The sequence below is a fragment of the Arvicola amphibius genome, chromosome 8 (genome assembly GCF_903992535.2).
Source record: "Arvicola amphibius chromosome 8, mArvAmp1.2, whole genome shotgun sequence".
In the NCBI taxonomy this organism is placed as follows: Eukaryota; Metazoa; Chordata; class Mammalia; order Rodentia; family Cricetidae; genus Arvicola; species Arvicola amphibius.
Genome location: NC_052054.1, coordinates 69,770,529 through 69,842,617, shown reverse-complemented (window position 1 = coordinate 69,842,617; position 72,089 = coordinate 69,770,529). Strand labels below are relative to the sequence as shown.

The 72,089-nt window shown below is 42.8% G+C and overlaps 1 protein-coding gene across 18 annotated transcripts; it reads right to left on the bottom strand.

The window, feature by feature from the left end:
• Positions 1-14,292: 14,292 nt before the first annotated feature.
• Positions 14,293-71,881, bottom strand: LOC119820365 (calcium-binding protein 5). 18 transcript variants are annotated; one of them, XM_038338589.2, is made up of 24 exons: positions 71,789-71,881; positions 64,971-65,115; positions 63,790-63,953; positions 60,139-60,250; positions 59,777-59,913; positions 46,746-46,935; positions 44,030-44,150; positions 41,556-41,696; positions 40,211-40,264; positions 38,634-38,687; positions 37,632-37,793; positions 37,106-37,273; positions 35,771-35,866; positions 34,346-34,500; positions 32,571-32,742; positions 31,001-31,151; positions 29,966-30,094; positions 28,128-28,416; positions 20,959-20,989; positions 20,272-20,415; positions 19,010-19,119; positions 17,258-17,405; positions 15,326-15,355; positions 14,293-14,996 (listed from the first exon to the last, which is right to left on the bottom strand). In XM_038338589.2, the coding sequence occupies exons 3-23, from the start codon at positions 63,837-63,839 to the stop codon at positions 15,330-15,332; spliced, it is 2,640 nt and encodes an 879-aa protein (XP_038194517.1). In that variant the 5' UTR covers positions 63,840-63,953; positions 64,971-65,115; positions 71,789-71,881; the 3' UTR covers positions 14,293-14,996; positions 15,326-15,329. The 18 variants fall into 18 exon arrangements, 11 of the variants coding, with proteins under 11 accessions (XP_038194517.1, XP_038194514.1, XP_038194516.1 ...); XM_038338586.2 differs by lacking the exon at positions 71,789-71,881 and adding an exon at positions 71,467-71,568; XM_038338588.2 differs by lacking the exon at positions 71,789-71,881 and adding an exon at positions 68,746-68,763.
• Positions 71,882-72,089: the final 208 nt, after the last annotated feature.

Sequence of the window (72,089 nt, the reverse complement as noted above, 5' to 3'; positions counted from 1 at the left end):
CAGGAATGTTTGTACCACCCCTCTGTGGTAAGGCTTATTCACCTAATTCTAGAATGGAGAAAATGGTGATGTAAAGAGATCCTCTGAAGATCTCCAAAGACATCTAAATATGTAAAACTAGAGATGAGATGAGGGAGAGAGGAAGAAAGGAGAAATTGATGGGAAGAGAAGAGAGGGATGAGACAGAGAAGGAAAGAGATAGGAGAGATAGGAGAGAGAAGAGAGGAGAGGTAAAGAGAGAGGAGAAATGGAAAGAAAATGAAAGGCCCCCGGTATGGGGAGACTCTCACTCAAGTCTCGGGATAACATGACCCCCCCCCCCAGTAACTCACGAGAGACCATCCTTGCTGCAATCACACGAGATTTATTTGACAGGAGAGGAACCAGTGCTCTGGGGCTAATGCTCATAACCCACGCAGGGGAGGAGTTCGACCCCGAGTAGCTGGGAGAGGGGATATTTAAGGGAAGAAACCACAACCCAGTAATCCAAAGGGGGTACAGAGGGTGTCATTGGAAAATTCCAAAAATACCAGTGATCATTGAAAATTCTGAAAATACCAGTGATAATCACAAGGGGGTAACTCCCCATTTCTCAAGATTATTCTCAAGATTATAATCTAACTTTATCTTCAGCTAGTTCCTGAAACAGAGTCACTGAACTAGCTAATCCTAGATTTTTGGCTCTTCTTTTCCTGCTATCTCCCCACTTCTTCTAGTACCTAGTTCTAATCATAGAACTAGATTTCAGTATCTTTTTGACCTTGTAAAGCACTATATTGGTGGCATAGCATCAAAATCTGAACAGCACTTATTCTTTCTCTAATGTAGATAATTAGTTTTAATTCATTAAAGTACTGAGGGGCCTGTATTAGAACAGCTACCCCGAGGCCCAGAATTACTCCTAATGTCAGAGAAATAGGTTCTCATCAAAAGCAGTTGGGTGCTTGTCAAACTCATCTTCAAGTGTGTTAGCTGGATGATAAAAGATCCTAGGTACCAGTTGTACAAGCACACAGTAATCTTTGGTGTCATTAAAAACCGATGTCAACATGCAAGGTGTCAGGCCTGTGCTACAAGCCCACCATTTATTTAAACCAGGAACCAAGTACCTGGTGTCAGGAGTCTTAGGGCTCTTAAGAGTCTCATTACATAACCTCAGTAAGAGTCATTCCTGCAGATCTCTAGTGCCAATTTTGTCAAGGTCTCTTTTAGAATTCTATTCATCCTTTTTACCTGACCTGACTCTTGGGTCATTAGGCACAATGTAATTTCCAATTGATCCTCAGTTGGGTGGCCAGTCCCTGACTAACCTGGGCAACAAAGGCAGGTCCATCATTAGACCCAATTACCTTGGGCATCCCAAACCTTGGGAAGATTTCTCTTATGATCTTCTTAGCCATCACATTGGCTGTCTCAGTCCTGGTAGGAAAAGCTTCTACCCAGCCTGAAAAAGTATCTATAAAAATTAATAAGTACTTGTTACCATATCTGGCTGGCTTAATTTATATAAAATCTACTTCCCAGTAGGCCCCAGGCTGGTCGCCCCTGAGCCTCTTCCCAGGAGTATATATGGACTGCCCTGCATTAGTTACAGCACAGGCCTTGCAGCTTTTGACTACTTCTTCTGCCAAGTCAGAGAATCCTATAATATAGTAGTCAGAGGACCTAACCACATCTTTTATTTTCTTGGCCCCCAAGTGGGTCAGGTAATGTAAGTTGGTAACATACTTGTGCCCTTCATTTTGTGGGAGGACTAGTTTTCCTCCTTCTGTCTCTACTTCCCCATTTGGGGTTTTCTTTACAGTCCTAATTTTCCCAGAACTTGATAGACCTTGGGGGTGTATCTAAAGTTGGTTTCACTGATATGATAATCTTTAGGTTCTTTGACTGCCAGGATCATTGCTCTTTGGGCTGCCTATTTAGCAGTTAGGTCTGCCATCTGATTCCCTTTAGCCACACCATCTCGAGCTTTTTGGTGTCCTGGACAATGTATGATGGCTACCTTCTTTGGCAAATGTATGGCCTTGAGGTGGCTCAAAATTTCTTCATTATTTTTTATATGGGCAGTGGCAAAACCTGCTGTCAGTGTAGGTGTTGATAGACTTCCCCTCTGCCATCGGTAGAGCTTGTATCAAAGCCACGAGTTTGGCTTTCTGGGCCAACGTTCCTTCAGGGAGGCTATGCCCAGATTACTTGCTTCCCATCCACCACTGCTGCACCCGCCTTCTGTTTACCTTCAACCACAAAACTGTTGCCATCCATATACTAGCTCGGACTCCCAGGCCAAGGCTGATCCTTCAGATCATTTCGGGTACCAGCTTCTTCTGCCAAAATGTCAGTGCAGTGATGGGTGGGTGAGGTGTCATCAGTCTGGGGCAGTAAGGTAGTGGGACTGAGGACAGCAGGGGGAGCAAAGGTCACTGGTTAGGTCAACAAAAGGCTTTGATCACCTCTGGCCCTGTTCAAGTAAACCTGATCTGGGCCTTCAACTTTGTTAACAAAGTTTAAAAAGTCTAAAAAGGCATGGGACACTCAGGGATAACCAGGAAGGAAGAGTCTCTTGTCCTCTCCCCAAATCTACAGTTCCTAAGGTGGTCCATGGATATTGTTTCTGTCCAATTGCTCCAATTACAATAGTTTTTGTATTCTTTAGCTTCCCCAATGGTTGTTTCAGCACAGAGTACTCAGCTCCTGTGTCCACTAGAAAATCCATAGGGGTCCCCTCCATAGTCAGGGTTACCCTAGGTGTGGGGGAGGGGATCTGAGATTCTCTGAGAATCTTCCTCCCGATAAAGCCATGTGAATTGTGTCTTTATTCCGCACCTTCACCCTGGTCCAGAGAGAAATAGTTTATGTTTGGGGTCTGGTCATGAAAAATAATTTGGAGTGAGGCAGATGCTTCAGGCAGATGCCATGCTTCTCCTCTCCAAGATGGACGCAGGTTAAGATCTCTCCTGGTAAGCCACCCATCGTTGTGCTACACAGATTATTAAATATGGGTTAAGCAAGATATGAGAATTAGCCAATAAGAGGCTGAAACTAATTGGCCAGGCAGTATTTAAAAGAATATAGTTTCCGTGTAATTATTTCTGGGGCTAAGCTAGCCATGCGGGAGCCGGGCAGGACGAAAAGCAGACCTGCTCGCCTCATCACTACAGAGTGTCACCCAACGTGGTAACTAAATCCACTTAAAAACCTGAGAGAGCTTTAAAAAGAGAGAGAGAGTTTAACGCAGATTTTTGCTGTTTGTTGCTGGTGTGCGGCAGAGAAATTTCCCTGACTCAGCAGTCGTAGCAGGAAATAACCTACACAGTTTTAAAACGCAGTTTCCTGTGCTGTGCCGCCAGCATGAATTCTGGCTATAAAGCATTTCAATGGCTTTTATGGGCCTGGATGTTTGTGTTCCCACTTGGGATCGGAAGGAGAGTGCTCTGAGACCATGCCAATGGCTCAGCACTCCCCGCCTGCACCTGGGCAGATGGCAGAATCAGGCTTAGGCAGGCAGAAGAGCATGGCGGATTCCTGCCACCATACAGAGAGATGTTTTCAGACTACGCAGTGCTCTGTGTGTCAGATTTGGCTGTAACTTGGATGAAAAGAGTTTCTGTGCCATGCATGCTCAGTCTCAGAGTTAAAGTGCTGAGTTTGGCTCCTACCTGGTGGCCCCAGAGCTAGCAGAAAACGGTACATCCTCCATTTTGAAATTGGAGAGAGGTGGAGCCAACATCCAGAACAGCCTGCTGCTCTGCAGCTCAGAGGTGCAACTGACTCAGTCACAAGCAGCTCTGCCATGTTGGACTGGGCAGAGCAAGCCCACAGTACCTGTTTTTGACCTAGAATGTCACAGCTTTGATTCTTAAGTGCTTAGCAATTTAAAGGCGCAAATCAAAAATGTTTCTGGACAGTAAAAGAATTGCAGATTCACAATAGGACAGATTCAGACATAAAAGACCTTTAAATGGGTGAAAGTGTTGGGTGAGTGTACGTAGGCTTGGGAGAAAGAAGAAAAATAATATAAAGAATAAAGTTAATGGTTAAAAAAGGGTAAAGTCTTTAAAGAGACAGAGTACATATAGTTATAGATTAAAAGAAGTAAACAAAAATAAGCCACTTAAAAATGGAAAATTCTCAGAGAGCCTGGATTCTGTGTATTATTGTGTTTTCTTTGAATTTTTTGACTGTGAAGGAGCTAAGTACCAAAAACCATTTCATTAAATGGGCTGCCAAGCTGAACCTGCATATATGTTCTAGGGGTATCTTGACTTCAGAATTTGGATCTAAGAACATGATGTTTTGGAAAAGAGGGTCTTCTTTTGTTTTCACAGAGGATGAGACCCTGTGGATTGCTACTATCCCAATATGGTATGATAGACCACGCCCTCCTGAAAGGTTGCTGTGAACACCCTCAAAAAATTACTTCACTCAACTGCCAACTGAGATGAACCTGGCACACAGGTTACACCATGAAAGATCTGATTAACAGCACCCCCATTCAGCAGGAAGCAGTTTGGAGAGAAATAACTGTGCCCATATTCCCAAATATTGCTTATAAATGTTCTTTTACATTTAAAGGGGGATATGATATAGATATGAATAATTTGCATTGGTATAGATGTTAAGGTCAATTTTGTTATATGTATATATATTTCTGATCTTGATTAAGTTATTGTGATTGAGTAGCTCATTTAAAAATGTATAATTAAAAATATAGGTTGTTAATGGATAATCATCAATAATAGTCAAGCTTGTAGTCATGTTAGATTTTGTAGATATAGAGAGATATATTTCAGTTAGATAAGCATTCTTCATATCTTTCAAATACAGCAGAATATGGTATTTAATGTTTTAATAACTTAGGGCTTTTCATGACAATGAGACACATCCGCTCTTGGCAGCACCAATCTACTTCAAGAGGAAGATGGGCATCGAAGAGGCTCCTTATGGATTTGGTTAGCCATTTGGGCAAGAAACTGCTCTTGCCTGGACTGTTGCATAAACTGGACACAAAGAACCCACAGAGAGAGGACTGCTGAACTTGCCTGAAGGTGAGATGGTCTTTCGGGGTTCCTGATTCATGAAAGAGTCTACGAGACATTCTGCAGGACACAGCAGATAGTGACTGAACTGTCTTTGAAATTTCCTGCTTCATGGAAATGTCTACTGGATACTTACAGGCCTATAGGCCAAAGATGGATGCCCCAATGGTACAAAAGAACTTTGGGTGACTGTCCAGGTAGCGAGATGTCTCTGTCATTTCTAGAGTTTGAAAGTTGCTTATTTCTTGTTTGCTTAGGTAATATTATATCCTTCTGGGGTCTTTGATGGAGTTGAAGAATGGTTAGTTATAGTTATAGAATCCTTAGTTATGATAAAAGATAAAATAGATATAAATATTGTAATTGTAATTCTTGCTTGATAACTGTTTTGTTATATGTAATTTTGCTATGTTAAAGTTAAAGCCTTCCTTTTTGTTTAAACAGAAAAAGGGGAAATGATGGAGGATGGTCATCTGTCTATGTGTTACTTTCATTGGTTAATAAAGAAACTGCCTTGGCCCTTTAATGGGACAGAAAATTAGGTAGGCAGAATAGACAGAACAGAATTGTGGGAGAGAGAAAGCAGAGTGAGGCAGATGCCATGCTTCTCCTCTCCAAGACGGATGCAGGTTAAGATCTCTCCTGGTAAGCCACCCCTCGTGGTGCTACATAGATTATTAAATATGTGTTAACCAAGATATGAGAATTAGCCAGTAAGAGGCTGAAACTAATTGGCCAGGCAGTGTTTAAAAGAAAAAAAAGAAAAATAATTTATGGTCCAGACTAGCACCCGACCCCGACACTTTTTCATGTCCATGATCAACCAAGAACATGTATTTACTTGGGCTTTATTCACCTCTTGTATAGATTTTTCAGGACACTTATTCCTTGTACCCACTACATTAGAAGAGTTCAACAAAAAAGTTGCTTCTGGGGTTGTATTTAAGAATATATATGAGTCGGGTGGTAATGGCACACACCTTTGATCCCAGCACTCAGGAGGCAGAAGCAGGCAAATCTCTGTGAGGTCGAGGCCAGCTGGTCTAGAGACTGAGTTCCAGGACAGCCAAGGCTGTTACACAAAGAAACCCTGTCTCAAAAAAGAAAGTGTGTGTGTGTGTGTGTGTGTGTGTGTGTGTGTGTATACACAATTGGCAAAAAAATAATGAAAAATAAAACATGAATTTGAAGGAGAGCAAGGAAGGATATATGGGATTGGAGAAATAAAAGGGAAATGGGAAATTATGTAACTTTTTATAACCTAAAAAGATAAAAAAGTAACATGAGGAACAGGTTCCCAAAAGCCAGCTAAGCACCAGGGACAGGTCCTGATCTCAGTACTAGAAGCCTTACAAAGAGACCAAGCTACATAACTGCCACACACAGGCATAGGCCTAGGTCAGACATGCAGGCTTCCTAACTGTTGATCCAGAATTCATGAGCTCAGGTCAGCTCTCTCTGTGGGTTCCCATGTCATGACCCTCCTGGCTAGTACAATCATTCCTTCCTTTCTTCAGCAAGACTCCCAGAGCTCAGCCCAGTGCTTATCTGTGGATCTCTGCATCTGCTTCCATCAGTTACTGGATAGAGTATCTCTGATGACAATTAGGGTAGTCATCAGTCTGATTACAGTAGAAGGGTGGAGCTCAGTCCTTCCTCAGCTTTATGTGCCATGCTTTGCTCAAGCCACGGTAGGCATGTGCCTTTCTGGATGGAGATGGAGGTGGAGTGGATGGTAAGGCAGATAGATGGAGAGAACAAGAGGGGAAACCACAGTTGGTGTGTAAAATAAATGAAAAAATGTTGTTTAAATAAAATTTTAAAATCAAAATAAGACAAAAATTAATTTTTAAATATTTTTTAAAATTTGCTTCTGAATGAATACAAAAAAGCATGCATTAAGGAAGGCCTAATAAGAGCTGGACATAGTGGCACAAACCTTTAATCCCAGCACTCAGGAGACAAAGGCAGGTGGATCTCTGAGTTCAAGGCCAACTTGGGCTACTTGGTGAGTTCTGGGACAGCCAGAGCCAAAACTGCATAGTGACGGCCTGTCTCAGGAAAGAAAAAAAAGGAAAGAGAGACCTTCATAAGGGTTGAGAATATAACTTGGTGTTGGAATGCCTGCCTAGAATCCGCTAGTGAGAGAGTGAGGTGTGACTTGAATGCAGAATAATTGTCTAGCATATATGAGATTTTGGGTTTAACCCCCCCAAATAATCCCATCAGTAGCCTATAGAGAACAGAAGAGACAGCAAGAGGATGGGAGCTCTAGATACCCAAAAGCTACACAAAGGTGGAGATACCCAACCCCACAAAAGTTGTATTTTGACATCTACATGTGTGCCATCACACACACACAGTTGATATTATATTATTGCTAATAATTATTGTTAATATTGTGATTGTTAATAATAATAATCTTATTGTTAATCATTGTAATAATTTATTGTTAATAGTTATTATTATTATTATTATAAGTAATTTTTTGTATTTTTTATACTGAGTATCTCTATGTAGCCTCAACTGTCCTAGAACTCAATATGTAGTCTAGGTGGGCATTTAACTTAAAGAGATACTCTGCCTTTCAAGTGCTGAGATTAAAGGCATGTGTCACCATGCCCAGTTACTACACTTTTTTAAGTTTTTCTAAGAAATAAAAATAAATTCAATATAAACTGAACAAGTGGGGGGTCACAAGTAGAAATGATAGCTAAGCCTCAAGTCAAACCCAGACCACTCACCGCCAACTCTTGGAGTCTCGTGTTGCTTAGATGAAATGCTTGTGGATCATGAAGGAGATGGTGCAAAGGAAAAGAGACAGCAGTCTGAATGGTTGATGAGAACAGTAAGTGCCAAACACTGACTACTCTAAAAACTGGTCCAAGAGAGATGTGTGCTGCGTGAAGATGTAAAGCCACCATTAAGGCTGCATGCAGTGTGCCTGGGGTCTTTGGGTGAAATTCTGGGTAGAATGTTGACTCTGCCATACCTCACTGCATGGACAGCACAGTACTAGTTTTCTTACTAGTACACCGAGGATTAGAAAAAGTTAGAACTGGACTCTGAGGCACAGGCCTGTGATGCTTTTCAGGAGGCTGAGGTAGAAAGAGTCTAAGTGCAAGGCTTGTCTGCACTACAGAGTGGGTTTGATACCAGCATGGACAATTTAGCAAAATAACTGTTTCCAAATAAAAGGTAAAGAGGGGGCTGGGAATGTACTCTCGGTGGTGGAGCACCTACCTAGAATTCACCATGGAGGAGCTAGAAGCAAGGACATGGCTCTGCATTAGAGTCTTTGCAAGCTGACAACTCTTTTTCTGGATAAGGCCCAAGAAACACTCATAAGTTCACAGACTTTGGTTACTCAATGATGCCTATCCCAGGGTCACTGGTGGACTATTAGAGGCCATAGGACACTGATCTTTCAAATGTGTTATTCCCTAAAGATTTGGGGGATAGGGTTGTTACTATAACAGAAAATATCCAAAATATCACCAGTTAAACACAGAGACTTTTTTCTTGTTCCTTCCTATAGTTTAAGTCTTAAGCATTTCCACTTTCTATTTATTTATTTACTTATTGATTCTACAGCCTGACCACAGTGTCTCCACCTTCCTAAGTTCTATTATTGAAGACTTACTCTTCAGGTTATGGTGCTATAAAGAGGTGATAAAATGTTGGAGAGGTCTTGTAAGGAATTATAGAACCTCAGTCTCATTTCAGTAAGGCCTCCCCAAGAACATATCTAAATTCACGTGGGGAAAGTTGGTGTCCACATTATCTCCTCTGCACAGATTTACTGGTGTATTTCTTTACTGAGTGCATGTTTGTTAAGTGCCCTTAAGTTCAAGGTTCTCTATTATGAACAAGGAAGGCAGCTATAAATCAAATCTTGCACCCCCAGTGAAAAAGCTTACACTGAATAGGACTGTAGATCATAGACAATCCTTTCAAATTGGGGGGGGGGTTCTTTCTGAGATATGCAGAATAAAGCATGGTAAAGACTATTGACTCAGGTAGTGAGCAGTTTGTCACGGGTAAAGAAGAGGAACTACAGACAGTGAGAGAGTAATGGCATTCAGGGTGGGATAAAGGACATGAAAATAAAATAAATGACAAGCAAGACCATGGGGTAAGGTCAAAGAGATGTTCATCAGAGAGTGAGAACACACAGGTCAGTAGGGTCTGGATCATGGAGGATTGTAACCCAGTTAAGACGATTAGGCCATCTGCTGAGTTGCTTCACAGATGGCTAATAGTATTCATTATGTTTTGGTTCTTACTAACAGCTCTGAAGGATAACCTTAATTCCACGCAAAGGGACCATCTGCCCTTTTTCCATCTCTACAACCTACCATGTACTATATGTGCATCCTATAGTTGAGGAAGCACTTTGATGATAGTGGTACTGATAATGCTGGTGGTGATGGTGGTGCTGACAACATGACAGTGATGATCATGACAGTGTCAGTTGATGTTCGTTAAGCAGCACCCATGCTTCATATATGCTTTAAGTTGTTTCAAGATTTAAATGTATTTAAACTTCACAGTATCTCTGAGAACCACAGGTGGGAGATACCATGTTCCTTAAGAATCCACAACCACATCAACCCACTAGTGAAGTTCAAAAGTAGAAGTCTTTTTCATTCTTACTATTCTGCCCCTCCTGGTCCAGAACAAGGGATGAAACAATTCTTCAAATACCTTGAAAATGGACTTCATGTTACCCATCCATACTAGCAGAGGACTGACTGTTATAACAATACATTGTTCAATGTTCAAGTTTATTTAAAACATCATGGTGCAAATTGCATTTCTAAAAAGCATTTGCTGGTAGACAGAGGGCAAGGTCCTTCGGCTTCATCTCTATCAATCTAGGGACTCAGAACTCTTTCTTGAAGTTTTCCAACCTTGTCCCTATTTGAAATTTAGGTCCCAATTACTCTTCGCTTCGGAGAGCATGTCTGTGCATCATGGGACGTACAGGGGTGGCAGATGCTAGAACTAGAAATCTCCACCAGTTCTAACAACCAAAAAATGTCTGAAATTTTTGTCTAAACTCAGTACTAGTAAGGAATACTCTTTCTTCTCCTTCACCAAGCATGTTGATGTGTATTAACTGTCAGGTGACAGAGGATGGTGGAAAAAGGCTTCCTTGAGAATTGTTTTGAACTAGAAGACATCAAACACCATTTCCACTTCAGTGCGTATAGGAGAAGGAAGGAGGAGAGGAGGGATTACCTACCAGTTTATTTTACTTGTGGAATCCATCATTGCTATTAAAGGATAGAGCAAAGTAGGAAAACAAAGGATATCAGAGAAAGGCAGGAATAGAGGCTGTGAACCTGGATTAGCAGGCAGGAAAGTTTAGTTGGCATTCCATTTTTACTCCAAACAGAGCACTAGCTATACATTTCTCCTTGGGTGGTATGAACGTGTGACTACTGGCTAGAACAGCACTCTCTGGGATGTAAGACCAGTATTAAGTATCTAGTATTGAGTAGTGAAAAACAATAAAGTAACACCATACACTTTGACTCTAATTTGTATTTTAGCTCTTCTTAGGATTCTTTTATTTTAGAAAGTCTGTTTAGCTTTCTTTCCTCTTGTATTCTCTAAGCTTGGTTATTCTGTCAGTTGTTGACCTGTGACTAATTCACCACTATGAGGGTCTACATACATACTGACTAAAACATGAAATTCTCGTTTTCATACAGAAAAAATAAAAATATCAAGGGATCTTATTTCCCAAACTTAACAACTCAGATGTCACCCTTCTCTCTATTTGTCACATCTAGATAACACCAAAAACTACTACTTACTTGGAATTTTCTTTCTGATCCCTTTCAGTTCACTTTAATAAAGTCATTATTTCTTTGATATAATAAAAAGTAAGTAGTACCTTCTGTGCAGAGGGAATGCAACTATAAATGCTATGAAAAGCCTGTTATAACATTTCACTAGATACTACTGTTCAAATAAGGTTCTAAGCTACGTCCTGGCCTCCTTTTTGCTAAAAGGGGAGATTATGAAATTATACAGTAGAGATGTACCCGCATTAAATTGAAGCTTTCCCTTTTCATAATCAGAAGGATTCAAAAGACCATTGGAAAGGGATTTATTTTTCTCTCAGTCTATAATATTTTAAAATGACTCATTATGTATCCATTTATTTATCTAACACAGTATTGTCTTACACTAAAATGAATTTTGTAACATTGGTGGTGCCTATTCCTCTCTCTTAGAAAGGTGTCAGGAATGACATACCTTGTTTACCTTGATTGTATCTGAAACATCCTAGTGGGTCTTAATTGTCAATTTGATGCAATCTAGAGTCACCTGAGAAAGGAACCTCATCTGAGGAATTACCTAGACCAGATTGGCCTATGGACATATCTGTGGAAGAAGGTCTTGATTGTTAATTGATGTAAGAGAGCTCAGCCCGCTGTGGGGAGTGTCATCCCTATGTAGGTGGTCCTGGGATATATAAGGTTAGCCTGATAAACACAGTAAAATAAAGAATAAGTATGCTGTTAAAATCCACAGACCCAGAAAAGCTAAGTAACAAGGAGGCTCAAGGGGGGGGGCACCCACTTCCCCCTGAGAAATGGAAATAGAAGAGATTTTGTGAGTGACTTAGGGTGGGTGGGGATGAGAATATGAGCAACTAGGTAGGGTGGAGAGGGAGAGTACTGAGAGACTACTGGAAAGAGGGGGTGCATATGAGTATCAGGTAAAACTCTGGCACAAGGGAATCTCCCAGAATTCTACAAAGATGATCCCAGTTAAGACTCCTAGCAACAGCAGATACTGATAATCTCCTGTGACCAGGCAAAACTTCAAGTGAAGGAGTGGGGAAACAACCTAGCCACCTACAGTCTGTCCTGTCTGTGGTATGTGTTGAGGTCAGGGTGGTTTAGAGATTAGGGAGTGGCCAACCAATGACTGATTTAGCCTAAAACCCATTCCAGGAGAATAAGCTCACCCTTGACACTGCCTGGAGCATCAGGACCCAATGGCCCGGTGACTCAAATAGAACCAGGATAGAACCAAACATGACTAGAGGGGAAAATGTTAAAGTAATGATGCCTAAGTCTGTTCTGCTATACTTATAGATTTGTGCCTAGTCCAGTTGTCATCTGAGAGTTTTCACGCAGCAACTATGGGAAAAGATGCAAACCCACAGTCAAACATTAGATGGGACCTGGGAATCCTGCAGAAGAGGGGGAAAATATTGTAGAAGTCAGAGGGGTCAGGGGCACCACAAGAAATCTCACAGAATCTACTAACCTAGGCTCACAGGGGCTCACAGAGACTGAACTGACAACCAGGGAGTCTTCCTGGGACTGATCTAGACACTCTGCATGTAAGTGACAGTTGTGTAGCTTGGTTTGCTTGTAGGACTCCTAAAAGTGGGAGCAGGGGCTGCCTCTGACTCTTTTGCTGACTTTTGGAACTCTACACCTACATACTTGGTCACCTTGCCCAGCCTCAATACATGGCAGTGGGGGGTGGGGGGGGCGCTGCTCAGTCTTACTGCAACTTGATATGCTTTCCTCCTCCTTTTCCTCTTCCTCCTCCTCCTCTCCTCTTCTTTCTCTTCTTCCTCCTGATCTTTTCCTCCTCCCCTTTCCTCCTCTTTCTCTCCCTTCTCTTCTCCTCTTCCTCCCCTCATCCTCCTCCCAACATCTTTCCATTACAGAAAGATTATATTACAGGTTCCTCTCTCACAAAATTCATTCCCATAAAAGTGAGGCCAAGGGCACATGATTTATTCTCTGAGCCAAGAGGGAGTAGGTGTCTACTTATTCCTCACTCAGGTGTTTTTAATTACTGTCTTGAAATCCATCCAAAAATCCCCTCTTATCTTTTATTTATAATGTACTTTAAACCATTGCACACTTATTTATCAAACTGTAGCCCCTGGTTCTATTCTCAGTGAGAAGAATATATTCAGAGGGAGACATCATGTTGAGGCTGGAATCTGCTTCATCATGATTGGACATCTTTCCAGCTTAATCAGCTTTAAAAATGCTGCACCACTATTATAAGAACAGGATGGGCTAAGCATGGTGGTTCTAGGTTAGCCTGGTACACATAAAAAGTTCTAGGCCAGTTATGTAGTGAGATCCTGTCTCAAAAATAAACAAATAATAAACAAACAAACAAATAATGATCAGTTGGGCATAAAGGGGATGCTAGAGTCAAAAGTAGTGAGGTCTAAAACACTTAAAAAGGAAAGGAGAGGGGCTTGCAGCTGGTGAGATCATCAAACTGGCCAAATAAGAGGAAGAGTAGAGATGGTCATGCTGTCAAACTACATTCTAAATATTTCTAGATATAAGTAGATTTTTGTCTTTTTTCCAAAGCTATTTTTTACTTTGGTCAGAGAAACTGCTTCATGCTGTGGGTAGTGGTTAATACAGACACTCATAACTGGCCAGAGTGCTGAGTATAACTAACTCTAGTGCTCTACTGTGGATAAGTCATCTGTACTAATCTCCCACCAAAGCTCAGGAGATACAATGGAAGAGAGGGGCTGAAGAGAAATGAAAGAGTTGATGGGTGGGGAGGAAAGCTGTGACATGCTGGTTTCTGGACACAGCAAGGCTATGGACTTCATTAATTCATAGCAGCAATGGTTACCTGTACAAGACCAAGTCAGTCAAAATTCCATCACAGATGAAGGCAGGGCCCCTGATGCCCCCCACCCCTATTAGAAGAGTCATCGGCTGTTCCAAATGGGATAATCACTCTCTTTGGGAAGACTGCCACTGGCAGGCTGCACATGTCTCATCCTGTGTTCTCACTTCACCTCCCTCCAGATTATCATTCCGAAGAAAGCCATGACCATACCTTCACTCTTCATGTTTATGCCTATGGATGTTTTGCCTGCACACATGTATGTGCACCACATGCATTCAGTTCTCACAGAAGCCCAAGAGGGAGTCAGATACCCTGGAATTGACATTACAGATGGTTATAAGCCACCATGTGTGTGCTAAGAATCAAACCCGGGTCCTCTGGAAGAACAGTACTCTAAACAGAGCCATCTTTTGAGACTCATAGCTGAATGTTAAGGATCCTCATTTAGAATTTCGTGAGTCTTAGCATGCTTTCCTGTGGGTTGAAATGTTTCAATTCAGAGAAAACTACTACATAAATACCAAAAAAAAATGCTAAAAATATATTCAAATGGTCCCCAGATAGAGACATAAACAGAGCAACCGGAAGCAAGAGGATGGAACACATATTATTATTCTACTTTTACTTTATTTCAGTCATATAAATTGAAGCTATTGGATTAGAGATCAGCTGACATATTCTATAGGTTTACCTAAAGAACACCAAAGCAAGAAAAGCTTGGAGGAAGGCATAACACAAATTCTTTATCTTGAGTGATAAAGAGGCTGAAGTGTCCAGATCCACGTATGTAAGGGATGGAGTCCATGAGCCACCTAAGTAAAGTAGAGAGTCCCCCAGAGCAGCCCAGAGCACATCAGCACAGGGCAAAGGGCTTCTGGGAATGGCATTGCATTCCTGTCTTCTTTCCACCCACTTCACCTCCCTTGAGATATTTTGCAGGGGATTAATTCCCTCCAGGGATCAGCTTGCTCTAAACCTTTATAATCCAGATTAGTGGTTTAGCTCAGTTCTCCCTGGGTTATCTCACACTAGAGCAGGGACATGGGTTTTTACAGGGAAGCGACAGACTGTGCTTCTGAGAAATTCAACCTTCAAGGCCTCCTCCAAGCTAAGACTTATCAGGCTCATCATCACAGCCCTGTGAGGAGTAGGATACTCTCTTGCCAAGAAAAAGAAATGAGGTTGTTGTTAGAGGAGCCAGGCAGAAAGTAGGCTGTGTGTGGAACTTTTTGAAAGATTTTCTTTTCTTCCTTCAGACTGTGAAAAAGTTCCCCACACCATCTTTTCCCAAGGGAGATACAGAAGGAAAATCTGTAGGAAACAGAGAATTAGGGAAGATGTCATGGCCCCTGGAATGTTTGAGTGGCAACTGATCATAGTACAATTCATATTTACGTACACATTCTCCCTTCTACATTTGCTTGTACACATGTCTCTTCTCCCAAGTAGCAAAGCAACTGTTTGCAGCCATCCCCAAGTCCACACCATGGCAAGTCCACAGCCACCCTCCACCCTCCACCCTCCACCCTCCACCCTCCACCCTCCACCCTCCACTCTCCACTCAAGGACTCCTGGGAATCCAATCCTCTACAAGCATTCAACCCATGTTGACAAGGCAGCATGTGTCTGCATCTTCTTACCTCTTCAACGAGACATCATCTTCACAAACTCTGAAAAAGAAAATTTCCTGTGAAGTTCCTCTTGGTGAAAGCAACTTGTTTCACATCTTATTCCCTTGAAAATAAGTCCCTCACTGGGGCTCACTAATTGTTGTTGTTGTTGTTGTTGTTCTAATGTGTATTGGTGTTTTGCCTACATGAGTGCCTGTGCACCACATGTATACAGTGCCCGGTGAGAACAGAAGATCTCACTGGAACTGGAGTTGGGAACTGCCATGGGTTCTGGGTCCTCTGGAAGGGCAGCTAACACTCTGAACCACTGAGCCATCTCTCCAGACCTATCTCACCAATTGTTAAGCTGCTGGCTAGGGACTGAACCTCTGATCACCACCTCTATCCTCCACCAGTTACAGGCATGGGCTCATGCCTGAATTTTTTTTCTCACATGGGTGCTAGGTATCCAAACTCAGGGCCTTAGGCAAATGCTCTTACCCACTGAGCTCTATCTCCAATCTTTGTTCTATCTTTCAGCCCTCCTGATGCCATCTTACAGAAAAGAAATAGAGGCTAGTAAGGGACACTGGCATGATTGTGGTCAAGTGGACAGTGAATGGAATGCTCTGAATGGACAGATTGCCCATTACTTTGTCTAGATGTAATGTCAGATGAATTTGCTGGTTCCACCACATCTTGGGGTCATTTTATCCTTCCCTTGCTTATAGTTGGCCTAAAGATCTGTCTGGTAGCCTGACCTCCACCTCTTTACCATTTTCACTGATGCACAAGGTACATCTGTGACTGGTAAAATTCAGCAGGTACCTAACAAAATTATTAAGTTTCTCAATGGCTGGGGAGCTGGATCAATGGGTAGGAGTGCTTGTTACAAAAGCATGAGGAGCTCAGTTTGAATCCCTGGTACTCACATTAAAAATTCCAGTGTGCACCTATAGCCACAGGGCTGTAGAAGGTGGTAAGAGGAGGACTGTTGGGGCTTGCAAGTTACCAGCCTAGCTTCAGGTTCAGAGAGAGCCTCTGTCTAGAGGGAATACAGTGGAGAGTGACAGAGCTGGACACCCAGTGCCCTCCTCTGATCTCTGTGAGTGTGTGTACACACATTTATGGTACATTGGCCTCACACACAAACACCAGCAAAAGGAAGGGGTGGGTGGGAGATCCTCAGCTGTCCTGCAGCCTGGAAACAAACACAAGGTAAGTTCCATGGAAAAGAGAAACTGTCTAGAAGGCTCACAGTCAGGTTTAATGTATTCAGGCAAGGGGAAGGGAAGATTCTTAGCAACTGGTGATTGGCATGTGTCCTTAAGGGATGCAGAAGGTTTAGAAGTGCAACAAGTGGACAGGGCATGTGATACAAAGGAAGAGAAGTTGGAGGATGTGCAACAGGAAACACATTTCTCCAGGGCACACCAATTCACAGCATGGTTGAAGAAGACAGGAATGGGTGGGCTGAAGAGGCATGGACTTGGAGAACAGACTACACATGGTGGCCCCATGCCTGAAGGCAATAACTAGATGCTAAGTACTTTAAACCAGAGAATATCAGAATTTAAACTTTATGTAGCCAACCTATGCCTCCCTCAGCTATGAACCCATAATATACTAAGTTTATAGTTATTATCAACTTGACACAATCTACAGTTATCTGGGATGAGGAAACCTCCACTGAAGAACTGCCACCATGAGATTCACCTGTGGACATATCTGTGGGTATTGTTTGGTGGCCAACTGATACAACAGGTTCCAGTCTACCGTGGGCAACACCATTCCCTGGGCAGGTGGTTTCTGCATGAGAAAGCTATCTGAGCAAAGACCAGTGAGTGACCTGTTTTATCACAGCAACAGAAATGAAACTAGAACATACCTTCAAGTGCAAACATGGAGAACACATGGGGAAGGAACAGATGTAGATTCCTGGATTTCTATCCAGTGCATTACCTTCAAAGTCAACAGTGCCATCTCCATTGATGTCAGCCTCCTGTACCACCTCGGAAATCTCCCGAGGTGTGAGCTTCTCCCCCAGCAGCCTCTGCATGGCCTGCTGCAGCTCTGCCAGTGTGATCTCCCCATCTCCATTGGTATCAAACTAAACAGAAGCAATGGGGTTAAATCAGCTTTAGTGGTGACTACAGCCTCAGAGAAGGTCGGGGTTCCAGCCACTCAGCTGAGTATTAAGGACATGTCATCAACTGGAATGTTGGCTCCTCAAGGATAGGATAGGGCTTCTTTTAAATTTGCATCTACATTATTTTTAACATCTTTGTTGGGATGTAGTTGATATCTAAAGAGCTATGTATGTACAATGCACACAACTTGATGAGTTTAGACATATGCATGGATTCATGGAATCATCACAACTACTGTGACAGATATCCATCACAGTGAGGAGCTCCCTGGTTCTTCTTAGCTTTTGTTTGTTTTCCATGTCTTTAAACAAATTATTACATTTGTTGTTTGTTTGTGTGTGGGTACATGTGTGGGCACATGCATACCATGGTGTACCTGTGAAGGTCAGAGGATAATTTGCAGTTGTTTCTTTCCTTCCGCTATGTGAGTCCTGGGGATTGAACTCAGATCATCAGGTTTGGCAGTGCCTTTACCCACTGAGCTATCTTATTTACCCCATGTTTTTATTATTATTATTAATTATCAATATATTTTATAATTTATTATGACTATTATATTATTATAAATGTTTGGTAGAATATTTTATTTATCCCTTGACAATTTTATTCATCCATTGACATTTTTTAATTATGACATTTGCAAGAAGATATATATAATACTAGAAACAATTGTGTTAAACAAAATAAGCCAGATGCAGAAAGACAAAAATCAGATGTTCTCTCTCATACAAGCAACATAGACTTAAATCTGAGTATGTATGTACATGCATGTGTATGTCATGATACTAGAATGCAGACAATGAGAGAAGAGGGATTCTTAAGGGAGAAGAAAAGAGGGAAGGAAATAAAAGAATACTTGTGGCATGAAAGTCAAAGAAGACCAAGGCCTTGTGCACACTAAAGCAGTGTTCTACTGCAAAACCACACTCCCAGTCCCTCACTGTGGGATTCTAGGAAGGTGCTTTGCCACTGAGCCATGCCCCAATCCCTCACTGTGGAATTCTAGGTAGAGGTTCTATCACTGAGTCACATTCCCAGCCCCTTACTGGGGTATTCTAGGCAGGGTTCTAACACTGAGCCATGCCACTAGATCCTGGAGACCTTGTCTGTTTCTTATTATGTTCAGCAGTTAGATTTGCCTCCCTTCCACAAGCATCTTCCTGTCCTACAGCCTCTGTAATAGAAGTTTCCTTCCCCAGAATAGCTCTGCCCTTCTGGAAACAACAAACCCATAGATTCTTCCTTCCTGTTGCAGGAACTAAGATTAGAGGTTTCAGAATTTGCCTTGGAAAACATGGGGTATAGGATATCATTTGCAATACTTGATCCTTGGGTTCTTCATATGTGTGACAGGAATAAGTGTGTGCTTACTCCTAATATTGTATATAAGGATTATATAAGATGAATACATATTGCCAAGTGTTTGGAATATATGATTCTCCTTCCCTTTGTCTCTAATCTCAACTAGTTGATTTTAGTGGGCACTGCCCATGGTATGGACTAATAAAACTATCCCCTTGAGGTCTCCCGCACCCCTCTCTGCATTATGGAGTTATTAACTCACCTCCTTGAAGGCATCTCTCATCTCCTGGACACCAATCATCCCTGCCGTCTCTGCAAGCAGTTTGGGGGTCATCAGCTCCACAAAATCTTCAAAGTCTACACGGCCACCAACTGAGGAAGAAAGACCATGGTTAGCAAGAATTCCATAGGCTCTGAGCTTCTATCCCTGCACTTTCCCATTTAAGTCAGAATAGGTCAGCTGCCATCTTCCTGCATGCTAATGGGTTTTTTTAGTCTCTTCTATTATGACATGTAATTCAATCTTGTTAACTCACATCCATGCCTAGGAGTCAATGTAATTCTGGATTCAATCACAGAATCAACTTAGGTTTCCATTTAATGATGCATTGCCAAACAGTGCTACTCAGTAACACTGGGTCCAAGTCCAGGTGTGTATTCAACATCCATCAAGCTACTCTACTGATAAGAACCTACATATGGTAAGGGCTCATTAGAGAATGTGACTTTTCCCACAGTGGCATACTTTCTACAACATGATGAATAAGTAAGCCATGATCATATCTCTACTGTATTGTCAGGGAAACTAAAAACCAGGAATATTCCAGAAATATCCCACTGTTCAAAAATGGCCACAAGGAGTAAATAATAAAAGATAGACTCGTGTGCCAGGGAGATGGCTTCTCAGGTAAAGAGCATTTGCTGTCCAGTTTGACGACACTGAGTTTGATCCCCAGGACTCACATGGTGAAAGGAGAGAACTGACTCTGGCAAATCGTCCTCTGACTACCACACAGATGCTGCAGCATTCACATGCACCCCCTCTTCCACCAACACACAAAATATATAAATGCAATTTGAAATTTTTAAGTGGGAAGCTGGGTAGGCTCAGCTATTAAGAGCACAGTCTGCTCCTGCAGAGGACCTGAGTTTATTTTTCTGAACCCATATGGTAGTTCATGACTGTGTGTAACTCCAGTTCCAGGGAATCTGACGCCCTCTTCTGGCTTCTGCAGGTACCAGGAACATACTTGGTGCACAAACTTAAATACAGGCAAAACATTCATACACATGATATTTTTAATCTTTAACGTTTTTAGTGATAAAATGTGCAACTAGTATCTAGATCCATCTTTAAAATCCTCTTTCTAACCACTTCAAATGCAGCACACTGAAAGCTGCTTTCTAGCAGGCAGCTCTTTCCCCTTAACCACTTTCCTATTTAAAGTGCTACTCTCAACCTGAACACCTTTCTCACTCCCACCCTGTCCCAACTCTGGGCGTGTCCCCGACCCCTGCCCTCACGGTTCATGCGGATTTGTTGGCCCAGCTCAGTCAACTCCATCTCTGTAGGCATGTAACCCATCGTCCTCATGAGATTGCCCAAATCCTTGTAAGAGATGAACCCATCTCGGTCCTTGTCAAATTCAAGAAATGCTTCCCGGAGCTCTAAAAAGGAAGAGAGAAGAGCTAGTTGTAGAGCAACCTGAAACAGTCAGTGGAGAAGACTGGTATCTCTTGAAATTATCAATGAGACACAACTAGAGATTAAATGTATTCTACGAAGAAACTGTATCTGAAGAATACAGTTTCTTCGTAGAATACATTTAATGAACTAAATGACTCATTTTTGAAAAAGCAGAGATTTGTAAAATGTGCTAGTGAGGTAACCCTTGAGAGCACTGAAGTCCTCAGAGTTTTGAGTGAAGTTACAAAGGATCTCAAAACCAACCAAAGGAAAAAATAGCAACGTTTTTTAAATCGCTCTAAAACTTATCATTTCTGAGTTTCTCAGACCCATGCAAATGAGGCAGACACACCCCATGGACACTCGGGAAACAGAGCCTAAACTGACACAGAATGAGCTGTGCAAATTACATTTAACAGGGAGAGGGGGAAAAGGAATATTCACATGAAAGAATTTACACAAAAATGCAGGAGAGGGCAGATGTGGGTGGCTATCATGGAAGGGCATTTGAGCAAAGGAGTTACCATCAATCTCATCCTGTCCCAGTGGTCTCTCCTAAAGGAACACAAGAAAAAGAGATTGGAGAAGTCCCACTTCCCCAAACAAGCCCATTGTTCTATCAAGCTTTCTGGTCCTTCACACTCTCCTCTATCTTTCTTCTTCCTCCTTCCATCTCCACCTCCCATCCCAGCTCTTCTCTCACCACCCTTTTCTCCCATCCCTCCCCTTTCCTGTCTCCTATCTTCACATCTTAATCTCTGACTGTCTGTTCTAAACATAAGAGAGTTGGAACCTCTTCTCTAGATAAGGAAAATATGTCTCATCTACTGTGTTCAGAGGGATGTCTGTGTCAAGCTCTTTCATTGTATTTAAACCTCAGAACCATGTCAGTGAGGTAAACTCAAATATTCTCATCTTACCAACGAGAAGCTGAAAAACAGGGAGATTAATGAGCCTACCAAAGATCACACAGTTCATACGTAGAATATCCCCCTCCAAGGGAGAGGTAAATCAATTAGTCCTGTTTTCTTTTTATTTATTTGCCTATTTAATCATTTTGAAATGCAAGCACTTTCCAAGTACTTGTGAAAATTTGAGGCAGTTAGTTTTTTCCTTTCTCCATCCTGGGGATAGAACTCAGGTCTTTGGACTTAGCAACAGGTGCCTTTACCTGCTGAGCATTCTCACTGGCCCTCATTGAATTATTCTGTATTTATTTATTTATTTATTTACTTACTTACTTACTTACTTATTGAGACAGTCTCATGTAGCCCAGACTAGTAGCCAAAAATGACTCTGAACTTTAGATCCTCATGCCTTCATCTCCCAGGCACTGGGGTTACAGGAACTTCCTACAACACCCCTTTTTTATGGAGCTAGGAATTGAACCCAGGGCCTCACATGTGCAAGTTAAACTCTACCAGCTAAGATACATTCTCAGCCACTTCATCCTTTTAAAAAATGAATTTTTGTTAACAAAGAAATGGGTTTGCACTGTGATGTTGTCACACATCTGAATCAGCGAGCTTTGCTGTCTTTGGCACCACACCACCTCTAGCACATGTTCCTCTCTTCCCAGTCCCATTTCTCCCCTGAAGTAACACCCTCTTCTGCTTTTATGACACACATACTCCTTTGAGATCACTCAGAGGTCAGACACAGGTCTCTTGACTCCCATGCCCAGTTCTTTCTGCTACATCCCTCTGACTCCAGCACCTCCATCCTCATTCCCAGTAAGCATCCCCTTGTGAGAAACCAGTGTTCAGAGTGGTTCATGAATATTCAGTATCAGTCTCACATCTGAGAATTGCTGGTCATTGTTCTCCACCCACGAGTACACCTGAGGGTAAGGCATAGTGCCTGGGAATTTACTCCTTGTCAACCTTATAATTGGAGACCACCTCACTTTGGATTCTTCTTTTCTTCCCATGCAAGCTCTTACCTTCCCTCAGCTCTCTTCCCTCTCCCTTCCCCTATCTTCCCTTCACTTCCTTTCTCCTGTTTTCTCTTCTCTGCCCTCCCTTTCCCCACCTTGATCCATGTCCCCCCCCCCTTCTCTTCCTTCCATGTTCTCCCCTCCCTTTCTACCTTCTCCTTTCTTTTCTTCCCCTTTCTGGTGATTTTAAAGGCTTACAATGAAGAACATGTTCCTAAGAATCAAACAGGACTAAATACGTGGAGCATTGGACTGAGCTCCCAAAGTGCAGTCAAAGAGAGGGAGGAGCAATAATATGAGCAAAGGGGTCAAGATTATGATGGGGACACCCACTGAAAGAGCTGACCTGAGCTAATGAGAGCTCACTGACTCTGGTCTGATAGTGGAGTAACCAGCATAGGACCGAACTAGGCCCTCTGAATGTGGGTGACAATTGTATGGCTGGAGCAGACTGTGGGGCCACTGGCAGTGAGACCAGAATTTATCCCTACTGTTTGTACTAGTGTTTGGAACCCATTCTCTTTGGAGGGATACCTTACTCAGCCTGATATAGTGCAGAGGGCCTTGGTACTGTCTTAAAGCAATGTGCTAGACTTTGTTTACTTCCCATGGGAAGCCTTACCCTTTCTATAGAGTGGGATGGGGGTGGGGAGAAGGGAAGGTGGAGGAAGCCAGAAGAGGGAGGGAGTGGGAACTGGAATTGGTATGTAAAATAAGAAAAATGTAGTTTTTAAAAATAAATAAATTTTAAAAATTAAATAAATTTTAAGTAAATAATAAATAGATAGATCCATAAATTGTGCCACTGATTAACTAACTATATAGACTTAAAGCAAAATACTTCGTGATTTAATGGTCTCAATTTGCTCCCTTGTAAAATAGGAATGAAATCATACCCAACCTCATGTGTTATTCTGAGGACTGAATGCCATCAAGCCTTTTGCACAGGACTAGGCACACAGCAAGACTCACTAAGCAGCAGCTGTTTTTAATACCATCAGCAGCAGCATCAACACCATCACTGTAACCATCATCATCAGAAGCGGCAGCACCACCACCATCACTATCACCACTGTCATCCCCATCATCACTACTATCACCATCAACATTGTCCTCAGCAGCACCATTATCACCACTGTATGATTTATAAAACAATGATGTTATCAAGAACAGCTCCATCCTAATCCCTTTTACATTCCTCTCACTCCACCATCCTGCTTTGCTCCTGACTTCTGATTGCTGATCCTTGTGCCCGTACGGTGCTACTTGAACTCAGTTCATGCTCTTTCCACCTGCTCCCCTTGTTGCTCAGCATTTGCACACCAGTTTTTCCCATGCCCCAGATTCCCTTGCTCTTCCTGCCACCTCACCCGCTGCTTCTCAGCAATGCCTTTCCTCAAGAAGATGCAGGCAGGGCCCATGGGAAACTGCATGGGGGCAGGTAGAGTTCACCAAGCTCTGATGTCACAATGGCCCCTCCTTTCTCCTCCCCTGCAGCAGGCAGCCCAGTTCCTGATTGCTTCAATCCTTTGCCAATTCTTCTTGCCTTTCTTGGACTCTCCTCAGTCCCTGTGACAGATCTGTGACAGCTCATGGGAAATCTCTAATCAGACAGTGGAGGGATAGAAGCTCTTCCTACCTCCCCATCTGGCTGGAGTGAGATGGGAGGGGAGAGCCAGTGTGGGCCTCTGAAACTCTTTTATCCCCAGAATGGAATTAGATAGTACATTTTGAAATGGGGATTAAAGTGAAGCCTCTACTCATTTGCTGTTCCAACAAGCATTTTGAACATTCATCTAAGCCTGACCTTTGGTGAGTGAAAGTTGGAAAGGATGATGTGGTATTTCATAAGTCAGTCATGTGTTCAAAGGAGCAGGATGCAAGAACCCTTGATACCAGGTCATATAGGCCTTAAGGGAACATGCTGTTGCTGTGCTAAATAGGTTGAAAAACTGCCTTCTAAATACTTAGTGCTACAATTGACTTTGACTAGAAAAGCCTCCTCTGTAGTAGGCAGTTGTTTATGCAGAGACAAGAGCTGGTCAAAGTGCTAAGAATAAATGTCTGCTGAATGCCCAGCCCTAACTGGGACATTGCTACCAACCCCTTCCTGAAGGCTCAGGAAACATTGAACAGGGGGGTTGAAAGAAAGTAAACACCAAAGGATGCGGGAAAGTACTATGAAATATTGTCTTCTGGATGAGGCATGTTCATTGCACTTATGTACTTACTGCACCTATGGTTACTTGCACAAGATCAAGTCAACAAGATCAGTTAGCCGTGGATTTTCAGACACAGAGAGAGATGTTGAGAGGTGTCAGGCAGTGTGGATACACTCAATAAATATTGTATATGTATATGAAATTGTCAAAGAACATATAAAAATAAAAAGAAACCACTTGATATGAGGTGTTGTGTGATCTCCTAAGGAGACATGAATACATGTCATTCTCCCTAAGACAGGGCACAAGCAGCCAACCAAAGAAAAGATTCCACCAAGCCTGACTAGGTGAATCAATGAGTTTATTGAAGTTGCCTACAGGGATATGAATGGTGAATTATCACCCAGATGCAGCTGCATCACCAAAAAGTCCATCTCAGCATGGATACTGATTTATAAATGCCACATACTGGACAATCCCTACATAACCTGCATACACTTCTACTAAAGAGTACTCTGTGGTGGTTTGAAAGAAAACGGCCCACAAAGGGAATGGCACTATTAGGAGTTGTGGCCGTGTTTGAGTAGGTGTGGTCATACTGCAGGAAGTGTGTCACTGTGGATGCAGGCTTTGAGGTCTCACATATGCTCAAATCATGTCCAAAGAGACTGTTGCCTGCAAGATGTTGGATTCTCAGCTACTTCTCCAGCACCATGTCTGCCAGCATGCTACCATGTCCCACCATGATAATGGACTGAACCTCTAAAATGTAAGCAAGCCAACGCAATTAAATGTTTCCTTTATAAGAGCTGCCATGGTCATAGTGTCTCTTCACAGAAATAGAAACCCTGACTAAGACAAAAGTTGGTACCAGGGACTAGGGTATTACTGTGATAGAACTGTTTTTGTTAGGAGGAATTTGAACTTTGGTACTTTGGGTTAGGAAAGCAGTAGAATGCTTTAAGTGCTGCTTAGTGGGCCATACCAGCAGAAGCAAGACAATGGTGATGAATGTGATTTGATGAGCTGGGGGTGGGGCAGGGCTGGCTTAAGAGGTTTTAGAGGAAAAGAATATTAATATGTGGCCTAGAGATCATTCTTGTGATATTTTGGCGAAGAAAGCAGCTGCTTTTTGCCCCTGTCCAAACAGTGTATCTGAAGCTAACGTGAAATCAATTAGTTCCATTGGCAGAGGATCTCATAACGGCCTAGGATAGACTCCATCATGTGGTTACTAGTACTCATGCTTATAAAGATGTGTAATGGAAAGGAACAGTCTGAGAGAAAAGCAAGAACCATGAAGTGGAATGGAGCTAAGTTCTGTGTTCAAGGAGACAAACAGATTAAGAAATGGAATAAAGGGAATGGTGACCTAGGACAAGATCCCACCCAGATAAATTTCCAACCTGTGAAAAGGAATTAAAGAAATGATTAGACTAGGATGTGATGATGTACACCTTTAATCCTAGCACCCCAGAGAGCAGAATATCAGATGTCCACCTCTGGCCTCTGCAAGTCCATAAATAGGTGCATGTGCACACACATGAACACATTTTTTTGCCTGACACAACATCCATCACTTTTAAGATTTTCCTGAATTTGATCATAGGCAACTATCAAAACTACAAAAGCAACTACTCATACCCTTCAAAAGGCCAAGGTCACAGAATGAAGGGAAGATTGAGAAACTCCTTGAACTTGGCAGACACCAAGATATGGACAGTGCAGCACAGGACTCTGAGCCCAGACCCTTCAACCTCAGATGTCAGTATTGTGACAAATGATAATTCACTAGTCATTTTTGGTATTCCTTGCCTCGTGTGTACATCACAGCAACCTCTCCCTTCATAGTCTCATAGCCTGGTACCTCCTTAATCAAGAATTCGCACTTGGCATTGTCCCTTTAGAAGATTTGTCAGGATGTTTTGAGGATATGGCAATCAACTTGCTAAGGTATAAACTGGAAAACAGGAAAAGAAGCCCTGGGTGAAGGGAAAGTGGTTCAGTCCTTAGAGACAATCCACCTTGCAACTGGAAATGGTTAAATTCATTCTTAAGGTGTCTCTGTGTCTTCTTTCTACGGGCCCACATGAACCCACATCTGTGCCACAATAATATCATCTACAAACTCTGAATTTCCTTTTAATGTCATATCTACAATCACATGAGGTATGGCATCGACTTTTGGGGAGAAATAAACAATTCAACTCATAGCAGTCTTTAACATTTAATGAATCATCAAGAAGAGTGAAGTCACATTGTGTGTAGGAAAATGGACAAACCTGGAGCCCACCATGTTAAACAAAATAACCCAGCCTCAAAAAGACAAGTATAATGGTTTCCCTCCTAAGTGTAATAGCTATCTCTCTATCTGCCTACTATCTTTCTTCTGTCATGTATTTATCATCTATCTTAACCATCTATCTATATACCTTGTATCTACCCTCTATCACCTATCTACCTATTTTACTTATCTTTATCTATGTACTACATATGTTGAAAAAGTAGAAGAGGACAATTTGGTGGAAAGAAAGGAGTCTAAAGAGATGAAGGACAAGAAGGAAATTAGGAGAGAAAAAAGACAAACATGGCATGTCTTCTTTTATATGCAAATTTAGGTTAAAACATATATTTATGCACACATACCTATGACATAAGAGCAGGAGGAGAGTATCTGGAGGGAGGAAGAAGACCCACGTGAGAAGGAAGTGGGGCCAAATGGAGGTAATGGGGAACAAGTATTAACAAATTACAATTACCTATGTCTATAAAACGCCATGATGAACCCAATTATCTTGTATGCCACCTAAAAGCAACAAATTTTTAATCAAAAGAAACAAACATTGGCTTGGGAAAAAATAATGGGTACTGCCTCTTGAAAACTTTGCCTTTAGCAGAGCTGGTCTTAGGGTCTTAGGACTTCATTCATGAGCCTCCCAGGACACAGATACAATTATCTACTCCACCAACGATGAAAGTGAGGCTCACATGTGAAAGGACTTGCCTGTGCTCTTACAATGAGTGAACTGTGGGACCAAGACCCAAATCAGATACAGAGTCATTGAGCTTGACCTCACACTTACAGGTGGGAGGGAGACAGAAAGGAGAGGAGGCAGGCAAGCAGAAAAGAGGACAGAGGCATCAGATAAGACAGCCAAGAGAGGTACCTATTAAAACAGACTGAAGGGAAGATGTTGAGGGAGAAAAATATGGAAAGCAAGCCACACAGCATTCATTCAGGGAATAAAGAATAAAGGATATATCAAGGGTTACATAGGATACAGCGGGATGATAAGGGACTAAGAAATGCATCATCAATCTGTTAGTCAAGCAGAAAGCGTTTACAGAGTTTCTTGACTCTGCAGAGATGGGCCATGATTTCAGCTGAGATCTCTCCTTTTACAGAGGCAACCAATCTGACCGAAGTGTAAAATGAGCAGTTATGGATGAAGGAAGGAAACTTTTAAACAGCTTTGGTCTCAACCACTACATCCATTTTAGCCACATGCATGTTGGACATTGTGGCTCTGATAATCAAGGAGTCATGTTCCAACTTCAGGGTCCCCTGAGGGATCTGAAGTTCATACTTTGCTACCTTTTGCTCTGGAGACCCATTTCCCTGAATGATGTCATCAAAAACACTCTCCAGGTCTCTGGAGACTGGCTCGGTTATGATGGCTAAGGCAAACTTAATTCTGTGAAGAGCATAGTTGAAAGGAATAGAGAACAGTAAGGCCAGGTGGACACTTGGGCCCTGGTAGACCAGCATGCCCACAGTGCCCTGGAAGCTGGAGCTCTTCTTCACAAAGGAACAGCTGACGGTAGACTTTGGAGACAGCACAGGTGATGGGTCCACTAGTACATGCCCACTCCGTAAGTAGTGCCTGGGAAAGAGAAGTTACAGGTCACTATTGCTCTAAGAAGATTGCCTTGCTTGTTGGAGAACAGAACATCTGGAGGCCTCTATAGGCCATGCATGGTTCAAAGAATTTTTTTTCCACTTAATTTATCTTCTTCCACAAGAATACCTCCTTTAATCTCAGCTCCACTACCTAAGGGGTATTCCCATCACCCTTATTGTGTAAGTATTAGTTTATCTAATGGTGTCAGTCTAGGAACAACTGTTCATATCCAGAACAGGAGTTAATGACTTAGTCTACATCAAATATTAGATCTCTCAGAATCCACATCGTATTTCATTCCGCGTTTTCTGTTTCTTCACATTGAGCCACCACTAATGGCTTTCCTCCCACTTTTTCAACAGGTTAAAGTCATTCTACTCCACATTCCTTGCATGTGGTTCCCACAGACATCATGATCGGCACTCTTTCCCTGTGCTTTGCAACCCTGATTCACTCGTGCACCACTTAAGGGCTTGATAACATGAAAACCAAGATCACTGCCTATGACTACAGGCAGCTGTGAGAAACTACATTCATCTCTGCCACATGACATGGTGACCACACTGGGGAGGGAATGTCCCACCATCAAGCCTTCCACGTAAATGAAACCCACGCAAGGATGAAAGGGCAGCAGGTCCTCAAAAGATAAAACCATTCTGGACAGGAATGCTGTACTCACACACTCCCAGCAGCTGTGCTTACCTGCACAAGATCAGTCCACAGCCCCGAATGGGTTGGCCAGGGGCACAGAATCTCACACCCTGCACGAGGAGCTACTTACAAATTTAATAGCTTCTGGTGGAGAGAAAGTCTATTTTCTTTACATAGACTTATGTCATCCCAGTAAGTCTACAGTCTGAGCTCCGGTGGATAACCTAACACCCATATATATATATATATATATATATATATATATATATATATATATATATATATGGGTAGCACCAGATGAACTCAGTGGGTTATTAAAAAATAGTCATGAAGTCTGGAAGGGGACCTGGGGGCATCTGGGAAGAATTGTGGGGGATTTGGGGGAGTAAATATGATCGAAAGCTAACATATATATAATTCTCAAAGAAAAGTTAAAAAAAAACTACATTTTTAAAAGTAAGATTGATGGCTTGACAGTTAAGAGCATTTTCCACTCTTTCAGAGGACCCAGGTTCAATTCCCAGCACCCACACGGCAGCTCACAATCATCTGTAGTTCCAGTTCCAGGGGATCTGATGTCCTCTTCCAACCTCTACTGGCAACGCATACACAATGCACATGCATATGTGCAGAGAAAAATATTTATACACATAAGTTAATTTCTTAAAGTAAGAGCTCTGCAAACTTACGCATGCTATTAGCACATGTGCTGTAAAAGGGAAGCTAAGACTTAAACTGGCTACATCTATCTGATCTGCCATCATACACTGAGCCTTGTCTCTGAGCTGGAAGCCTCTGCACAGATGCCCTATGATCACATATGGGGCATGGAGATGGCTTAGAACAAGACTTGGGAGGACAAGAAAAGGATGAGACTTACAAGGGCTCCTTGAATATTATGTCCGTGTTGTTGGATATCTTAATCTCCACAGTCCGAGAGCTTTGGACATTCTGCACTGTGTATCCCAAGGAGTCCTCCTTATTCATCCTTAACAAGTTGCCAGTTTTCCTGAGAGTGGAATGAAAAGCATCTCTGAATATCATCTGACAGACATTTCTGGATCCAGGGACAGTGACTGGGGACTCAATGTCAGTTGTGAAGGGCTGCGATGGGGTGGTCAGTCAGTGTGTACTCTTTGCTTATTAGAAAATCCTCAGCCATTTGGCCTCCAAGGAGGCCCCAGAAGCCATTGCAACCTAGTCCACTCTGCTTTGTGCTTCAGAAAGCCACTCATTCCAGCACTATTCACTGCCTATCTTCTCCCCTTCACACATGCAAGCTCCAGTGGTAAGAAACAGTTTCTGTCATACCATAAGTTTTTATTTTTATTGCAGAGGATAGAGCCCAGGGTCTCATACAAATTAAACAAGTACCCTACTACTGAGCTACAACCTGACCCCTCACTGGGGGATTCTAGGCAGGGGCTCTACCACTGAGCCACGCCTCCAGCCCCTCACAGTGGGACTCTAGGCAGGGGCTCTACCACTGAGTCACACCCCAGCCTCTAACTGGGGGATTCTAGGCAGGGGCTCTACCACTGAGCCACGCCCCCAGTCCCTCACTGGGGGACTCTAGGCAGAGGCTCTACCACTGAGCCACACCCAGCCCCTCACTGGGAGATTCTAGGCAGGGGCTCTACCACTAAGCCACACCCAGCCCCTCACTAGGAGATTTTAGGCAGAGGCTCTACCACTGCCACACCCCCAGCCCCTCACTGGGGAATTCTAGACAGGGACTCTACCCTTGAGTCACACCGCCAGGCCCTTATAGGAAGAGTTCTAGGCAGGAGCTCAATTTCATCTACACCCACAATCCTCCCACCAGATGTACTGAAAGTTGGTTTTGTAACAGATATTCCTTAGCACCAACTCAGAGATCAGGGCAGTTCAGATGCTGATATAGCCTGATACTCACCCAGCCACTTTCCTCATCTCACCGAGGATATTATCCTTGTTAATCCGAACATTCTCCCTAGACACCCTCAGCAAATCTGCCACAAGGTCTGGTGTGTAGAAGTCAGATAGTTTCATTGTCTCATATTTTTTTCTCCATGTGTCAATGTTATCTGAAATAGAACCAAACCAAGAAAAACATTTGTCAAGTTAGGATCGTGCCCATTTATGTAAGACGTTTGTAAACTACTTTTGTGGCCTAAATCCAGCTGGCACACTTGACTTTATAAATAAAGAGGTGTTGGTGCATTGCTTTATAAAGTGAAGCATTGTTTTACCATCTATCTTCTATATCTATTTATCTTCCATACCTAAACAAAGAAGAAAAATGCCTCCTTTTTCACATTAATATGTATTGCTCGGAATGACAGCTAATATAAGTGACTAATAAATATTTGTTAAAAGAATAAAGAGAGAAGGCTGGAGAGATAGCTCAGCAATTAGGAGTAATAACTGCTCTTCCAGAGGAAATGAGTTCAATTCCTAGCACCCACGTGGTGGCTTACACCATGTGTAACTTCAGTTCCAGATGATCTGATGCCCTCTTCTGGCTTCCTTGGGCACCAGGCATGCACATGGTGCACATGCAGAAAAAACACCCATACACATAAAATAAAAATAAAACATCTTTTCAAAAAATTAAAAGAAGCAAGAAAGTACATACACTAGATGAATATGGTAGTGCATACATATCCAAGACCAAGGCAGGAAGATTATGAGTTTGAGCTAATGCTAAACTACACAGTGAGACTCTGTCCTAGAAATAAATTTAACAGGAGCCAGAGGAATGACTAGGCAGAACTCATACTGCTCTTTCAAAGAACTGGAGTTCAGTATGCAGTACCCATGTCAGATGATTCATAACCATCTGTAACTCCAGCTCCAAAGGATCCAGTGCTTCTATCCTCCTTGGGCATCTGCACTCACGTGCATAGACAGGCAAACACACATACACATAACTAAAAAGAACAAAAATAAAATAAATCTTTAAAACAAAACCAAGGCCAGTAGAAAGGAACAGGTTAAAGCAACGTGTGCAAGCCAGCACTCGGAAGGTTGAAGGAAGGGGAGCCTGAGCTCAAAGCCAGCTTTGGCAATAATAGGGAGACACAATTTACAGAAAGAGAAAAGACAGGCTTTCTACTTTATCCCTTCTAGGGAACCCCACTCCATAGGCAGTGTGGCAGAGAGCTCCAAGGACTCCAGAGTGATAAACAGCATGGCTGAGACTGCCAAGCACAGTGCTACATGCTGAGACCCACCTAGGATTGTTCACCTAGAACTGGATAATAAATGTGGAGTGCCCAGATGGAAGGAACCAGACATCTAGCTAGGACATGAATGTCCCAACAAAAGGAGGAAACAGACATAAATGTCAAAGAGAGAAACAGAAAGCACGATGCCCTTTTGGAGGCCCCACGGTGGACAGGATGAGTTTTAGATGTTGAAGTGTGGACTAGGCATCCCTAAAATATAGTCCCATCCAGCCAGAATCCCATGGCTCCTTACCCTGCTCTTCCTCCCACACCTACCTCCACAGCTGTTCTTGTTGAACAGAGTAAAATGCATGACAACAGGTCCAGTTTCCCCGCTGAGGATGTAGCAGCTCGCTGGGGCTTTGGCCCACTCCTTCAGCTGATCCTCTCTCACTTGAGGAAAAGGGATTCCATAGCGTTGGCAGTAGTCCGCTGTGGTCCTGACAGTCTGAGAAGGGGACAATAGGGATCCTTGAGACACACTGGGACTTCAGCAAAGACCTCAGGAGGAGGCTGGAAAGTGCATGGTTGTTTGGGGTTTGGTTTTGTACAGAAGACACCTCTTACTCACTATGGGTCAATGAATAGTTTCTTCAAGGCTTTAATAACTAATAACTTTAGGGGTCTATATGAAGAACAATGTACTCAGATGAGGGGTCACCTACATATATTTGGAACCAGCTAATCTCATTTCCTCCCTGAGAGCCTCTTTAACCTCTACTTCCTGAGGAGAGCTGGATGGTGACAGACAAAGCCAGTTTCCATTACTGGCTAAGAGAAATGGAAAGTCAGCCATGCAAGTGCTTTTAAATAGCCTAATGATTACCATGGAAGTCAGCCAGTCCACTTTCCATTACTGTAGCAAACACCCAAGACAATCAGCTTACAAAGAGAAAAGGTTGGTTTGGGCTCAAGGCTTGGAGGTTCCAAGCCATGATCACTTGGCCACATGGTGAGAGTGAATGACAGAGCAAAACTGCTCACCTCACAAGGCAGACAGATAGCAGAAAGAAAAAAGACCATGCTGTCCTTTGAGAGCATGCACCCAGTAAACTAGGGACTTCCTCCTAGGCCAGTGTTTCTCAACCCGTGGTTATCAACACTTTAGGGGTTGAATGACACTTTCACATGGGGTCACCTAAAATCATCGTAAAACACAGATATTTACAATAGGATGCATAACTGTAGCAACATTACAGTTATAACCTAAGAACAAAAATAATTTTGTGGTTGGGAATCATCACAGCATGAGGAACTGTATTAAAGGGTCACAGCATTGGAAGGAGATGGAAATTTTTAAATATAAAAAAAAATAAACCATGAGAAAAAAAAAAGACTTAAAAAAAAAAAAAAAAGAACCCCTGCAGTAGGCACATCTCCTCAATGTTCTGATACTCTCCAATCACTACACCCTAAGGATCAAGTTCAAACACGTGGGGTTCTTAACGTCTGGGGTACATTCCAGATCCAATTATCGCAGCCAGAAAAAAAAAACGTAAGTGTGAAATATAAATATTTACCCACCAGCATTGAGGCTAAGCAGGTAAAGGCATTTGCCACCAAGCTTGATGATCTAACTTTAATAAACACAGTATATTTTATATATCTGTATGCATTGCATAAGAGGTGCAAATGCATATTATATAAGTGTATATATTTTAAAGACAAGATATATAAACTCATATATGTACTTATTTTGTGTGCATGTGTATGCATGTGTGCACACACGCAGGTGTGTGCATGTATTGCTACAGTGTGTGTGTAGCATCAGAGGATAACTTATGAGATCCACCACATGGATCTGGAGGATGGAACTCACATTGGCATCAAGCACCTTTATCTGCTGAGTCATCCTGCCAGTCAGCAAGGTTTTAAAATTGTGATCATTATGCATGTCTATGCATGATGTGGGGTGTACATGCCATAGTGCTCCAGAAGACAATTGCCCAATGTCCATTCCCCAACCAGACCCTGAGTTCCTTCCTGCACAGCCCCATCTCTGTCCAGGCCAGCTCATCTTCTCTCAAATACCTAAGTTTCTTTTCAGTTACCTCTAGTGGATCTCCAGCACTGAAGTCAAACGAGAGGATGAGGTGAGCTTCACGAGCCGGAGACAAAACAAGCGGGTACGGAGTGTTGATAGCCAAACCAGCATCCACCAGATGCAGAAACTCCCGGCTCTGCATGGCCTCATCTGTGATGTTACCTAAAACCAGGAAAAGACTTGTCTAATCTAAGGTCAGAATGTAGGGTAATAGGAAGCAGTTTGAGCAGACAGAACTGTTGTCTCAGAGAGGTGAGTGGAGACCCATTCCAGTAGGGTTCACTTCAGCTGTTGTCTGGACATGGTTAGAGTGTGCTCCTCAGAGACTCGTGCCCAGGAAGACTGGTCTGCAGTGTGAAGTGCTGATGTGGAGGAACCTTTTAAAGGACAGACCAATTTGGAGGTGGAGGCATCAGCCTTGGAAGGGATTTGTGTTGCTGTAAATTATTAGTTCTGGAGAGAGCAAAGTATTTATACAATGATACCCATCCATATGTGACCATGTCCCTTCTACACATGGCTTCTCCATTACATTATATTGCAATCAGGAACACCCAAACCAGAGGATGAACAGATGGCGGCACCTCATCTTGGACTTTCATCTTCTAATGCTATGAGTTAAATAAAACTGTTTTCTTTATAAAGTACATGGCCTGGGGTATTTTTTTATAACCAATGAAAATAGAGTGATACAACTTCTCAAGGCATGTATGGTGCTGACCAAGCTAACAACATTGTGAAGCTTATCTTCCTAGGGAAATTACCTTTTCTCAAACTACAAAGGCATTAAGGCACAAGATGTTGGTGGTAGGCAGTCTCATCATGGAAGAGTGGTAAACGTTTGGGAATTGGCATAGTCTTGGAAGAAGTCATTCATAGAGCAAGATGACAGAAGTTTATAAAAGATATAAAGTGGCCGGGTGGTGGTGGCGCATGTCTTTAATCCCAGCACTCGGGAGGCAGAGGTAGGCGGATCTCTGAGTTCGAGGCCAGCCTGGTCTACAAGAGCTAGTTCCAGGACAGGCTCTAGAAACTACAGGGAAACCCTGTCTTGAAAAACCAAAAAGAAAAAAAAAGATATAAAGTGACCTAAGAGTATCCCACAGACCGTGTATATTCTATCTGAATTATGGAGGTCAGATCATGAGAGGATAACCTATGGTGAATGGCTACATATTATTAGAATCAGAGGAAAGCACCAATATTTCAGGGGCCTTACTATGCCTTCTACTGATACCAAAAAGACTATGTGTCTCTTGTTATGAACCACTACCATGGAGAAGCTTTGCCATACAGATCATTGAGCACCATTCCATCCCCACCCCCACAACTCCACGAAAGGGATAAGCTGAGATCACTGCATGGCCCTCATCCTCCATAGCTCACCATAGCCCATTAGAGATTAGGAAGGCAGAAAGGGGCGCATTCTCACCGTTTTTATAGAGGAAGTTGTAAACAGTTCCCCATTCCCACCTCCAACAACAAATTCCAGTTTTACTCAGAAAAGTAAAAGTGTCCCAGAGATAACCTAGATGCAGAAATGGAAAAGTAGAAAGTAAGTATCATGGGATGGCATGGGTTGGCACTCCTCTAAAGTCCTATGGCGAAGCACTGACCTTCGATGTGACACAGGGTTTGAGTATGGAAGACCTACCTTATAGTAGATGGCAATGTCCCAGGGGCTTGGGTCCCCAATTGAATAAAGAGAAAAAAGTGAACTGAACTAAACACCAGCATCTCTCTCTTTCTCTCCCTCTGTTTTTCTCTCTGTATGTGTCTCTTTCTGTCTCTCACTCTCCATCTCTGTCTCTGTCTCTCTTTCCCTCTCTCTTTTCTCCCTCTATCTTTCTCCCTCTCTATGTCTCTCATTCCCACTCTGTCTCTCTGTCTCTCCCTGTCTCTCTTTCCATCTTGCCCTGTCTCTGTCTCCCTTTCTGTCTCTTGGTGTCTCTCTCTCTGTGTCTGATCTCTGTCTCTTTCTGTCTCTATGTCTCTGTCTTTATGTCTCACTCTGTCTCTCTCTATCTATCTCTGTGTCTCTCTGTTTCTCTTTTTTCTCTCTCTTTCTCTACTTCCTGACTGTGGGCAATGTGACCAGCTACCTCATACTCCTTCTGCCATGGTGGACAGTATCTCCTTAAACTATCTATCTGTCTCTGTATGTGTATATTTGTGTCTCTATGTCTCTGTCTGTCTCTTTGTGTCTCTCTATGTCTCACTCCCTGTCTCTCTTATATCTCTGTCTCTCTCTCTCTCTCTCTCTCTCTCTCTCTCTCTCTCTCTCTCTCTCTCTCTCTCTCTCTCTCTCTCTCTCTCTCTCTCTCTCCTTCCTGACTGTGAGGCAATGGGACTAGCTGCCTTATACTCCTTCTGCCATGGTGGACAGTATCTCCTTAAACAGTTTCTTTCTCCCTCTCTGTCCCTGTTTCTCTGTCTCCAACTCTGTCTCTGTGTGTCTCTCTCTGTCTCTATGTATATCTCTCTGTATGTGACTCTCCTCTCTTTTTTCTCTCTGCTCTCCTTTGTCTCTCCTATCTCTCCTCTGTCTCTGTCTGTCTCTCTGTCTGTATCTCTGTTTCTCTCTCTCTCTGCCTTCTGACTATAGGGCAATATGACACTCTTTCTGATGGGCAGTATCTCCTTCAACTCTGAGTCAAAATAACCCACTCTAAGTTGCTTGTGCCAGATAACTTGTTGCAGGGATAAGAAAATGTGACAGATACCAGTGGGGACAAGATAGGAGGAGGCTGACAGTACTGGCACTTACTCCCGACCCTGTTTGTCTGTCCATGCGTGGCACCCACAGGAAGCGCTTGTGTCCTCATGAAGCAGTACAACAGATATTCAAGAAACTGCTCCTTCTCCTTGGGAGAGATCTCATTCCAATTCTGGACTACCTCAGCCAGCCAGATGTACTTGTGTTCACCAAACACATCTGCCACAAGAAACCCAACTGATTACCCGCTTCAGGACAGACTGCGCCATCTCCTGAGAGTCAGTTAGCCTACTCCATCTCATCTCTTGTGGTGACCAGGATGTGACTGTGTTGTAGAGCAATTTCCTCTGAGAGAAAACATTCCATCCTTCAGAGAAGCCTATGAAAACTCAGGAAATATCAGGCAGCAGAGTTTAGTTGCATACACAGTCACTTACAGCGGGGAGGGAGAAGGAGAAAAGAGGGCCACATCTCCATGGTGAGCCACCTGGTTTTGTGTCAACCCCCTGCTTCCCTCACGCTCTCTATTCCCTTAGCATCCACACAGTAGTATGCAAGTGTGAACTCATGCACAAACCTCTCTTAGCACTCAGAACCTGCTGCAGGGCCTGGAGCTTATCCTTGATGCTGGGGTCATTCTGATCTTTAAGAAAAGCCATCATTAAATCCAAGAGCACTTCATCCACCTGTGTCTCTGGTGCTTCCGTGTATGCTGCTGCTCCAGCCGCTGCTCCAGCCGCTGCTCCAAGATAAAAGTAGCCTCCCATGAGAGTGTGGAGAGACCATCACTGCCTGTCCCCATAAAAATCTCTTTGTCACCCCATTCCTGTGTACACCCAACCCAGATTCCATGTGTTTTACTTACAAAACTCCCACATGCAATTCATGAACCTAGATGTTCCTCCCAGGCCCACCTTGGCTGACAAATGGCAAGTATAGAACAGAAGCCCACCTCCCTTGTTCCATGTAGCACAGAGGTATGAGTCCTCTTGTTAAGGTTTCTTACCCTCTCTCATTACCCCTTTACAATTACCAGAAGAGTAAGGAACACACAGACACACGCATGCAAACACACACTTCCAGCTGTGGTTTCTCTGTCTCCCCAGAATCCTCAGTTGCCTCATCTGTCAAAAATCTCCTGAGCGGGGGTAGGGAGATAACTCCATCAGTAAAACACTTGCTACTCAAGCATGAGGACATGAGTTCAGATCCCCAACACCCACTTAAAAAGTCAGGCAAAGGGGCACACACCTGTAATCAGCAATGATGGTGGAGATGGGAGCATCCTAGAGGTTTGTTGGCCAGTCAGTCTAGCCAGTTAAGAAATTCCATGTTCACATAAGTAGAGAGTGATAGAAGATGGCACCAGACATCATCTTCTGGCTTCCACACACATGCACAGCACATGTACATGCATCACACACGCACACAGAGAGCACAGGTGAGCAGACGAGGTAAGAATAGCACTTCACAAGGTGACTATGAGCATAACCATGACATTCTGCATAATCTGTGGCGGGCTTGTTCAGCTTCTCATCCATGTCCTCATCAGTGATTCAGAACACAGCAGGGTGCTTACCTCCCATAAACAAACGTCCCTGCTTCAATTTTGCTCTCAAGTCTGCTAACATGTCTGCAAGAAGGTAAAAATGCAGAATGTTTATCTGTACAATGCAGTCATTGGCTATGGTGTTGAGTATATTTTTTTTCAGTTTTCGAAGACAGGGTCTCATATTGCCCAGATTGGTCTCAAACTCCCTCCATAGTTGAAGATGACCTAGAACTCCTGATCCCCCTGCCTACGCCTCCCAAGTGCTGGAACCACAGGCATGCACCACCAGTCCTGGTGTTGAGTGTGTCCAAGGCAAGTTTCTCTAGGGCTATTCCTTTATACTATTGACCACAGCAGACTGGAACTTTGCTGATTGATAATGACTTTCAAGACCTAACTCCATGCCTCCCTTCCAACTCTACCTCCAGTGAACCCATATTGGTAATTTGAAATTGGAGGAGACATACCACTATAAATCAAGGCTTCTTCACCAGAGAGCAAGCCTGGTATACCCACTAAGGAAATGAAACATGACTCAGCCTTCAACTTTAGCCTCTAGGTCATTTCAAAGTCATCTCCAATATATGAGGCTGGGGTGGGTACTTCTGTCTCGGTTATAGGAGGTATAGTGTCACAGAGCATTCAGTTGACAAGAGCATATTAACATACTGGTCAGAGCTGTGATGTGGCACCAGGCACAAACTGCCATTCATTCCTACATCAGTGCTCAATTGACAGTGAGAGTACACAAGTAACTCAGCATTCTTATGACTTCATGGCTCTCAAAAAAATTAAAGTTGAAGGTTTGGAAGATGATTCAGTGGTTAAGAGTACTGCTGGCCCATCCAGAGGACCCAGGCCCAATACCAAGTACACACATGACATTTCTCAACCATGTATAACTCCAGTTCCAGGGAATCCAATGCCCTCATCTAACCTCTGCAGCCACCAGGCACATACAGATATACATGCAGACAAAACATCCCTGTACACAAAATAAAATGTTAAGATAGGGTCTCTCTATGTAGTCCTGGTTGCCCTGCAACTCTCTATGAAAACTAGACTAGCCTCCAACTCACAGAGAACTCCTACCTCTGCTTCCCAAATGCTGGGATTAAAGTGTTACCACCATGCCTGGAAAAAATAAACAAAATTTTAAATTCAGGTGATTTTAGCATCTAGTCCTTTGGGTTGTGGTAAGGATAGTATAATAGAATAGATAATAACTGCTGTTGTTACCCAGTGCTTTTACCTACCAGGCTCCATCCTTAGTACTTTAGAGGAATTCACTCTCTAAATCCTTACAACTACTGTTATCATCATCTAAGTGGTGAAGATAGAGCAACGAAGATGCAGAGAAGGTGGGAAAAGGAGGTCACATGTAACTAACCACCACTGTTGCCAAGGCAGCCCACACCCAGCCACTCTGCAGCAATCCTGGATGCCCCAATGGTGGCTTGAGAGAAGGCACTAGCATTGGGAAATATATTTATAGGCACAATGACAGTAGTCTCCTCTTCTGTCACATGAAGGAAACTGAAAATTAGTTTATTGACATAAGATATCTCTAGGCTCTGGCCTCTGGGTCTCCCTCAAATACTCACCACAAATAAATTTCTTAATTTCTTCCATATCAGCTAGAGCACTTCCCCATAAACCTGGAAAGAAAAGAGAAATAAGACTAAGACTTCCTGTAATTAAAGTGAATCGATAGGGTTCCATTACATGTGAATCCTGCTGCCTATCATCAACAGAAGCAGAATGGAATGTGGGAACAGCTGAGGGGTTAGCAGTTCTAGTGTCAGACAGTGATAGCTTAGGTGTGGGATGCTGTTGTTGGTGGGAAGGAAGGGGTATAAATGGACTCTAAAAACCTGGAAATGGAATGTAGATGATTTATATCCAGATTAGAAATATATAAGATTCAGAGATGACATCAAAAGACCCTAATTCAGTGACTAGATGGTTGGAGGGCCATTTTCAGGGGAGGATGAGGTGAAGTAAAACAACAGTCCCGGCTCTGTTTCTATGCAGAAGGAGGCATCCATGATGGACTTCACAGTATATCTCAAAAATTATATGTTGGCCAGACATGGCGGTGCACACCTATAATCCTAGCATTTGGGAGATGTTGCAAGGAGAGATCACTTGTTTGTCCCAGCCACCCAGAACTGAAATAATCACACAGAAACTGTATTAATTAAATCACTGCTTGGCCCATTAGCTCTAGCTTCTTTTTGGTTAACTCTTATATCTTACTTTAGCCCATTTCTATTAATCTGTGTATCACCACGAGGTTGTGACCTCCCAGCAAAGTTCTAGCATGTCTATCTCTGGCAGTGGATCCATGGCATCCCCTGACTCTGCCTTCTTTCTCCCAGCATTCAGTTCTGTCTTCCCTGCCTACCTAAGTTCTGTCCTATCAACAGGCCAAGGCAGTTTCTTCATTCATTTATGATAATCACAGCACACAGAGGGGACTCCCACATCAAGGAGATGGATGCAGAAGAAGTAAGAATTCAAGACTAGCCTCAACCACATAGTTAGTTCAAGGCCAAAATGGGATACATGAGACCCAGTTTAAAACAACAAAAATAATTTACTGAATAAATGAAGATTTAACTATCTTTGAATTTCTACCATACTCTGGGCACAGTGTTGAATGCTTCATTTGTGAGGTCACATATAAATCCCATACCTGCATTTTAAATCTGCTTATCATGTAACCTTTGATTCAGGTGCCTCCTGGACCATTTAGAAAGCAATTAGGTATCTATCTGTCAAGCAAGGGAGTCCCTGGGAGATGCTGAAGGCCTTCCTCTGGAAACCCCAAGACCTCTCCTATTCTCCTAGCAATGAAGAAGCCTAGCATAGCTAGATACTCAGAGAGGTCATTCTTGCCCATCTACTCCCCACCTCCACTGAATTCCATCCGATCCCAATACTGACCTCTCAGGTAATTCAAGTCTCTCTCAGGCTCAGATCTAACCAATTTTCCATTCTTAAATCTGCTTCCAAACTGTGTGATGGGGACGTAAGCCCCAAGTGCAGGGTAGCCAGCATGATGAGGGGTGAATTCGAACCAGGACTCTGGGGAGGCAAAACAAGAGTAAACTATAAGCTCTGAGCCTGGAACATAGGTGCTGGAGGAAGGGATTCCATAGAGAAAGGAATGCCAACCAAGAGACTAGAGATGGGCTGGCTGATCTCAAATATTTGGGGATCTCTTCCCCATGCCCCTGAAAGCCTATTCAGATAGAAACAATTCATTATTTCAAAACCCCTGTGACCATTACTTCCCCAAATGTGAGCCTCATACCCACCTTTCTCTTCAAATTCATCACAGATGCAATGTCAGAATGTGGGGATGATGGAAATTCCAGACACACTATGATGTGAGGGTTATCTGGGACACTGTGGACTGAGTGACTACTTATTATAAGAAAGATAAAAATCACACAATCATGTTTGTTCTAGAAATTTCCATCAAGTAGCTATGGAAGGCACAGATGACAATGTCTAGGAAGACAGATGAGGAAATAATTACACGAGTCCTCAAGAGAGATGCTGATACTTGGTCCACATTGTGGAGAAGACAGTGGTTGCAATGTTGAAGGTTGAGTTAGAGAAGGCGTGGAGTAGAGGTCTCATTGTTCTTTAGGGAATATTTGTAAAGAGTACAGCTATTCAGACATGCATTACTGAGTAACTGTCTTCCTCTACAAGGGAAGGCCACCCTCTTCCAAACCAGTGTACAGCTCAGGAAGAACATATGGAGTGGTTAGAGAGGAAGGAACCTCCTGGATAGCCATTAATATCAGTCAAATCAACCTTAGTCATCAATGGAGTGGCGGATGTTACAGCCAAATTAACCTTACCTCTGAGCTGATGGGGGAGGTCTATGAAAAGGAGGAGATCACCTCTACCCACTTTAGTGGAAAAACCATACAAGGACTATGCTGATTAATTTCAACTTTCAACCTGGCATGGGCCAGAATACCTGCTAAAAGAGGGGCGTTTTTTTTTGCATTCTTTTTTTTCTAATACCAACCGCAGTTCCCCCTCTCTCCCTTCCTCCTACTCTCCCTTAACTCACTCCCACCTCAGCCCCCCCATTCACTCCTCAGAAAGGGTAAGGCCTCCCATGCAGTGTCAACAAAACCTGGTACATCAAGTTGAAGCAAGTCCCTCACCCTTGTATCAAAACTGAGCAAGGCACCCCACCATAGGAAATGGGCTCCAAGTTCAGGAGTCTTAATAGGTAATAGATCGGGTTAGCATATGGTAATGTCTGTGGGAGTCTTTCTTGATTGTTAACTGAGATGGGGAAATTCAAGTCTATTGTGAGTGTCAGTGTTCTCTAGGCAGAATCAGTATAAATGGGGGGAAAGCCAGCCCAGAGTAAGCAAGAAAATAAGGATACATGTGCATATTTCCTCCCTGCTCTTGACTTCCCTGCAATAACGGGCCATAACCTGGAATTGTAAGCCAAATAAACTCTCTCTTTCCTGGGCTGCTTTTTGTTTTTCTTGTTTTGTTTTGTTTTGGTTTGGTTTGGTTTTGGGTTTTTTTTTTGTTTTGTTTTGTTTTGTTTTGTTTTTCGAGACAGGGTTTCCCTGTAGTTTCTAGAGCCTGTCCTGGAGCTAGCTCTTGTAGACCAGGCTGGCCTCGAACTCAGAGATCCGCCTGCCTCTGCCTCCCGAGTGCTGGGATTAAAGGCGTGCGCCACCACCGCCCGGCTCTGGGCTGCTTTTTGTTACAGTAATTGTAACAACAACCAAAATGAAACAAGATCAAGGACACAGACAGGGACGAGAGAAATAGAGCATTGACCTCAGGAATTTCTGAGCTTTAAGATGCTCGGGTGAGCAAGCACCTGGAATATGGCCTGACAGATATTGAGAAATAGGGGCAAACACAGCAAACAAATAAATGCATTTTATATATAGTAAATTGGGTGAAGAGTTCTTGATCCCAGGGCAAAGATTGTGGCTGAAAAGAAAAATGGAACATTAGGAAAGCCAGCAGCACTGGGGTAGTTATTGGAGCCATGGAGAAAATGGAAGTAAAGAGTCATGCCACTGTACATCCAACCTGGGTCCCTCACTTCACCCATATTTCAACATCTTTGGTCGTCCAAAGCAAGTATGGCCTGTGTGGTGGTTTCTGGGATCCCTGATCCCTGTTTGCTCTCTGTGAGCTGAGCATACTATTCTATCCTGACAGCCCATTTTTGCTCCTGGACCTCCCAACGGGGAAGTCTGGAAGAAACATCCATACATTCCACTCAAAGCCTTTCTGGAGAGATGGAACCCAGAGTCCCATGCATTCAAGGCAACACTCTACCACCGAGCTATATCCGCAGTCCTGTTCAGTGTCTTTCATTCCCTTGCTGCCTCCCCTCCCTTCAAATTTTTGCTTACTCTGAGTTTTTCTCTTCCTCCAGTCAGGCTGAAGGTCACCATCAACAGCTGCAAAGATTGGATAGGGCAGCAGTCCTTCTTCCACATGCTTCTTTATGCTGGACAAGTTAGAGTTCTGTAGCTATGGAGGAAAAGTACCTAGACTGAATGGGGTAGAAGCATAAGGGGATGATTCATTCTCTCCAAACTCAGTGGGATCTTTGCATATAGTGCACCTAGTTCTGAAATAGTCTTTTCTTTCTTCTTCATCTATGAAACCCATTCCACATGTGTGGAAATCCGAGGACAACATGAAGGAATCAGTTCTCCTTCTACCACGTGGTTTCCAGGATTGAACTCAGATCTTCAGGCTTGACCGCAGCTATCTCGACAGTCCACTGTTCATACTTTCAGTGTAGAAAGCAGACAGCGCTCACCTACAGAGTACGGTGGGGTACCTCAAAGGATGACACTGGAGAAGAGTCAGAGAGACCACTGCAGAGGAAAGCAGTCCCACAGGCTGAGAATGAGGAGAGAGATCATGTCCCTGTTCATCTGGAGGAATTTCATCCCCTTTGAGCAGCAGTTCTCATTTGTCTCCTTCTCAGGGTGCTGACCATCACCATTCTGTTCATTCATTCCTGTGATTTTACTATCTTAGATGCCTCAGAGAAGTGGAATCATGTGACTGGCTTGTGCCACTTAGCATAACTGAAGGGGATAGCAAACCATTACCATCTGTCTCACAAATCACACACACACACACACACACATACACACACACACACACACACACAGAGGGGGGGGACACAAGAAATTAGCACTTTGATCATGATAGAGTTTACAGGTAAGTGCATGTATCCAAAGTCATCAAGATGTGTTTGAAATATATATGTATGTTCAACTGTGCACATATCAAGTATACCTCCAATAAATCTTAAAAAACAGTAAGTTAAACTGTGAGAGGGAGGGTGAGAGAAATACAGGAAAGAGAGGGGATGGAGAGGGGACTGGAAAGATGGCTCTGAGATTGAGAACACCTGCAGAGGACCAGGGTTCAGCTTCCAGCACCCATGAGGCATCTCACAAGCATCTGTAACACCAGTTCTAAGGGATACAGTGCCCTCTTCTGGTCTCTACATACACTGCATGCATGCCATGCATATACATAAATGCAGGCACTCATATACAAATAAAACAAAAAATAACTTTAAGGAAAAGAAGGGGGAAAGGTAGGAGGGCAGAAAGGACAGTGAGAAAGGGAAAAGAAGGAGGGAGAGGAAAAGAGGGATTAGAGGAGAAAACAAATACACCATGGGTTCGTGTTCTACTTCGACAGTTCTAAATAGCATCTATTCCCCTAGGACACACAGTCTGATAGGAATTCTAACAGTATCATTCAAGTTCCCAGGTATCCAGGGAGATGCCCCCAGCTAGTTCCTTGGGCAGATGAGGAGAGATAGCAGGAAAAGGCCAGATCCTATAGTCATACTGATGAATATCTTGCATATCACCATAGAACCTTCATCTGGCGATGGATGGAGATAGAGACAGAGCCCCACATTGGAGCACTGGACTGAGCTCCCAAGGTCCAAATGAGGAGCACAAGGAGGGAGTTCATGAGCAAGGAAGTCAGGACCGTGATGGGTGCTCCCACCCACCGAGATGATGGGGCTGATCTAATCGGAGCTCACTAAGGCCAGCTGGACTGGGACTGAAAAAGCACGGGATAAAACCGCACTCCCTGAACATGGCGGACAATGAGGGCTGCTGAGAAGCCAAGGACAGTGGCACTGGATTTGGATCCTACTACACATATTGGCTTGGGGGGGTGGCTAGCCTGTTTGGATGCTCACCTTCCTAGACCTGGATGGAGGGGGGAGGCACTTGGACTTCCTACATGACAGGGAACCCTTACTGTTCTTCGGACAGAAGAGGGAGGGGGAGTGGAGGGGGAGGGGGAGGTAAATGGGAGGCGGGGAGGAGGCGGAAATTTTTAATTAAAAAAATAAATAAATAAAAACATAAAAAAACAAAACTTCCATTTTCTCTCTTTTTATTCCTGTCTCTCAGTTCAAGCTGTGTCTGTCCCTCTCATTTCTAAGAATGGCACAACCAACCCAACTCAACCAAACCACAAAACCAGAAGAAATCCACTGGAGAAAGAACTCTTGGAGCTGAGTTCCTACTGTCATCCTGACTCTCCCATGATGAGTTCACCCTGCAGGTCACAGACATTTGGATTGTGGTAGCCATCTGCTCTGAATAGACCTGACCAGGGGATATGCTCAGACAGCCTGGGGATGGAACCTAGAGCCTGCTGACTAGGGGGTCTGGAGGTGACCACAATGGCACTCTGGGCCTGGGGAAAACTTTTCTAACTAAGAACACAGAGATGCAGAAAACTCCAGTCTTTCTGGGGTAAAGAATAAAATATGAATACAAGCAAAGAGAAAACTAAATTCAAAAAAAGAAATGATCAAGGACAGAGATGGAAAAAAATAAGTGCCTTGAGCCTCTTGCGTTTGGATGGTCCTAGATGTTTCTATGGTCCTCATAATTTCTACTCACTTTACTGCACAAACCACTCAGAGTCTGATTCTTCTACTTCCAACCAATCAACCCTGGCATATTTTTAGTCTTGAGGTAGAAGTTCCAAGTGACCAGTTGGAAGAGCTGAAAGAAGATATTGGTCAAGTCTTTTGGGACCTCATGCCCTCTACTAGGAGTGACTTACTTCTCTGGTTTGCCTGGAAACAACAAAATAGGCCCAAAAGTCAGTCATGGAGTAATTCTCCTTCTTTGCTGCCTGTATGGCTTTCTCCAAGTTCTCTCCAAAGTGCCACCTATTCTTCTCATATCGCTGTTTCAGCTCCTCTTCCATCCCTTCCATATTTCCATTGTTGATGTAGAATGAAGACAATGCCCTGGGGACAAAGAGAAGAAATGGACTGAGGATCAGAATAGTGACCCTGACTGTCTCTCTCACGTAACAAGCCAGGGGAAGAATGATTAACATTCATAACAGAAACTAAGTATGCAAACAAGGATGAGAGTCCATGGAAGACTCACGCATGTGAAGTATGTGTGGTGTGATTCTTTTATTCAACAGATAGAACAGTGAGAACAAGATAGAAAAAATACATCATAGTTTAATGTTAGACTCCAGGCCAGACTGCTACCCTGCTCATCATACAGATGACACAGTCATGCGCCTACTAAGATCATAGTGTATGAAGATCTAGTTAACATATTCCCAAATACCAGGACCTCTAACCTGGGGAAATAAGTTTACATCAAAGAGGGTACAGATAGATACACATCCTGCTCCCCAACTGCTTCCATGATGGGAAATCAGAGAGACTGACTGCAGCATTATGCTGAAACCTACCTCTGAGACCTATAAAAAGGACTCTACCATGTAAGTCCTGATTCCTGTCAGAGCCCTCACCATGTTGTCTGTCTCATTGCTGAACACTGAACTCTGTTGTTATTTATGTGTTGATGCATTAATAATTGGTGGTTTGAATGAGAATGTCTTTTATAGATTCATGTGTTTGAACTTGGTCCCTAGTTGGTGGCACTGTTGGAGGGGGTACTAGAACTTTCAGGAGGTAGAAACTTGCTGTAAAATATATCACTGAGGGTGAGCTTTGAGAGTTCACAGCTTCACCATATTTTCAGTTCACGCTCTCTGGTTTCTGCTTGCACAGAAGATGTAATCTCAACATCCTGCTCCAACTTCCTGCTGCTATGCCTCTCCCACCACTCAGACTCCCCTTTAAAGCCGTGAGCCCAAATAAACTCTTCCTTATCCAGTCACTTTGGCCATCATGTTTTATTACAGCAACAGACAAGTCACTAAATAGTAACTTCTGATAAAGTTTTAACCCCCACAGGCCGTCTCAGTGTCCCTCTGAATCCCACCTCTGACACTGAATCCCAATCCTACAGATGACAGGTGAATAGTATTTGTTTCAGATGAACATCTATCAAGTATGTGACTGTTACATCATTGTTCTCATTTGGTTTCTATTGCTGTGATAAAATGCTGACCCAAACCAACTTTCAAAGGAAAGGGTTTATTTGGCTTACAGGCTAAATTATACTTCATCACTGAGGGAAGTCAAAGCAGGAACTCTGGTAGGGCAGGAACTGATGAAGAATTCATGGAGCAATGTTGGCTCCATGGCTTTCTCAGCCTGCTTTCTTATACAACCCAGGACCTCCAGCCTAAGGGTGGCTGTAGCATTTGCCTAAATTGTTACTAGTGGAGTACTGACCCTTGTAGTCGGAGGCTGTTCATTCATTCCCAGCTGCCCAAACTCAAAATAATCATACAGAAACTACATTGTTTGCAATAAGGTTTGGCTAATAGCTTAAGAGTATTGCTAGCTAGCTCTTATATCTTAAACTAACCCATCTCCACTAATCTGTGCATCACCACGAGGCTCTAGCAGAGGCCTCTGTCTCCTGTGGCAGCTACATGGCTTCTCTCTGACTCCACCTACTCTCTATATATATCTTTTCCAGCCTTGCTATATTCTGTTATGTCATTGGCTGAAAGCAGCTTCTTTATTAACAAATGGCAATAAAACATATTGACAGCATACAGAAGAAAATCCCACATCAGACCCTGCTGGTCACATTTTCCTGATCCAAAAGCCCAAAAGTTCCCTTCATCCCCTGCTTCTCCCTTCCTGTCCCTCTCTTTCTCCCGACTTCTTCAGTCTTCCAACAACTCTATGACTCATCCCAGTCAGTCAATTGCTGGCTCTGTCCTTGATTCAAGGTGGCATTATTGGCACAGCAGGGCAACAGTGTGAAGAATTCTCTCCCAACAGGTGGCACTGCCTGCAGTAGGCTAGGTCCTCACACATCAAACATTAATCAAGAAAATGCACTCACAGTCTTGTCTACATGCCAATCTGCTGGAGACAATTTCTCAATTGAGGCTCCCTCTTCCCTGATGACTATGGTTCACATCAAGTTGTCAAAGAAACCAACCAGCACAACCGTCTTCATAATTAGCCCTCAAAAGGAACAATAGGATCATTCTCAGTTTAGATAAGCAGAAACAGGCTAAGCTCCTTCTCAGCATCACACAGGTAGTGAAAGGGAACTGGATTTGTCCTCTCACCATCTTCCTGCCTTTTATTTTCTTTACCTGATATTAGATAAACAAGCTGAGAACATGCCTAGATGGAGAAACGTTTTCAAAGGAAAACTCCTTACCAGTTCCTATAAGGTAACTCGATACCGGCTAGTTCAGTGAGAATTTTTTAATACTTTTAAAAATGTGCATCTATGTGTATGCATGTAGCTGCACGTACAAGGATGCAGATACATATCCAAGTGCCCATGGCAACACAATGAACCTTAATTTCCCCAAGTCACATTTGTCAAGTGCATTTTTATTTATGTTATTGTGTGTGTGTGTGCATGTGTATGTATCTGCATGCACACATGTATGTGGGGGAGCCCACAGAAGCCAGGAGAGTATATCATCTTCTGCAGCTAGAAGGGTGTTGTGAGCCTCCTGAGGTGGGACCCAAACTTCAGTTCTCATGACTGAGAAGCAAGTGTTCCTAACCACTGATCCAAGTATCCAGTCCCATTTATCAGGTATTTTTGACACAGCAATGAGGGAAAGTAATTAATACTGCATGTGATTAATATGATTAGAAATTGGTTCTCCATTCAATTTAATTAACTTGAATTTAAACACTGCCATTCTATTCCAGTATTGGAAAGCTGAAACACATGAGAAATAAGTTTCTCTGACCTCCACACATGTGTGGTGGCACACATATGCAAATGTATTTATAAACATGCTCAATAAATAAACATAACAAAATTATCTAAAATAAAATGTGTATCCATTTTCAAAGACTTGGTCTGACAAAAGGAATATCAAATATCTGATTAATGACTTGTATTACATGATAAAATACTCATGTGTCAGACACTTGGAGGAAGAAGAGTCATTTTTCTCTTGGGTATGGCCACTGGTAAGTCTACTATACCCCAGAGAATGATCTCACACCCTTGTGAATATGGAAGTATTAAATGGACTGAGTCACAATAAAAATAAAATGGGAGGATATGAAGTTGGGAGGGAGCTATGCTGAAGAGGGTCTTGGGGATATGGGGAATAGATATGATTAACATACACTACATAAACATATATGTATATATAATTTTAAATTAGTGGGAAAACTATTATTAAAGAAAATGCATCATTAAAACTAATGTCACTGTACCCTTTTACTTTGTTAATGGGGCTTTTAGTGATTAGAAGCCCCTGGCTGGGGAATTGCCCAGGTCCAGACTCCAACTCCCACCCTGCCAAGCACTGACCCCTCTCCTGGGGAGGGTCAGAACCACTCCCTCAGGCTATTTAGGCTTGTGCTGGAGAAAGGTTTTGGGGCTTTCTTGGGCTCTTCTCCCTGCCATGCTGTCTCAGTCCACCCAAGTGCTGCATTTATTAAACAACAGGCATTTAATTTGGTTTAATCTGGTCTGATTGGAGTTCTTTTGTGTTAGCGGAACAGCTCGTCTTGAGATTTTCCCTAGCATTTAGAAAATCAGAAGGGACAAATGTGACTCAAGTTATATTTCTATTAGATAGCTCCATCTGGATGTGTTCTCTGTCACAGCAGCACTGTAAGATTAGAACTGTCATCCTTCTAACAGCCCAGGAAACAGTGGCACATAGGTGTGACAGCTGGGCTTATACCATCCCTAAATGATTCACTGTATGAGTTGTAGCAGTGCTTTTGGACTGCAAGACCCACCCCGTATTCCCCTACAGGCAACAACATCATTCTTCAGCTTTGAGAAGTCTGTAATCTCTATTTCAATAGCGCCCCTAAAGTTGGGACAGAGGAAGCATGGCTCAACCCCAGGCAACACAGGGATGATAGTAGACATGATGGTGTGTGTGTGTGTGTGTGTGTGTGTGTTCACATGCATGCATGGGTTAAAAAGGAATGTGCATGCATGTGAAAGTCAAAGAGCAATATTAGGTAATCATTCCTCACAAGCATCTACCTTGTTTTCTGAGACATGGTCTCTCATTACTGGAGCTCACCAATTAGTAGAGTAGGCTGACTCATGCACCGCAGGACTCCACCTGTCTCTACCTCCCTTCCCAGTGTTGAGATCACAAGCATGTGCCACGATGCCCAGCTTCTTAAAATATAGATTCTGGGGATGAATTATCTTTCTAGCCTTTATGATGACAATCTTGATTATCACTTAACATGATTTAGAATCATCTAAGAGACACATCTCTGGGTGTGCCTGTAAGGGAACTTCAGAAAGCTGGGAAGATGCACCTAACAGTCATTCTCAACCTTCCTAATGCTGTGACCCTTTAATACAGCTCCTCATACTGTGGTTCCCCAACCATAATGTTATCTTCATTGCTATTTCTTAACTGTAATTTTGCTACTGTTATGAATAGCAATGTAAATATTTTTAGAGATAAGAGGCTGGCCCATAGGTTGAGAATCGCTGACCTGGAATGTGAGGTACCAATCCAAGGGCTGTTATTGTGGCCTGAATAAAAAGGATAAAGTAAGCTGAACACCAGAATTCATCTCTCTATGCTTTTTAAAGCTTTGTTTCCATTTTTAATTACATGTATACCTATATCTGTTTGTGGGCCTATACACATAAGTACAGGTGCCTGCAGGAACCAAAAAGTGTCAGATCCCTGAAGATAGTGTTACAGGTGTCTGTAAAGCCACCTGACAAAGGAGCTAGGAACTGAACTCAGGTCCTAGGGAATTGAAAATGCCATCTCTCTGGCCCCTCTTTCTGTTTCTAGAATGAAGATATAATATGACCAGTATAGGACCCAGCCATGACAAGCTCAATAGAGGCCTGAGTTTCAGTAGTTTACCCTGAGGCAATACCTGGTTCCCATAAAGACCACAAACGGACTACCCAGGAACAGACCATCCACAGGAAATTCCTAATGTTCCAACCATTGTAGATAGGCTCAGCTGCCAGAACACACCCATCGCTTTTTACCAGGAAACCCCTAGACAAATGTCAGCCAATCAAGGGTCCTAAACCTTAGAAATCCCTCACCCCCACCTTTGCTACTATAAAAACACACCCTAACTGAGCTCAGGGCTCTCTAATTACTCCAATACATTGGACACACAGAGAGACAGAGTTTGCAAACTTGTGTAAGAATACAGGCTCTTTGCTTTTACATACAGGACTCGGTTTAGGGGGACTCCGTGATCTGGACTGTTGCCATGCCTTCCCTACCATAATGGATCATATTCCTTCAAATTGAGTCAAACAAACCCTTCAAGTTACTTTTGTTGACTATTTACCACAACAAAGAGAAAAATAACTAATCCAACAAGTTCTTCATTTCTGCTATCTGTTACCTCTACCTACCACTCATTCTCTATGCCATTCAAAAGCTTGTGTAGCTTAATATGTTACTGGAAGGGTACCAACATTGAATAACAACATCTGCCCTGGGCTTGAATCAACAGATGTCAAAACTGATTAACAATGTCTGCCCTGGGCTTGGAATCAGGAGGTGCCAATATTGATTAACAATGTCTGGCCTACTTTGTTGATTCTCCATGGGAGTTCTCACCCTCTCTGAGGAGTGGATGGGGGTGGGGTTGGGAGAAGATGGCAGGAACAGAAGGACAGGAGGGAGACAGAATTGGGGATTGGTATGTAAAATCAGATTATTTTATAAGTTAATAAAGAAATAAATAAAACAATGTCTGCCTTTGGCTTGGAATCAGCTTGTCAGGCATGAGTGCTTCTGAACCCTTTGGATAAGAAAGTCTACATAGATTTAACACAAAAATCTCTCATAAAGACCAAAAGATAAAAAGGGGCTATAGTCCACCTACCTGAAGTGTAAACACTGCCCTTGAACTTGAAAATGCTAGAAATGGGGCAGCAGCTTCTGTCTCTCTCCTTTCTTTCTTTTCTTTCTCTCTCTTTCTCTCTTTTTCTGTCCCCCATTCTCTCTCTCCCCTTCATCCCCCCTCCATAGCCCCTTACTCTTATATCATTCCCAATACTCCCTAAATATACTCTATACTCAGTTCTCTCTGCATGACTTATCTGTCTGTCTCCCACCCGCGTGGCATGGCTTTGGGTCACTTGCCACCGACCCACATGGGACCAGCCTTGGGTCCCCCACATCATGAATGATAACAATGGTTTGTGACTCAGCCAGGCAGCCTGAGGCATGCAGGTACCCTAGACCTGGACCACTTTCCAATTTCCTGTCCTGTTCCATTGCTGCAAATGGTAAATTCTCCTTCTCCAAGCCAGCTTTCACTGACATTGACATTTATCTCTGGTTATTCCCCACAGCTGAGGGCAGAATCTTGTTTTCCATCACAGACTGTAGTCACTTGGAGTGGCCCCAGTCCCCCGCTTTGAGCTGACAAGCCTTAGGGTGAACTGACCTATCACTCAACCCTTGCTCTGTCTCGTCTTTCTCTTGTGTCCTAGGCAATGGAAAATACTAGCTGTCCAACCTCACCGCAGGTTTGTCTTTTACAGACCCTAAAACCTCTGCCTTACTTACAGATTCCTAACATTACCTGCCTTTGCACTAACAAATGGCCTACATACCCCTTAAATAACAACCTAAACTAGGAGCTTTCTAATTTCTATCAGCAAACAGATTAGAAAGTTTCTATCCAGTCATGCCAAACTATGTCCCACCAGCATCTCACACCCATACGCTTTTCCTTTGGCTAGGCAATACCCAACCCAGCCACCTGTAAATGCTCCGTTTCTCAATCCTATTCCTTTTCTCACTCCTATTCTGTCTCTGCCACTGCTACCGCTGGTCCCACAGGAACTGGCAAAACTGGCTAGAACCACAGGTGGCTATTCCAGTCCCAGGCCTCACTGCCTGTGGCGGCTGGTGGCACTGAATAATTTTCCTGTCTACTTCATGATATAAAAGAATGAAAGAATGGTGTGGCCACACAGATATGATTGTTTTAAATGTATGTCCTACATGTCCTCTATGTCTTTCTTGTTATTTGTATCTGTTTAAAAATCCTGCTGCAACTCTGAAAATGTTGTTTCTCTGTGGAACACCTGACTGCTGCCATCTAGACTAAGCGCAAGGAGGGCCCATCAAATGACCTCACCGCCATCTCGACTAAGAGCAGGGCCGGTAACCAAGTCATTATTTTTACTGAGGTAACCCTTGCCTAGTCTTGCCATTTACTTATGGTTTTTGGCTCTAAATTCCTCTTACTACCTCTGTTACATGCGCGTTTTGAGCAGCATCATGCTTTCGGTAGGACCCACCAGAGCATCCACTTCACTCAACTCCTGTTACCATGTGTGTGTACATGCATGTGACTTTTGAGTTAATTTTATGTGTGAACATAAGTTGGCTTTAACTTTGTGTATATATATGTATGAAACTTAAATTCAACTGTGTATATTTGTACATGTACTTACTGTTAAAAATGTTTTAAGTAGTCCCAGTCCTAATTAGCTCTGTTCATTAAATCTCATTCCAGATTAAGAAAGCAATAAGTCTTAAGTATTTTCAATTGGTATGTACTTTTAAAACTGTTACAACATACAATATATGTAATCCAACTCTGCTTTAAAATATATTCTATATAATGATAAAAATTTAAGGTTATAGCTGGGTGGTGGCGCACGCCTTTAATCCCAGCACTCGGGAGGCAGAGGGAGGCGGATCTCTGTGAATTGGAGGCCAGCTTGGTCTACAAGAACTAGTTCCAGGACAGGCTCTATAACTACGGTGAAACCCTGTCTTGAAAAACCAAACTGAACAGAGAATTCTCAACAGAAGTAGTTCAAATGGCCAAAAGACACTTAAGGTCATGTTCAACCTCATTAGCGATCAGGGAAATGAAAACCAAAAAAACTTTGAGATACCATATTACACCTGTCATATTGGCTAAAATCAAAAACACCAATGATAGCCTTTGCTAGAGAGGTTGTGGAGTAAGAGGTACACTCATCCATTGCTGGTGGAAATGCACACTTGTGCAACCACTTTGGAAAGCAGTCTGGCGGTTTCTCAGGAAATTCGGGATCAACCTACCCCAGGACCCAGCAATTCCACTCTTGGGAATATACCCAAGAGATGCCCTATCATATTACAAAAGCATTTGTTCAACTATGTTCATAGCAGCATTATTTGTAATAGCCAGAACCTGGAAACAACCTAGATGCCCTTCAATGGAAGAATGGATGAAGAAACTGTGGAATATGTACATATTAGAGTACTACTCAGCGATAAAAAACAATGACATCTTGAATTTTGCATGCAATTGGATGGAAATAGAAAACATTATTCTAAGCAAGGTAACCCAGACCCAAAACGATGAACATGGGATGTACTCACTCATAATTGGTTTCTAGCCATAAATAAAGAACATCGAGCCTATAATTTGTGATCCTAGAGAAGCTAAATAAGAAGGTGAATCCAAAGAAAAACCATATAGTTATCCTCCTGGATATTGGAAGTAGACAAGACTGCCGGGCAAAAATTGGGAACTTGGGGGTGGGGTGGGATGGGGGTAAGGGGAGATGGGGAGAGAAAAGTGTAAAGGGGAGGATGGGGAGCGCTTGGGGGAATGGGATGGTTGGGATATAGGAAGGGTGGATATAGGAGCAGGGAAGTATATATCTTAATTAAGGGAGCCATTTTAGGGTTGGCAAGAGACATGACTCTAGAGGGGTTTCCAGGTGTCCAGGGAGATGCCTCCAGCTAGTTACCTGGGCAGCTGAGGAGAGGGAGCAGGAAATGGCCAGATCCTATAGCCATACTGATGAATATCTTGCATATCACCATAGAACCTTCATCTGGCGATGGATGGAGATAGAGACAGAGCCCCACATTGGAGTACCAGACTGAGCTCCCAAGGTCCAAATGAGGAGCAGAAGGAGGGAGTTCATGAGCAAGGAAGTCAGGACTGCGAGGGGTGCACCCACCCACCGAGATGATGGGGCTGATCTAATCGGAGCTCACTAAGGCCAGCTGGACTGGGACTGAAAAAGCACGGGATAAAACCCGCACTCCCTGAACATGGCAGACAGTGAGGGCTGCTGAGAAGCCAAGGACAGTGGCACTGGATTTTGATCCTACTACACATACTGGCTTTGGGGGGGCCTAGACTGTTTGGATGCTCACCTTCCTAGACCTGGATGGAGGGGGGAGGAACTTGGACTTCCCACAGGGCAGGGAACCCTTACTGCTCTTTGGACAGGAGAGAGAGGGGGAGTGGAGGGGGGAGGGGGAGGTAAATGGGAGGCGGGGAGGAGGTGGAAATTTTTAATAAAAAAATATTATCTCCAAAAGAAAAGAAAAAATTTAAGGTTATAAAAATCTGTTTCAGATTAACAAAAGCTAACCTATTCCTTTCCTATAAGCTATACTCCACTATTGTCAGTTTTACAGTTAAGCTTCTATTGTAAACAGTTTTTTTCTTCTTTGTCTTTCACAAGTATAAATCTCACCTGCTAAGTTGTAAACCAGTACAGTCAAACTTGGACTCGGCTCTCCAGGCAGATTCTATTCTGTATTTATAACTTATCTATGCCTGATAAATAGCCCTCAAGTGTTTAGAGATCTGGAGAATATGGCATTTAAATGTCTAATTATTAAATAGAGAGACAGACTGGCTCCTAGCAGCAGCACACCATCTCTTCCAAAGAAGACAGATGGGCACAGAATTGGCACAGAAACACGTCCATCTGCAATTTGCTTCATCATGTGAAAGCGCTAACCACTGACCAAAACTGCCTTTCATGTGAACTCCTGAAGCTCTCCAGACAGTGGATGAAGAAGAAGTGGAATCACAGCTTAGCTGCTCACAGCGAGGTAGGCTTGCCTTCCTATGGATTTCCTAACTCACGGGATCTTCTAAAACCAGGAAGGCCTGCTTCTAACAACAGAAGGCAAATATAGTCCTGATGCCCCTGCCCTCAACAACCATGGAGGATCCTGAGGAGTGGCTCTGGATAAGCAATCAAGTTCTCTGCCATATTTTAAAATCAATAACTCAAGTAAAATTTTATACTTCTCAAAGACCTCTGATGCAGTTTGACAGCTGAGAGGTTTTGCCATTTAAAAAGGACAATCTCACCAAACAAATTTCAGTATAACTTTTTACCATGTTCTAAATAATGGATGTTTTAAGATATATGAATGCAAGTTATTAAGGTGTGTACCTGAAAGTTATAAAGATCTGAGGACAAATGCAAGTTATCAAATTTCTCTCTCATGCTGCCGCTCATAGTCTTAATAAAATGGCAACAAGCTATTAATCTACTACCACTACTGCAAGATCGAGATTTTAAATTCCCTTTGGACATTTTCCAGAGATACTTTCCATTGCACAAAAACATGTCATAGTTATTCTGGCATAAATATGCTGCTGTTTATACAATGTATGTATCTAATGTATGTTTTACAAACTCAAAGAATTCTTGTGAGTTCCAGGGAGCCAAATTGAAGGATTCACCTTAAACACATCAGACACACAGTTCTCTCAATACCCAAGTCCTGGCATCCCCTTCAATTACCAAGACCTAAAGAAAATTATTTTCTTCCTAAACTTAATTTGTCCTCTGCTCTGCCAGCACCTTGCCAAGTCCAAGAGACACCAGACAGTTCCACCACAAATCCTGAACAGGAGTGAAGGAACCAGCTACCCCAGGACATGACCCTCTTCCTCGATAGCCAGGATGTGACCTGTACCCAGCTTTCTCAGGTACCCCAAGACTCCAACATCCACAGATAAGCAAGAAGGAGTCTTGAGAACCCAATGCCCTCATCCCCTTAACCTATTATGCCTCTTTGTCTTTTTAATTATAAGAAAAAGGTGGGAAGTTGTAATCTGCTGGCCTGGTCTGTCACCTGGGTACCCTGTCCCTTTAAGAGACAAGTCCCAATCTCCCTCTCCTCCCCTCCCCCAGGCAAACAGATCTCTCTCTCTCTCTCTCTCTCTCTCTCTCTCTCTCTCTCTCTCTCTCTCTCTCTCTCTCTCTCTCTCTCTCTCGCCTTCTTTTGAAGAGGCAGCTTCTTTCTCTCTCCCTCCTCCCTTCCCCCCTTCTTTCTTCTCTTTCTCTCTCCTCTTCCTCTCTGTCTGTCTGTCCCCCCTTTTCTCTCTCTCCACTTCCCCTCCCCCTTATTAGCCCCTTTCTCTTATACCATCCCCAATACCCCCTAAATAAACTCTATACCCATAGTCTCTCTGTATTGTGTATCTGTCTATCTCCCACCCTCATAGCCTTGGGTCATCAGTGTCATGAATGATAACAGAGGGTAAAAAGGGAAAAGGGAAAATTGGAGTAACAGAAATATCAATATAATCAAAGTATATTAAATGCATAATGGAAATGTCACAAAGCCCCATCTGTCGTACAACTCACAGACTATTTCGAAGAGAACTTTCAGTCTGGGGAAATGGCTGGGTAAGTAAGAGTGCCTGCTATGCAAGCATGGGGACACAACATTCATGTAAAAAGTAGGCATGGCATCTCCTGTAATCAGATTGGTAGCCACCCCAATTGTCACCAGAGAGCCTCCATCTGACTGTTGAAAACAGACGCAGAGATCCAAAGCTGAGCTCAGAGAATTCTGTCGAAGAGAGGGATGAAGAATTGTACAAGCCAGGGGGGTTCAAGGTCTTCACAAGGAAACCCACAGACACAACTAACCTGGGATCATAGGATCTCACAGACTCTGAACCAGCATGGACTGACCTAGGCCTTCTACACATGTGTGGCAGCTGTGTAGCTTGATCTACTTGTGGGAGTCCTAGTGGTGGGAGCGGGGCTGCCCCTAACTCTTTGGCTGGCTTCCAGAAACCTATTCTTCATACTGAGTTGCCTTGCCCAGCCTTAATACAAGGGGAGGAGCTCAGTCCTACCTCAACTTTTGATGACACCCATGGGAGACCTGCCTCTTTCTGAACAAAAACAGAGGAGTGGATTAGGGAGAGTTGAGGAGGAGGGGGGACAAGAATGGGAGGAGATGAAAAAGGGGAAACTGCCATCAGGATGTAAAATAAATGAATACATTTAATTAATAACTTTAAAAGACAGGCATGGATGAACATGCCTGCACCACTAGCACTGGAGAGCAGAGACAGGTGGATCCTACAGTCAGCCTAGCCAAAACTGTGTACTTTAGACTCAGTACGAAGCCATATATCACAGCAATAATGTAGGACCAACAGAAGACACTTGATAGCTGCCTTGCTCTGGTCACCGAAGCCCTCCAGAGGAATATGCACAGCCCAACATCCTCACATGCAGCAGTAAATCTGAGAGTGAGTCTGTGAAGGTGCTTACAGAGACATTTAAATGAGATGAGAAGACACACCCTAATGTGATCACACCATTCCCCAGGCTGGACCCAGATGACGCTTAGCTGAGCACCAGCACACCTCCCTCTCTGCCTTACAAAGTGCCCTTACTGCCATGACAGACAAGGCTTTCAAGCTGAGAACCAAGGGAAACCTTTCCTTTGTTCAGTTGCTTTCGTCAGGTATTTTGTTACACCAACAAAAGTGAAAATACATCAGTGCACAACCAATCCATATACTGAAATATCACAGCATACAACATAAAATACACATCCATCCATTTAAGAAATGGAAAACAAAAGACAGCATGCATTTGGTATCTGGAGGAAGATGCTCTCATTCTCATTCTGATATTAGAAAACATGGTACACCTCCCATCCCCCCACCCACTTACCAAGTGGACCCGGAGACTCCTGCGAGGTATGTGATAGCATCCAACAGGCCAAGTTCTTTCATCTCACTCAGTACCCCAAGACAAGCGATGTGGGCCCGCAGCCCCCCACCAGAGCCCAGGACAGCAATGACTGGAGCCTGGGCATTAGAGGAAGGACAATTAGAGCCAGTAGATAATGTGAGGAACAAGAGGGCATTCAAGGTCCTGCTTGGGTAGGGTGACATCTGTCCCATGTCAATTCTCTGGCAGAGTAAGTTCATACCTATTTACCCAGCCTTCCTGCTCATCCTGGATGAGCTGAGCTGCAGAGCCTAGGGACAGCAGCAGCAATCCCACCAGTATGGAGCCTCACTTGCACTTACCTGGTCAGCCTGGATGTTCAGCTTTTGCAGAGCCTCCAACACCTTGGAGCTACGTTTGTTCACAGCCGCCTTCTCTTCTTCCTGGAGTCCAGTGGCAAAGTAAACGCCAGAGCTTCCCAGGACAAAGAGGAAAAACAGGAACCGTCAGGAATTTTACAGTAAGTAAACAAAGAAATTACTTAGAGTTCCATCCTCCAAAAAACTATCTACCAGCTGCAGGTTGCTCGGGAGCAAAGGGGATCAAGGGTTCTGAGTTTAGTTTATCAAATACTGAAAACAAATTAAAGTGCAGCCGAGGGCCAGCCAAGATGGCTCTGAAGGTGAAGGTGCCTGCCAACAAGTCTGATGAGCTGAGCATACAGGAAAGGGAGAGAACTGACTACCCAAGTTGTCTTCTGACCTACACGTGCTGTGGCATGTGTGTGCAAGCATGTGTATATGCATGCATTCACATACATTCATACAAATAAATGAACATAATTGCTTTGAGAGGGCTGGATACTTGGCTCAGCAATTAAGAATGCTTGCTGCTAATAGTCTGGAACTGGAAACAACCTAGATGTCCTTCAACCAAATAATGGATAAAGGAAATGTGGTTCATTTGCATAATGGAGAATTATTCAGCAGTTAAAAAAAATGACATCATGAAATCTCAGACAAATGAATAGAACTAGAAAAAAAATCACCCTGAGTAAAGTAACACAGACCCAGAAAGATGAACACGATACGTACTCACTTATCAGTAAATATTAGCTATTAAGGACTGGGAGCAGATGGGGATGGGAACAGGTGGGACCAGGCTGGAGAGGAATGGACAAGGGGAGAGAATACAGGGAGAGAGTACTGGACCTGGGGGGCATCTGGAGGCAATTTGGGAACCCAGTACAGTGGAAACTTCCTAGAATCTATGAGGCTGACACTAGTGAGGACTCCTGGCAATGGAAGACACAGAGCCTGAACTGGCCATCTTCTGTAACCAAGCAAGGCTTCAAGTGATGGGACCAGAAAAGCAACCAAACCACAAAACCTTCAGTCTACAACCTGTCCTGCCGACAAGATATGCTGGGCAATAGTGGCTCAGAACTTGTGGGAGTGGCCAACAAATAACTGGTCTAACTTGAGGCCCTAACTACAGGAGGAAGACCATGGCTGACACCTTCTGGATGGCTAAGAACCAGAGACTGAATAGCCCAGAGACCTAGGATAGAACTAAACATGTCTGCCAAAAAAAAAGTCAATGATATGATTCCTAATTCTGCTATACTTGTAGATCACTGCCTAGCCCAGTCTTCATCAGAGAGGTTTCCTGTAGAAGCTGATAGGAGCAGATGCAAAGATTCATAACTAAACATTAGGTGGAGCTCTGGGAACTCCAAGGGAGTGGAAAGATTCTAGGAATCAGAGAGGATACCCGGAGAACATAGCCCACAGAACTGACTAAGCAGGGTTCATACGGGCTCACAGAGACTGAGGTGGCAATCACAGAACCTGCATGGTTCTGCGCTGGCCTTCTGCTCACAGAACCTGCATGGCTCTGCGCTGGCCTTCTGCATACATGTTGTCATTATTTAGTTTGAGGATTTTGGGGAACTCCTAACAGTGGGAGTGGGGGTATCTCTGACTCTTTGGCCTGCTCTTGGGACCCTTTTCCTCCTACTGGGTTGCATCATCCAGCCTTGAAATGAGGGTTAGTATCTAGTATTATCTAGTATTGCATCTTGTTATACAATGTTCAGTAGCTATCCCTGGGTGGTTGCTCTTTTAAAGGGAAACTGAGGAGAAGTAGATCTGGGATGATGGAGGTAGTGGGGGGACCGGGAGGGGTAGAGGGAGGGAAAATTGCAGTTGGGAAATTGCATGAGGCATGAGAGAAGAATAAAAAGAAAAGAACACTTGCTGTTCTTGCAGAGGACCCAAGCTCAGTCCCTAGCACCTGTATTAGGTAGCTCACAACTACTTATAACTCCGGTTCCAGAGGATCCAACACCCTCTTCAAGCATCCAAACTTATATATAAATAAAAATAAATCTTAAAAGAAAATTCAAAGAGCACACAATATTTCAGGAAGAAATTTTGTCATGACTTGTTGAAATGCCAGTATTCAGGATATAATGACTACAAACACCTGGTGCCCTCAATATTTTCAGGGTCTGCATATGCAAATTCAGTGACCCTCTGAGAAACTTACTGCTCCATTAAAGAGGCACAGACACTTTCCAGCCACTATCGGCTGAAGAAGACAGTGGATTACCTGCTCCCACAGAACTGGCACTTACTCAGAACTGAAAGCCAAGAGGATATGTGGATCTCTACAGGTACCACAATGTTTTACATAAGAGAACAGGACACCTGGGGGTATGGGTGTCTGCAGAGGACTAGTGCTGGTCTGCGCTCAACATTCCATGGATACTGAAAAGTGGCTACACTTTATAACAGCATGGTAGAAAACAGTTCAGTGGTTCTCAGAAATGCTGCACAGAAAAGCTGGCATGGTGGCTTATGCCTGTAATTCTACCACTTAAAAAATTGACATAAGAAGATGTTGATTGGGGGTCAAGGCCTCACAGTGATGCTTGATCTAAAAAAGGCAAAAGAGAGAGGTGGGGATATGACTTATTCAGTAAAATGCTTGCTGGGCAAGAAGATTTGAGTTCAATCTCTAGCATCCAAGTAACAAAGCAGTGTATGTCTGTAACCTCTGGGGAGGTGAGGATAGGACAAACCCAGGGACTTGCTAGCCATCTGATCTACCTAAATCTATGAGCAACAGTTTTGGTGTGAGACCCTGTCTTAAAAAATAAGGTGAAGAGCAACTGAGAAAGACATCTGATGTCAAGTTCCGAGCTGCACACATATATAAATAGCAAACAAACAAACAACTGCAATATGACCCAGAAATTTCAGTCCTAGGTATATGGTCCAAGTAATTCAAAGCAGGTATTCAAATAAAACCTTGAAAATCAACCTACAAGTTGTTCATAATAACTAACAGGCAGAACCAACCCACTGTCATCAAGTGATGAACACCTGAACAAAATGTGATCTAGTTGAATGATTACTGATTATCACTCAGTAATCAAAGTTTCCTGTACATTCTACATTGTAGGTGGACCTTACAAAGGAAATCCTCAGTGACAGAGACAAACACAAAGGTCATATCTTATATGACCACCCTACATTGAGAATAGGATCTAACACACAGTGATAGGAAGCAGGTCAGTAGCTGCCTGGGACTGGAGAGGGGGAGAAGTGGAAGAGATGCTTAGTGCGGTAGGGGGTTCCTTTTGGGGTGCTAAAAATATTCTGAAATTAGACAGAGGTGACACTTGGACTTCCCCGAAAATGTGATAATTGCTACTGATTTGTTTACTTTTAAATGATCAAGATGGTAAATTTATGTGTTTTACTCCAATAAAAAAATAAGTAGTTAAGAAACGTCACCTGTTTGGAGGGCATCACTATGACAGCACTTGCCTTCAAGTCTCATGATCTGAGTTTGATTCCTCAGACCCACATGGTAGAAGGAAATGGCTCCCACATATAAGCCATACCACACACACACACACACACACACACACACACCCTTCACATACACTCTAAATAAATGAATGTGATAAAAACATTAAAATTTAAATTATACCCATGACTTACCGCTTATGTATACCGGATGGTTGTGAGTTGGGAGACTCTTCAGGGTTCATCTTCACAAATTCTTCAACTACTTTCAATATTGCTTTATTCTGTGGCGCGGTCACATCCCACTTTGTGGTGAGTTAATGGAGTTCAAAGGTCAGTATTGACTCTAGTTGTGGTTTCTGTAGGAATGAACCTAGATGAGTATTCTTGAAGGCATTTCAGTTGACCAGTACAGCCTCACTTTGTAGTGATTATCTGATAAATGTCATGTCATGGGTTGAATTCAAGTAGTCATTTAAAAAAAAAATGAGGTGAGGCACAGAAAAGAATATTTGGGTCCTTGTTGAAAGCCTGTTACAAGGTTCTCTGGCTTTGAACCAGATATTTTTGTCTCTTCAGCCACTGGCTCTCAGCCCAGGAGGGCAGTGATTCACTCAAAGTGAGGTTTGTTGATATGGCTGCTGGTAGGATGGGGCTAAGCTGGAGGGCAAAGGCATATCGTGAACATACTACCTTCCTGGAAGACAGTCCACACTGTGTCTCCTACCCTATACCCCACCCTTAACTTGGAGATTCAGAAGACCAGACTCCTTGGTGGACACTGAGAAGGAGGCGCCCTTGACTACACCCCAACTATTTAAGAACAGTGGGTTCTAGGGCTAGCCGTAACTCCTGACCTGCCCTTGCCCTGCTCCAATCTAGAAATTCCTCACTTCAGAAATGGCTTAGATGTTTCAAGTCTTTGTAGAGTTTGCTAGAAGATGGACTGAGAGGCCGGACACCTGTTCCTCTCCAGCTTCCTCATAAACGTCCATCCAGCAAAGACTCCTCTATCCTGAGGGATGAACTAATGAAAAGAGCCAAATTCCATCAGACAAAATTAGCTCTGGGGAAAGAAACTACCAGTTGAGAGTTGCTATTGCCAGTGACTATCCATGCTGATACGATTCACAAGTCAACACAAGATTCGCTTTTTATTTCAATTTCCTGGGGTTGCTTTTATTCTATTTATCAATTGCTCCATCCCTGAATTTCTCGAGCAATTTAGCTGGTAATTTGATGGTCCCCATCAAGGACCCAGCACCCTCACTATCAACCATTTCATCGAGATTTCATGAGTTGCAAAGTACAAACAACTTCAGTGACACAAACACATATAAGAGAATGTTTGGTTAAAGAAATATTTTGGTACTTACAGACCCTGGGGAATCTCCGTAGGCCTCCAGCACAGGAAAGATAGACAGGAGAGAGTGGCAACCGGCAATATATACTGGGGGCTAGGTCTGGGGTTGCTTCAAGTTATCAGGCAAATGCCTGGGTGGTACATTTAAACAAAACAGCCTGTAGAGGGAGAGGAGAAGGGTGCTTTCTAATTTTTATCTATGTTGCAAGCTGGCACCCACTGGGTGTGGTAAAGAAGTACCTGGAAACTGTATCTAAAGAGACTTACTTGGAAATGTTGTTCTTGGGATTTAAGTTAAACATTAAGAAGTATAAGCACTCACACTGAAGCTATATTTTTTATGAGGTTTTACTGCTTCAAAGGGATCAAAGGTTCTCCCACTTCTACCTGATTTCTCTGATTTTTCAAAGCAGTATTGTGTATGTATTCAGGTTTTATTAGAGCTTTCAATTTCCCAGCCCAACTTTTCTGAAATAAGAAAAACTTATGTTAAGTGGAAATGTGGTGTTGTCTGTGTTATAGTTTCATCATAACTGAGATTATACTTTCTATTAATACATTTTGTTCTTTTAGACAAGACAAGGAAACTGAAACTCATGAAATCTCGATGAAATGGTTGTCCAAACAAGGCCTGTAAAATGAAAACTCTAGTTGACATGTAAACATGAATGGAGAAATATCTTACATGGCCCCACCCCTAAATGAAGAACGACTGGCAATTAATGACTGCTGAGAAAGGGAAAGGCAGTCTTCTTCTCAAAGGATGTGCCAAATAGGTTATCAAATCCGAAGTGGTCACCAGAAGCACATGTACATACAAGCAATATTAAATAAACTCATTATGGTGTATGTGGTGTGGGTGTGTGATTTATGTGAGTATTAAAGAAAAGATCAAGTATTTGAGGGAGAGATGCAGCAGGAATTAGAGTGAGGAGATGAGAGATGTGGGAATGATATAAATTCAGTATTTATATAAAATTCTCATAAAAAATTTTAAAAGTCCCTAATAGGTTGACCATGCTCCAGTGGCAGGTCACAAATCCATGAACATATGAGCAACACAAATGGGACCTGGTTGGTAGAGAAATTAAGGAGGACACAAAGTTGGGTGGATAGGGAAAAAAAAGATGGCTCTGGGAGGAATTGAAGAAGGGTGAATGTGGTCAAAACACACTGTACAAAATTCTCAAAGAATAAAAGTTTTAAAAAATAGGCTTTGTTCTTTGAAATTCCATATATGCATATAATGTGTTCTGGATCCACTTCCCCATTCTCTCTTCCTTCCCACCCATGCCATCTCCCTTTATTCCTTACAAATCTCCTTCCCATATTTACCAGTTTTTGTCTTTAGTGTCAGCTACAGAGGGGGAAGTGGCTCACCAGACCCTACCACTTACTCTTCATCTACTGGCAAATAACAGATTCTGGAAGAAAGTATGTCATAGTACCCATTGCATACACACTGGTGAATACACGAGGCTCTGACACGTCCCAACTCAGGGACACATGGACAGCCCTAGTTTAACTCTGTGAAGCAGTACCTGATTTTACCCTTCTACCCTTTCCTCTCCTCCTCTCTGTTGATGCTGCCACCATTAAATATCTCTCATACCATTTCATTCTCTTCTGCTCTCTCTCCCTCCCTTTTCTCCGTCCTTTCCTTTTTGGTCTTCGTAATGCCTTGCTCATCACAGCCATTTTCTTGGTAGCACTCTCAGCATCTACCCTGTTCCTCCTTTTTTACTTCTTTCTCCCACCTCTGTTCTGTACTCAACAGAACCCTATGAAAAATACAGGCCTGAGACCAAATGTTGGCTCCAGTAAACAAGAGATAAACCTCAAGTCCCTACCTCTTATGATTTCCAGGCAAAATGTCACCACAAGCTCATATTTTTCAATATCTGGTCCCCAGTTGAAGCCACTGTTTTAAAAGTGTGTGGAACTTTTAAGACACAGACCTAGATGGAGGATGTAGGACCACTATGGTGGGCCTTCCCCATTGGAGGACAGCATCCCTTCTGGTTTAGCTCTATGCTTCATGGAAAGATTAACTAGCTTCTCAGTGAATTCCAGCCCCTATGACAGGGTCCCAGCACCACGCCTTCCCTATCATGGTGGTTACCTATCCTTAAATCATGGGTCAATGGAAATGCTCTCTTCCTTAAGTGGCTCCTTTCAGGTGTTCTGTCACAGGTATAAGAAATACAGTCTTTGAGTTCAGCCCCCTCATCTTGACAGTAGGCAAATGACTATGATGCTCAAATGACAAATGCGGAGGTTGTCCCAGGACACAGCAGCACACTGAGATTGCCTCCTACCCCACTGTTCCAATCTCTCCTGTTCACTTAGCCCCCCCCCTTTTATTTCTCTTCCTTTTGCCTCCTTATTCTTGGTCAAACACAGCACCTACCTAGGTGACTTGTAATATTCTGTGTTTGCAGAACAATGTTACTTCCCATAATTTCTGCAGAAAATGGTTACTTAAATCACCTGGGTCACAGGGCCATTGCCTATAGATAAGAACATTACCCCATTAATTCTGCAGAAAATGGTTACTTAACTTGCCAGAAAGATCATTGTCTTCAAAACGAGGACATTACTTCCTTTGATTTTTCAAGAAAATACTTAACTAACCAAGGCCTTAAGGTTCTTCTCTGTAATTTACAGACAACAGCATCTGTCTTGTGGTGTGTTTACATGAGACATGAGTATAATCACTTACAACCTACCTTGCACAAAGTAAGCAACATCTATATGTAAATTATTAATCTTATCACTTGTTACCAGGTGGTGGTAAAAGCCAAACATGAAAAAGGAATGATGTAAAATTCCCTTCTACTCTTTGTTTTTTGGTTTGGTTTGGTTTTTCAAGGCAGGGTTTCTCTGTGTAGTTTTAGCTGCTCTGGAACTCCACTCTGTAGACCAGACCAAGCTGGCCTCAAATTGACAGATTTGCCTGCCACTTCCTCTGATGTGTTGGCATTAAAGGTATGTGCTACCACTACCCAGCTTCTCTATTATTCTTAAGAAACTACATTTTTTCCCACTTCAGGCAACTTGTTACTGATTTTCTCATATCTTTCCAGAATTAACATAGAAATTAACAAATAGCAAATGTAAGGTAGTATAATATACAAACATATATACTATACATACACACATACACATTATATATACACACTATATGCACATGTATTTGTTATATATATACTATTCACATTCACCACACACACTACATATAAATACCATATATGCACACATACATACTACTCATGTGCACACACTATAACTATAAACTATACATATAATTTACATATATTCTGCACAAATACATATCATATATACATGTATGCACATACATAGACAATGAAATGTACATCCCTGCATACTTACATCTATATTATAAGGATATATAACACGTCTATACTACATACTTACTTATACATATATGTGTACATACATAAATATACTACAAATTTACAGATATATAACATCCATATACATCTTCATACAGTATATATCACTACATATTTACAGATATACACTATATCTGTATTTATAATGATAGATACATATATGCAAACATAAACTCAAAAGACATATAATATGTATTCTCATATATATACTATATATATTTATATATCACATATGTATGCATTGTGTGTCTGGTGGCGTGCTAGTACACTTTTAACAACTGTCTTTCTGTACAGGAAGATGTTACTAACTTGAGCTCCTGGGATACAGACTATGACCCCCAGTTTGATAACAGGGACCCTGACTTGCAATACCTGGAAATTCCTGTGGTGGCAATAGTCTCATCACAGGTGATTTCAAGCTTCCATCATGAGGACTGTGGAACTGAGAAGAGGGGCCAGACAGAGAAGAGGAAGGAGACCAGTAGGAGCAGGTAGGGGAATGGGAGAATGAAGGAGAGCAACAAAAATTTTGTAAAGGAATGCCACAATGAAACATACTGCTTTGAATGCCAATTTTAAAAACTATTTTTTAAAAATGTAAATAGTCACTAAGGGCCAGTGTGATCAGGCTTCAGTTCAGCACTTATAACATGGAGAGAGAGGAGGGGTGGGCACAAAATCCATTAGGGGTTTAAAGCCCCTAAATCCTTAGGCAAGGGAAAGTACACGGGCCTAGGTTAGGAAATATGGAAAACTGTAGAATTCTAGATGCTGTCCAGTGATCCAGATTAGAGTGTGGGAAAAACCTGGGTGTCTGGTCATCTGCTGATTTGGCACAGTCACAAAATCTAAATGGGCCTGACAGCTACCATTTACTTTTATTTTGGCACCATTCATCATGAAAGGGAGGGAAGAGATCAAAGGTATCCCAGGAAAACTAGTCTGCATTGATAGTCTCAAGCAAGCATTCCTCAAATGATTAACCATAACTGCTGGCCAAGGGCAGGGTCAGAATTTCTTAGGCAAGGTGCTCAGGGGTGTTACCATGGCCAAGATCTGAGAGACAGAGAACAGCTCCACACAGATCTCCAAAACCAGTGTTTTATACAGTCCACTGCATGCAAGAGACAACACAAGCGAAATGGGGTTGATCTGGGGTCACACCCTTTCTCCAGGTCAGCACCAGACAGCAGCAACAATGCAACTCCCACCCTAGAACAATGATGGAAGGGGGCTAATTCCTCTCTGAAGAAGAATGTTCCTACTTTTATATTAGTTTGCCATACCTTTCTACTAAATCACTGGAAATATTTCTGTAGTTATGAAAACCTGGAATTTCCATTCAAAAGATTTATGGTGTGTTTCTCCTGCTATTTATATGAATTCATTAAGCCAATTTCTTTTTGATGTTTTGTTCATGATGAGAATACATATTTGACAAAATTTGCTAAGACCATTCACAAATGCCATAAGTCCTGTTACAAACTCATTATTCAAGATAGAAAGCAGGATTCATTTCATAGGTTCTAACAGTGTCTAGGAGCCAGAAACAGTAGTTCCTGTTTCCAGTCCCCTCTTTCCCATCATGCTCCACTCCTGCCAACAAAACCTATTCCAAGTAAGGTGCATAGCATAGCCTGCAAGTAATGACTACAGAGAGGGCCCTCCTCCTCACTTTGCAAAGAAATCCTCAAGGCTGCATGTCAGCATAAAAAAGTCATTTTTTCCCCAATGGATTCTCAGCTTTTGACGATTTAAAGAAAATCCTGAACATGTATTCCCAGACATGTTCATTTTCTGTCTGCTATCCCGCTTCAGTCTGGGTCACCACTGCTGTCACCCTGTCCATCTCCTCACCTTAAGTACATTTTATGCATTTACTTGTCTAATTCTCAAGACCCTTTGTGGTGACTTGTATAATCACAAAATGTGCTCTTTTGTTCCCATTTACAGAGAAAAAAATCACTGAAATTTCATATTCACATCTACTGCAGGCATGATTATCAAGTTATACATAAAAAAGCAGGGTTTTAGTGAGATCACAGGGCGCACCCAAACCCTTCACAGGCAAGCAGCCAAGTCATGCTTCATGAGAGTCAAGAACTCCTGCTCATCCGTAGTAGCAAGCACAGAATGGAACCAGAACAAAATCCCAGCAATTACAGACACCTGATTTTTGACAAAGCTGCCAAAAATATAGAGAAATCGGCTCTTCAACAAACAGTCCAGGAATAACTGTGAATCCACATGCAAAATAATGAAACAAGATCTCTTATCTCTCCCCTTCTACAATGGTGTGTTCCAAATGGATCAGACATCTTTGTAAGAAATGTAAGGCAGAGAAGAGACAGACTCCATGTCAAAAAGCTGAGACTGCCTTACTGGAACAGCAAGGAACCCCAGCCTTTCCTCAGAATGAAGGTTAATCACCTTTGCAGGAGCTGGGGGACATATAGATACACATAGGTACCTATAGCTGTTTTTGTAGTTTGACTGGGAACAGGGTAAGTTGTTTTCAATACACAGACATATTGTTTCTGCAGATGGCGCTGAAGGTCAGGTTTGGACAAAGCAATTCTTTATGGCTTGGGGCTACTGCCAAATACACCCTGACTCAATTCCTCATGACCTAGAGTTATTACCCAACAATCAAAAGACCTGAAACTCATGTTAGAGGAAGAATTGTAGGTGGAATGTAAAATGAATTAGAAAAAATTAAAAATTAGAGTAATCATTTCAAGATACAGGAATAGGCAAGGACATTCCTGTATAATAAACAGTATCCATAGAATAATCCCAGATACTCAGAAAATAATGCCAAGAATTAAAAAATGGGATTTCAAACTTTTAAAAGCTGTGCATAGCAAAAAAAGAGTTGAATGAAAAGACAAACTGAAGAATTGCTTTAAAAGCATTCCCAACCAGTGCTGACCCAGCAACAAAGACTTTCTAAAAGCCAGATAATGGCAGAGTACAGTAGTTCATACCTGCCATGCCAGCATTAAGTAAGAGGACAGCCTGGGCTACACAGCAAGCCCAACAAAACAAAACAAAACCAGACAATAGGCCAGCCTCATGTCAATAAGCACTCACCTGAAAGTCTCCTAACAAGTCCCTCTCTAGGGACCCCACTTCCACAGCATTCTGTTCGTTTCTGGACCTGCCTGCCCATTGATTCCTAATCTCTTTACTTCCCTGGACCCAAATGAGGTCAGTGTTGTGTTCAAGGTTCTACTGTGTCTGGAGCTGTGTGTTCCCTTGCTAAACAAACAGCCCATTCCTGTTTTCATGTGATGGCTCTATAGTCTTCTTTTAGCTTCTGAATGCTAAGGTACCCTGTCTTCGGGGAGCTTCTAACTCAGGTGAAAGAAGGGCATAACCTCTGCTGTCAGCCCACCCTCAGTCAGGGTCTTACCTTGCTGGAGAGAAAATTGGCCCGAGAACAGTAACCAAACATCTCTAACTGGTCAAAAATTGGGTGTTCCTGGCAGCAACCTGAGCTGTTGCTTTGATTTTGTTGCCAAGATGGCAGGGAACTTGCAGGCAAGGAGTTGGGCAGTGTGCCCAAGAAAACTATCTCTTTGTGACAAGCCATAAAGGGCAGTGAGACAAGCTCCAGATAAAAGAGTGGCACTTGGAAGCAGATACTGTTTCCAATGACTATCTTTGCTCCCCTTAGACTCTCAGACAGCTGGCAAGCTCACATAATTTTATCA

Bases quoted from the DNA above. Each gene is read 5' to 3' on its own strand.
- LOC119820365 (XM_038338589.2), bottom strand. From the start codon at position 63,839: ATGAACCCTGAAGAGTCTCCCAACTCACAACCATCCGGTATACATAAG. The intron at 46,936-59,776 runs GTAAGTGGGTGG...CTTTGTCCCCAG, and splicing joins GGAGTCTCCGGGTCCACTTG to GGCATTGTCTTCATTCTACA. The intron at 28,417-29,965 runs GTAAGTCTCATC...TCTCTTTCCCAG, and splicing joins ATAATATTCAAGGAGCCCTT to GCACTACTTACGGAGTGGGC.